Source organism: Molothrus ater, chromosome 4, assembly GCF_012460135.2.
Source record: "Molothrus ater isolate BHLD 08-10-18 breed brown headed cowbird chromosome 4, BPBGC_Mater_1.1, whole genome shotgun sequence".
NCBI classification, from domain to species: Eukaryota; Metazoa; Chordata; class Aves; order Passeriformes; family Icteridae; genus Molothrus; species Molothrus ater.
The window spans coordinates 12,133,586-12,205,204 of record NC_050481.2 but is presented as its reverse complement, the minus strand read 5'-3'; the positions used below and the strand labels follow the sequence as shown (position 1 = coordinate 12,205,204).

The 71,619-nt window shown below is 45.5% G+C and overlaps 2 protein-coding genes across 7 annotated transcripts; one reads left to right on the top strand and one right to left on the bottom strand.

Moving 5' to 3' along the window:
- The first annotated feature begins 13,704 nt into the window (after nucleotides 1-13,704).
- On the top strand, nucleotides 13,705-20,323 carry PAQR3 (progestin and adipoQ receptor family member 3). Its single transcript, XM_036382228.2, has 7 exons — nucleotides 13,705-13,978; nucleotides 14,061-14,223; nucleotides 15,101-15,256; nucleotides 15,957-16,154; nucleotides 17,553-17,643; nucleotides 17,961-18,109; nucleotides 18,532-20,323. The coding sequence occupies exons 1-6, from the start codon at nucleotides 13,794-13,796 to the stop codon at nucleotides 18,101-18,103; spliced, it is 936 nt and encodes a 311-aa protein (XP_036238121.1). The 5' UTR covers nucleotides 13,705-13,793; the 3' UTR covers nucleotides 18,104-18,109; nucleotides 18,532-20,323.
- A 593-nt stretch (nucleotides 20,324-20,916) lies between these two features.
- Nucleotides 20,917-70,207, bottom strand: BMP2K (BMP2 inducible kinase). 6 transcript variants are annotated; one of them, XR_004980122.2, is made up of 17 exons: nucleotides 69,819-70,207; nucleotides 51,503-51,621; nucleotides 51,056-51,161; nucleotides 49,245-49,387; nucleotides 48,836-48,957; nucleotides 47,758-47,839; nucleotides 47,001-47,133; nucleotides 44,762-44,865; nucleotides 43,243-43,322; nucleotides 42,279-42,439; nucleotides 40,852-41,012; nucleotides 40,164-40,259; nucleotides 39,308-39,489; nucleotides 38,365-38,522; nucleotides 35,252-35,365; nucleotides 23,123-26,015; nucleotides 20,917-22,603 (listed from the first exon to the last, which is right to left on the bottom strand). XR_004980122.2 is itself a non-coding variant. In XM_036382224.2 (16 exons), exons 1-16 carry the CDS (start codon nucleotides 69,964-69,966, stop codon nucleotides 24,589-24,591), a joined length of 3,336 nt encoding a protein of 1,111 aa, XP_036238117.1. In that variant the 5' UTR covers nucleotides 69,967-70,207; the 3' UTR covers nucleotides 20,917-24,588. The 6 variants fall into 6 exon arrangements, 4 of the variants coding, with proteins under 4 accessions (XP_036238117.1, XP_036238118.1, XP_054370657.1 ...); XR_004980123.2 differs by having other exon boundaries at nucleotides 23,394-26,015; XM_036382224.2 differs by having other exon boundaries at nucleotides 20,917-26,015.
- Between the last annotated feature and the right edge of the window lie 1,412 nt (nucleotides 70,208-71,619).

Here is a 71,619-nt window from a genome sequence, read left to right as displayed (position 1 = left end):
ACCTCTGCACAGCATCAGTTGGAGCTGTGATTTTTAACTGCAGAAGGGAAATCCTCCTTAGGTGTAATTCCCATTGCAATCAGCCCAGGAAGACTTGGATGATCCAGCCCCCAAACCAGGCTTCTATTCTCCACTTGGGCAGCTAGGCCAGGGGGTGACTTCAGAAAGCTCTGAGCAACCAGAAGCTTTGCAAGATGCTTGAAAATTAGGCCACTTAATTAGATGTACAAATATGAGGCAATGTTCAGTACCTTGAACTGCATTCTTTGATAGCTCCTAGATGCAAACCACTCTTCCTCTGCTCCAGATGAGCAGGAATTTCATGCTAAGCAATAGCAACCAAAAGTTTCACCTGTTAAATGCGTGTTTATGTCTGATGTGTATTCATTTCTCTGTGTGTATGCTCCATCTGGGCACAGACAAAGTACACCATCATGTCATTATACCTATGAAAAAAATCCTTTTTGGTTTGCCACAGAGGGCAAGGATCACAAAGTAGTCAAGTGTACAAAGCAGCCTTGCTTCATGTGAAAACATATGGGGTTTTCATCTTGGTTAATTTTAAAATAATCCTAACAGTTGCATCTTCTTGCATAACATCTCTTTAAACAGACTAATAGGTCCATCACCCTCACTGTGCATTCCTGGTCAGTGCCATGGAGGGCCAGAGAAGAGGCAGTGCTTCCAGCAGCAATCTCAGACAAACATTTAAATGGTTAGCAGGCACAAGCCAAACATTGTGTTTGGTATGGCAATCCCAGCCATGATCTTGCCCGGCCAGGAGGTGTCATCTAGAGCTCAAGAGGAAACTTGGCAAAAAAAACCTAGGCTGTCTCTTTAATGGCAAAACTGCTTTTAAAGATGATGTTTAAAATATTAGTTTAAATGCTACATTCACAGTCCTGTTCTGCAAACTGTAAACAAAAGCTGATTACCCGAAGACATTTTCCTCTGTAATTAGGTTCACTCCTCAGTTTAAAAAAGCCCCACATAACTTGTAAGGAAAAACAGTCATGTGGTATATATCCCCTGCTCTCCTCAGAGCCTCTGAATAATGTGGCTGTGCTAATTGGTACCCATTAGGGCAGGAATCAGAATCCCACTGCCCCAAACATGCTGCCTTTTCCTGGTAATTACAGCGCTGGCAAACACCCCCCCCAACAATTTCAGGGCTAATCATGGTGAATCCTGTATACAGTGTGATGCTGCATTATTCAAAAAGGTAATGAAATTCCAGGAAACATCAGATGCAGCAGGTACACGAAGATAATTCTGTTTTTATAACCAATTTCAGTCAGATAAATACTAGAATCCTTTCCAATTTTCCCCCCATGAAACTAAAGTGTCACTGAGATTTACAGCCCCCTCAAGTTCTCTTTTCAGAGGAACATTCATTTACATAAACAGATAATCCCAGATAAAAATTTCCATTAGACAAAGGTGAAATGGATCAATTTTCTCTGCCAAGACAAATCTTAAATCTTGAACAGATAGGGTCATTATTACACCAGGCCCATTTCAGAAATAATGTGTTAAAAAAAAAAAATCAGCCGATAGCAGCCATTTCCAGCTTTCCAATTATCTTTAAGAAAAGCTTATTCTGTGGACAATAAAGCACATTACTGCACAATATGATACAGTCCATAAAGATCACAATGTTTTATGAAAGGTTAAAGAAAGCTCAGCACATTTAGGGGAATGTCATAACCCACAAAGTCTTTCAAGACTTAACCAGATCCCCGCGCAGGCCGTGCCAGCGCTGTGCTGGGCGTGCGGCACTGCCTTCCCGCTGTCGCAGCGGCGCTGCCCAGGGGCATCTGGACACTGGGGTCCGTGTGCTGTCACACGGAACGGACGGGCTGCTCTTCCCCCGGGAAGGAAGCGAATTACCGCCCCTTCTCAGCCTGCTGGGGAGGAGGAGACGGTGGTTGATGACACCACACACGCGGGGTCCCTCTGCCTCTGTCCTCAGGACCAAAGGGCTCTTCCCAGCCCGCGGGGACACCTGGCGCACAGAGAAACATGGAGTGAGGTCACTGTGCTGCCTCCTCCTGCTCCACCTCCAGCCCCGGCTGGGCACTAACGGGATAGAGGCAGAGCCCCAGCCTCTCCCTGATCCCCAGCACCTGCTGTGGCCGTCCCTGCGATGCCAGAGCAGAGCACGCAGCTCTGCAGCTCTCCCCCGGCCCCGGGTTCCAGGGGGAAGCCGGGCAGCTGGGGCTGGGGCAGGAACACTTCCCTCGGCAGGGAGGCCGTGCTGCTCTCCAGTGCCACACAACTTTGTCAGGCCCCTGGGAATGGAGTTTATGAGGGGTGACAGCAGCAAGGAGAAAGTGCCAGAAATCACTGCCTAATAGACACAGCAGTCAAAGCAAAACAAGCAGCAACTTACCTGAATCGATTTTTAATCCAAGAGGAATCAGATTTATTTGCCATTTAACTAACTGCTCCTTACAGACATCACGGGAGGAACAGGGAGAGGAGTGGTATGGGTGTGAGTGACACGTGGCTAGTGTCAGGAAACAAGATCCCCTCACAAGAGATAACCTGCAGGAAGGCTTTATCCTGCTCACTGCCAAATCCTGTCCTGCAGATCCCTAAGCCTGCTGAGAAGTGCAGGTGATAAGGCTGCACAAATCCCTGGGAGAGCCATAAGCACCATAGGAACTTCAGAGCTGGGGATGTGCTGCCACTTGCTCTGAAGAATGAGAAACAGGAATTACCTGCAAGAGAAATGGACACCAAAAGGTGCATCTGGATGTGCCTTTCCAAAGCCTTATCCTATACCAGAGCATCAGGCAAATTTATTTTCATTCCTTTGCTAAGAGCACCACAAGACCACCAGGTGAACCCAATAGCCTCCTGAGTGAGGACCTGGTTCAGTGACTTTGTCTGAGGTATTTTAATTCCTTTGTGGTGACGGATCTTCTGAACCAAAAAGCCCAGGGGGACAGAGGCTGCTTGGTGTCAGTTACCCTTACAGCAGCCAGCACCCAGGACCTCTGGGTTCTCTTCTCCATGGCCATCACCAATAGACAGTGACAAAGCTGTGGGGTAACAGCAACTCATTCCTGTGTGCAAGGAAGGCCACCATCTACCTAAATGCAAAAAAACATGTCAAACTGCACAGACACTTTTTAAACTTCTCTTAAAAGGTCTTCTGGTTCAGCCACCAAAACCAGAGGCATACCAAATCTGAAAAGTCTAATGATATAGAATCCCTATTTGCAGATGAAACAAATCTCTGCATGAGCAGCAATGAAAAGTTCCTTCCTACATTGCTAGAAATGTGAGTACCTTTTAGTGACACCAGAAGAAAAAAACCAGACAGGACACAGCTGAGCCACTGGACTGTTTGCTACAGCTCTATCAGCTCACCAGAGAGCTGGCAGCACCAATGCTGGATGGAGCTGTACAGGCTGCAAAGGATTAACACCACCCTGCTATCAGTTCTCATCAGATTTTTCAAGCCATGTTTGTGCTTCTATTTCTGTCCTACAGGAGCATGACAGAAAGCCTGCTGTCACCTTCTACAGCTTGCAACTAATTCTAAACTACTAAAATAATGACTTTGTGCAGAATTTCTGAATGACTACTGGAATTTTAACCAATACCTCTGGTTTGAAAGAAAGGGGATTTTCTGCAAAGTAAATAAATGTCCCGGTGCCAAACTTAAATTAAAATTAATCACAAAAACCATGTCTGCTTTATCCTACCCCAGACAACAAAGAGCCCATAAATGACAACACTTGTTTTCAACTTTATAAACTCTTCTATCCTGTGTGTAAGTAAAGGATCACTACAGCTCACACAAGAGGCAAGAAAGAACAACAAAGACCAGAAGATCACAACTATCATCTCTCTCTTTCAGACACACACAAACACTCAGATGTCCCTCTCTGTGGTGGATAAGAGGTGAGACATGTTCAAGAGGGACAGTGTTTGACTTGCTGGAAGGTTTAGGTTGAAGAGAAGAGATCTCCAACAGGCTGTATGATTCAATGATCTCTGCACAAAAGTCACTGTACAGGAGGGACTTGGGTTACCCAAAGAGGGATCACTGGATCACCTTTCAACCTGAGACGTGGTCTCAAACACTTCTAAATAAAGCAAGGTAACTGCTGCAACCCAGAAAAAAACCCAAACAACCCAAGCAGGATTTCCTACGAACCAAGACAGCTGTGGTAGATCATGGTGGGGTCTCATCTGCCCCATTGTGCAGCCTTGCAGCGGAATTTTGAGTAGCTAAGGCTGTAGAAATCACACAGAAAGAAAATAATGTTGATGTTCAAAAGTGTCAGGTGATGTGATTAGAGCTGTCAGGCGCAGCAATCAGCATGGCTTCAATACACAAAACTTGCAGCTCACTAGAAGACAGTACATGGCTGACTTTATAATTTTATTAAATTGCTTTAATTTTGAGCCGAGAAGATCTTCCAAGCAGAGCCATACTTCCTTTAACTGCTACTGGAAACTTTTTTAATGTGTTAAAATACTTGCTATTGCCGTCACTGGCATATCAGTCATAACATCTAATGGTGTGGAGATTGTTGCCTTATAAAATTCACAGCTGGGTAGCTACATGGCTCAAGGCTAAAAGCTATTTTAAAATCCAGTATTTTAGGAGGGAGAATGTTTATTAAAACATTTTGCCCATTAAAAATATATGACATATCATCGGTCATTCCATGTGATGCAGTGCCAGCCCTTTTTTAGGCAGTCCACTTGGGATGACTGCTGAAAACCTGGCAAGCCTGTGTGACAAGACCACATCCTAATAACTAACTAGTCCATCAAAAAAACCCCAAAGAAACAAATAAACAAAAAAACCCCTGCAAACAGAAACCCCTAAAAAAAGTATTCCAGCAGCCTGAAAGAAACTCACCACTGCCCCTGAAGTAGCATGCCCAGAACTTGCTCACATACAGAGCCACAGTTGGTCTCTTCACGCTGACAGTCACACACTGACATGCTTGCTTGATCTCCTCATGGCACAAGTTACACTGAAATAATAATGAGGCTGCAGGTTTTAGTTGGTTTTGTTGCAGTTTTTTGGTTTGGGTTTGTTTTTTTTTTTAATGAAATGTGGTGAAGAGAGAAATGTTGATATTCTTTCAGCAACTCCAGGGGCATTTGGCATCCAGTTCCATGAGCTGATGCATGTCTTAACCTGGAGAACACAAGGATGAATACTTGGAGGCTAAACAAAACTCCAGATTACTGTCTCTTTGAGCATTTCCCCACCTGTACTCTGTCTGCAAGGAGAGCTGCTGGCACTGCACAGCAAGGATCCCCTTGCCCAGGGTGAATCTCCCTCCCCAGTGAGTACTCCCAATGGAGTCAGTGGGATCACCCACGGAGGGACCAATCCCCAACATGAGTGACTGAGTTCCCCACCTGATCCCACCTCTGAAACGGCTGGCATTTCAATCGTTAATTGGGAAAATTATCTGAAAAGCTCTGAAAAAGCAGAAAGGACTCAGATATGGAGAGATGGATGTGCAGTCAAGGTTATCTGTTCTCCTGGCTTGTTGCTGCCCATCCTGCAGCTCCCTCTCACTCTGGCTGGCAGCAGCAGGGCTCACCATGACCCGAGGAACCACAGCCCTTCCCAGCTGCCTGCAAGACATGCTTTCTTTGGGATTTTGCTTCCTGCAGCAGCAGGACCAACAAGGCCAGGCAGGAACTATGAGGTCTCTCTTCCCAAACCACTGACAAAGCTTCTGGATAGCCAAGGAGGCGAGGATGAGGGCAGACCAGGCTGCCTCAGCACAAGAAAGATAACACCTTGGATGTGAGGTGTCAGTCATGTTCAGTGTGGTCTTTGTCCCGTCAGGCCCAGCCAGACTCCTCACAGGTGCCAGAGTTACCTGCTCTTCCTACTCGATGTGCAGAAGAGAGGGCCAAGCTGTTAAAGTCACTTTCCTACTGCAGGAGAGATTCTTCTGGGAAGTTAACCCAATCATGTCCTGTGGTCCCAAGGAAGCACAGCCTGTCCAGTATGTCCTGGTTCTAGTCCCAGCTGAGTCTTTGCTTTGGACTAACTCTCCAGCAAAAAGAACACCATGTTTTTATACTTGCAAGTATGCCACCACTGCTAACAATCAGGAAAATAACCCTGACTGCATTGAACATCCCCTTGCAGGAAAAAGCATGGATACTGTTATTCATACTTGTACTGTACAAATATTCCCAAAATGTCAGTCTTCTCTAATGACCCTGAAGAGACTGAAAATTAAAGTGCGGTTCTGGGCAGGGAAGCGACTCTATTAAAAAGAGACAGACAGAGAGAGCCCATAGCTGTTCTGAGCAGCCTTCCAAGTTCTATATATTAACTAAGCCTATGCACCAAAGCCATGTTTTTAACTACTGTCAGCACTGCGGAGTCACTCCAGCAGCAATCGAGCAAGCTGTTCTGCCTCATGCCTCATCACCATTTCTCACACTCTGCATCAAAGCACCAACATTAGCAAATTCAGCTGCCCTTCAAACTCCCAGCTCCAGTCAGGAGGAAGCATCTGCGGCCATTCAGCTCCTTGCGAGGCTGCTGAACAAAGTCCCAGTTGCCAGAAATACCCGGAGCAGCCCAGCCCGATGGCTCTCCGTGACACTCGGCCTTAGCACAGGCAAGGGAGCTGCGAACAGCTCCACATCCCCACGCCGCTCTCGAATTCCCACTCCAAACCCCTCCCCGGCAGCATGGATCATCTGCAGGCTTTCAGGAGTCACTCCTGCCATTCAGCACGTCGGCGGGAATCAGATTTCAGCGGGGGAAGAGCATACTTCACATGTTGGTAAGATCAGTTCCCAGTGACACAGCACAGGCTGACACAACTGCGGCTCCGGCACCGTGTCTTCCGCGAGGCACAAAGCTCTCATTCCAACAGTCACTCCAACGGCAGAACACCGTCACAAGGCATCCATCAGCTTAGCAGACTGTAGGAAAACAGGAAACAGAGTCAAGAGGGGCTTTGGGCAAGAGTAGCAGAATTCTAACTCCTCACGGCTCAGCGTGCACAGCACAGACAGGGAGTTCAATCACTGCCTCGTTTCTCCCAGAACACGGGGTTACTGTCATTCTGAGGTCACAGAGAAAGGAGGAGCAGAGGCAGAACAGAATTCTCAAGGCTGGCCAAATCCAAGTGCTCTGCAGCCACTTGTGGGACACGCTGGTGAGTTTTGTATGACTGATGAGACACAGTACAGAGCATGATTTGTGAAAGGAAATGGCAAGAAGGGAGCAACTGGAGAACAGAGGAAAATTTCAACAAGATGCTTCTAAGACTGGGAAACAATCTTCTGTGGACCTTGCTTAGTGTTTGACAACTTAAAAAAATCAACACATTAGCTTAAATATGTGGAAATAATAGATGAAATGGTCAAATAATTTTATGACAAAAGGGAAAAAATAGGTAGGAAAGCAGGTTAGTGACTCCCTTCCCTCTCTTCTCTGCAGAAAGTTTTTAGTCCAAGTAATAGCTGAAAAGGAGCATTCCAGGTCTCCCAGGCCCACAAGTAGATGGGACTGGGGCATCTACTAGCATGAAAGGTGGACAAACACATGACCTTACAAATGAGGGATTAAAAGCAATTGCAGGGCTTGTTATACTATACTTGGCTCTTGACCAACTTCCAGCACTTCCTAATACACGGCCTCCTCTTCAGCATTTAAAAGTCTCCATTATTTAATGAAGCTATACAGAGGATGAGGATAAGAGAGGGAAAATGACCTGTGTATCTTCAGAAGATAATGGAATTCCAATTTTAGTAATCAAAACCACTGAGGAAAACCTATCCAAAGACAAACTAAGTAGCAAGGGCAAAACCCCAATCTGGCAGGCAGGTGACAATGTCCACGGTGCAGTGAGCCAAACAAAACAATCATTTCGTCCACATTTCCTGGATCTTTCTGGACCATTTTTGGATGCAAGGCAAATCTTCATTTTGATATCACCAGTTCTCAAACTACACCACTGCTGCTTAGCAGAGATTGTGGCATTTAGCAACACAGGAAAAAAACATGATGCGCATGTGTTCATCTTGGCAGATGACGAAAAAACAAGCCAAAAGGAAGTGCAGTGAGATCATCCCAAATGTCAATACCCAGGCCTTGTTTGGGATTAAAGCAGTGCTTCATAGATCAGATTAAAAAGCTCACTAAAAGCTTGGAAGGACTTTTGGAAAAGGCCCAATTGATTTCAGCATGGAAATCCTCATCAGAAGCAAATGAGACCGTGTGTCTGTGGTCCTACTTACAGCAACACTCAAATACCTGAAGATATCCATCAGCACCAGTGAGGCTTTACAGCAAAACTCACAGGATGACTTTACAAAAAGGCTGGTTTGATTTTTAAGTGCCTTAGAAACACAATCCCCTTTGGTAAATTTGCTGCCAAACTCCACCCAGGTGAGAGGAGCCCCAGACTTCCACAGGGAACAGTTTGGTTCTTTCTTCAGCAAAGTCCCAAACCACGTACTTCGCCAAAATTACCTTATGGAACAAAGTTGTCCACAATTCCTGGAGATTCACTCTCACTATAAATACATCAACTAAACATACTCCAGCTAGAGAAGCAAAACATCTCAGTCAAAATAATTGGTCTAGAAATGCCTTCTGTTGTGCCATGAATTCCAGCTGTGATAAAATTTTATAGGCAGACTGGAGTTAAAGAGACCTTTAAATATGAAAAACAAAAAACTCAAATCTGATGCGTCTAAAATTCAGGACTCCACAGAAGTGGAGGACTTTTTTCCTCTACCAATTTTTTTTCCTCTATCAATTTCACTGGAAGCAGACTGTTGTGCTAGGAAACACCACCCATGTGATTAAGAATCTTTCCAAAGCAGCTTCTCTCTTTCCCTGAAAATGCCTTAAGTTCTCAAAAAAATTTCTTTATTGTCCCCGTATCACTTCCACCTTCAGAATGTATCCAGAAAAAAAAGCCATTTGTCAACTACTTCCAGTTCTTTCAGTTCAGGACTCTATTATGCTGCACAATTGTTTGTGTGCATCTGCTTAACGTGAAGGGAAAAGATGTTGCTAAATTGGCAGCAGAACAGTGGGCTGGGCAGGAGAGTTGCCTTCTCCATTGTGTGCACAGGGCGGCTCTGCTGACTGCAAGGGCTCACACAGCAGGAAAAACCCCAAATGCCATCCCTGCTCTTGCTATTGGCAGCTGTTCTCTTATCACCAAAGAGAATTTATCGCACCACTGACAGATGCTGAGATTCAGAAGCTGGAGCTGAAAGCCAAAGGGATCGATTCAAAAAACAAAAACACCCCTTGAAAAAAAAAATAATAAAAATATATATAGGAAGAGCCCTCCCAAACCAAGTCACTTCAGTGCACACATCACATGGCATCTCTCCATGGGGAGAGGAAAGAGAGAGCTGAGCCCCCACGCAGATGTCTGCAGGTCTGTCTGCAGCACTCATGGAAGCTGCTCAGTGCTAAACCAAAGAGCTGCAGGAAACCATGGAGAACTTGGCCACAAAATTCCTAGCGGGGACAGTGGGAGCAGAGAAGACTTTCAGGGAAGAGGACCTTGAAATCAAGCTTTCTTGGTATTAAAGTCATTCTCAAACACAAGATACTTGCATTCCCAGTGTTGTCTCATGAAGGGAATTGGTGGAGCAGGGCTGTTTGGGATTTCTATTCTTGCACACACACACACACACACACTTTCTCTGTGAAAGCCTCTTTGACTCCTATGAGGCTACAAGTCTTAGTTCCTTATATGTGACTCCACAGTCAGGAATCCCCTGCACAGCTGCTGTGGCTGCTCCCAAGAACTGGAGACAGGATTCCTGTGCTGTACATGACAAGGGGCTCTAATACCTCCCCTCCCAATGTCACACATGGCCCAGTGCACATGGACACTCCGTGTACATGAACAGCTACATGGTCTCTGTGGCCCTAGAGCAGAGCCTGTACTTCATCCACAAGTTTTGCCAAATTGCTGCACACAGCATGCCAGTATATCCCTCCTGCTTCCTGTCCCCAGGGAAAACACAACTGTGTTTATCACAGGCAAAGAAACCCTGAGCTATCCACCAACACTGCTGTAGGCACAATGCAAAGGAAGACATGCAGTGCCTTCTGTCAACACTCCCAGGTGCGTTTTCCTAACTAAGGCAGCCTGATATAAGGTTTAATTCCTGGGCACTAATCTGTCTTTTCTGGAAAACTCAGAGTAAGATGAATTCTCCCAGAGCAGTGGTTTCCAGCAGTGGGGAAAGGAGTCCCAGAGCACTTCCCATTTCCTTACTTGTGACGTGGAAAGTCCCCGAACAAAACTCGGGAGGAGGCATTTTGCCGGGCACTTCAGAAGAGGGCCAAACTGGGAGGCGCGGCAACTTTAGGAACATTAGCACCACCCCGATGGGGAGAGGCCCGGCCCCGCCGGGGAGAGCCCCGAACTCTATGGAATGAGGGTGAGGATGTCGAGCAGCCGGCGGGAGGCAGGCCCAGGTGCAGCGGCAGGACGGGCGGTACGTGGAGCAAGGCTGACACCTGCAGGGAGAACTGGGCCGGGAGCGGGGCGGAAAAAACAGTTTCAATGCTTCAAAAATCAGCATCGAAAATATTTCCACTCTTTCAGTTTTAAAATTGAAACACTTAGGGATTTGCTCACATTCTGTCATCAACATTTGAGATATTTGGTTGGGATCATTGTTCTTCCCCCGGTTGCTCCCTGGAAAACCAGAGCATAAGTGGAGCAGGGCACAAACAGATCCTGGGATCCCACACAGTCTGACCAGGTTTCCTTACCGGCTCTGCTCTAGGTTTCCAGCAGCAGAGCCCCACACCGCTTGTTCCCTAAATAATTTAAATGTGGTCAGGCACACAGTACCAGCTTGGGCTGGTGCCTCGGGAAGCTCCGGGGACAAAGGATTCCCTGGCATTTGTCAGCTCCCCGGCTGAGCGCCCCGAGTCTGGGAGCTCCCTGCTGAGCCATCGGCTCTTGCTCCCTGGGAGTGCCTGGTCACCCGTGCGGAGCCCCGAGCCCTTGGCCAGGCCCGGGGCCAGGTCACGGCTCCTTGCTGGGGGCGCTGTCCGTTCCTCCGCCCTGGGCACAACCTGCAGCTGCCCCCTGAGCTCCCTGCTCTCAATGTGCTCCTCAGTTCGGCTCCTGGGTGATCTCCTCAGCCACCTCTCTGGAAGCCTTCCCTACCTCTGTCTACACAGTTGACTCCAGTCCCAACAAAAAAGTATGGAGACTCTTAAGCGCTTTCATCTTTCCTCCCAATTAATCTTACCTGCCAGTAAAATTCGAGATCCAGTGTAGGAATTAGGGCAAGCTACTTACTTACCCGGGAAGGTCAATTTAGGTCAAAGCTACCGCACACAGATGGCTAATTTCAATCCCTTACATATACCACACAATTGTTCAATAAACTCGAAATAAATAGTGTAAGTAATTAATTTGAAGCTGCCCTAATTGTTTCTCAATTTCCCCTATTAGTTTAACCTATAACACTCCTCCTATCAAAGCTTCAAAGCTCTAACTTAACAGCCAATTAAAGCTTCTTTAGAAAAAAAAAAAAAAAGTGCTGCCAGCGCCGATTTCTTCTGTCTGAGCCCCTTAAAGCACTTGGGAATTCATTTAAATTGCACTGGGCTTAGAACCAAAGTGCTTTTTGCAGGTATACTGTTCCCAGTAAGCTAATGAGACAATGGACAATTAAGATTAATTAAGGTTTTTAACTCGGTATCAACTTCTGACCGCCCTTTGGCTCGGTGAAAGTGGTCTGGCGCTGGAGCAAACAAGAAGTCCCTGTGTGTGTCAGCGGGAGCTGGCAGGAGCACACGCAGTTTTCCCCAGCTCACTGAGATCCGGGGCTCAGCTACGGCTGAGGGTCCCCCCAGAGAACGCCTTCTCTCTGTGCTTCTCTCCTGAATTAGCCTTACTTACCTCATTATAGAAAGCTTGGGTGAATGGGAAATCCTGAACCAGAGCAGGAGTACGGAACAGGAAACAGAAACTAAGTAAAACAGGAATGAACCATTCCGAGTCAGACTCCAAATACATCCCGGGAAATTGAAACGCAAGCAAGTATCTTAAAGCTAAGCCTGCTCAATTATTATTGTGGACAGGATTCCTCTGAGAAACTCTTGGGGTTACATGAGGGGAAAAGGTACCTAGCACACAGAGCAGCTGAGCAGGAGGGAGGAGGAAGGTCTGCAGGGGCAGGAGCAACAGCACTCCAAGGACACTAACAGGGAGAAATCTGAGTGATTGGTCGGTACAAATATTCAAAAGCTGCTGCCGACCAAATCCAACTTAATTTGGGGAACCAAATGGCGTAACATAAATCTGGGAGTGACACAGCATAGCTGGTTCTGCTGAACACCTGGCCCTGACTGTCAGGGTGGATTTTAACCTCCCTTCATCCCCATCTTTTACTTCACGAGACACATCTCTGCCATGGGACAGCCCCGCACACTCTTCACACCATTTGGTTTAATGAGACCAAGGACCTTTGCCGGAGTCTTCCCAGCAGAGGACTGGCTGGGAGGGCCAAGTGAACCAGCATTCCCCTGTGGCACACTTGCCTGCACCTTTGAAACCAAAACTCTTACTGTTATACCTGGGGAATCAGTGCTTTACCCCCACTACTTTTTTTTCTTTCTTTTTTTTTTCTGTCTTTTTTCTTTTCTCTCCCCCCCCCTTTTTTTTTTTTTTAATTAGCAAAAAAAAAAAAGCCATTAAAAGCAACTGGTAAACACCATACAACTTTTCTTACTGAGGCCATGCAAACTTTTGGAAGTCTTTCTTACCACTTTTTTGTTACTTCCCAGAGTACACAGGGAAGCCCCCAAAATGCTAGTAACCATGATCTCAATTAACCAGGTGTTGCTCTTCCACAGTGCAATTGCAATTCCCACGGAGAATGACAGCCCTCAGGGTTGTTTGACCTGACAGGTGTGTTCTTGGCCTCCTTCACTAAGATTTGCAGCCTCAGGAATGCCTGACTGGCCCAAAGGCACATCTCTATTGTTTCAGACGGCTGAAATGTCCAGGGGCGCCACAGGGAGTCTCTGTGTGTTCAGAGGTTCTGAGGAGTCCTGGAGGGTTCCGGAAGGGTCTGAGGCACCTCAGGGCTTTGAGGAGTCCAAGGTACCTCAAGGGATCCTGGAAGTCTGAGAGGTCCCAGAGAGACTGAGGCAACCCAGTGTGTCTCAGAGGGTTGTGAGGGTCTGAGAGCTCAGAGGGGCCCCAGGAGTCTGAGATGCCCTGGGGGCTCCTGGCAGTTCTGAGGGGTCTGAGGCACCCCAGGGCTCTGAGGCGTCCAAGGCACCTCAGGGGGCCTCTGAGGTCTGAGGGCTCTGAGGGGCCCTGGGGGGGTGGGGGGGGGGAAGGTTCTGAAGGTCTGAGAGACTCTGAGGACACCAGGAAGTCTGAGGAGTCTGAGGCAGCTCAGGGTCTAAGGGGTTTGAGGGGCCCTGGGAGGTTCCAGCAGGTCTGAGGGCTCTGAGGGGTCGCGGGAGTCGGACGGCTCGGAGGGGTGCTGTGAGGTGCCCCGGGGCGCTCCGGCGGTCCGAGGACGCTGAGGTGTCCCGGAGATCGGAGGAGTCCGGGGCGCCCTGAAGGACTCTGAGGCAGCTCTCGGGCGCCCCCTAGCGGTCATTGCAGGAGCAGGACGGGGCGCAGCCGCGTCGTGACGCCATCGGCGCGCGCCGCGCGGTGACGTCATCACGGTCGTTCCCGGCGCCGCTCCCGATCCCGATCCCGATCCCGGCCTCGGCCCGTGAGGGCGGCTTGGGGCGGTCAGATGCGGCGGCGGGCAGGATGCACCAGAAGCTGCTGCGCAGCGCGCACTACATCGAGCTGGGCAGCTACCAGTACTGGCCGGTGCTGGTGCCCCGCGGCATCCGGCTCTACACGTACGAGCAGATCCCGGTGTTCCTGAAGGACAACCCCTACATCACCGATGGATACCGTGCATACCTGCCCTCCCGCCTGTGCATCAAGAGGTGAGCGCGCCCCGCGGCCCCGGGCGCCCCCCGGCCCCGCCGCCGCTCATCCCCGCCCCGCCTTGTGCCTCCTCTCACTCAGCCTCTTCATCCTCTCCAACGAGACCGTCAACATCTGGAGCCACCTGCTCGGCTTCCTTCTCTTCTTCACGCTCGGCATCTACGACCTGACCGCCGTGCTGCCGGCCGCCGGCGCCTCCCGCGAGGACTTCGTCATCTGCTCCGTCTGCCTCTTCTGCTTCCAGGTGGGCGCCGGCTGCCGGCGGCGCTGAGCCCTCCCGCGGTGCGGGCACAGCGCGGGCCCGGCGGCATCGCTCCGCGGGGCAAAAACCGAACGCAGCTGGCACAGGAGAGAGTCTGTGATAAACGAGTGCGTTTGTCCAGGCCGTGTGTCAGAGCTGCTGCAGCTTGAGGGGGCCTGACGCGGCTCCAGGTGCTGCTGGACACGGCCGAGCACCCTGGGATTCCAGGGATCAGCCGCGGCCCGATGGTCGGGAAGGGCAGGAGGGCTGGTGGCCTCACTTTCTCCTTGTCAGAGGAATGTGTTTGCACAGCAGACTTGAGTCCTGTCTCTGGTGGGCCCCTGCACCTTGTGAGAGCACAGAGAACTAAGGGCACCACTGGTGTTCTCTGCAGGGTACAGGATGCCTTTGTACAGCCACAACGGGCTCTAGTGCTCCTCCCTGCCCCTAGAGAAGGCCACAGAGAACCAAACACTTCTCAAGGAAAAGATTTTAAGGCAGCCTAGGAGCAGACATGCAGCCTGTGCCTAAGAGTTAAATTTCTATGTGTTCCCTCAGTCAAGGCACACAGTGAGTGCTGGGCAGTCAGGGCAGATCTGGGTTTTGGGCTCTCCCCTGTACTGGTGCGGATGTGTCTCTCTGGAGCACTGCCAGCTCTCTGGCCTCAGGAGCCCACTTTTGCTACTTGTACAACTGGTTATCATGGTTTGCAGTGTCCTGCTCCTCCTTCCCCGTGCCAGAGAAGCTTTATGGTTGGCTGGCAGGGATCACAAGTGCCTGCACTGGGGTGCACTGCACAGCACAGCTGCAGGGCTGGGGCTGGCTGTGCTCCCTGCTCCTTTGTAAGGAACTAACCCTCCTCCTCTGGCATTCTGCGTAGGTGTGTATGCTTTGCTCAGTAGGATACCACCTGTTCTGCTGCCACCGCTCCGAGAAGACCAGCCGGCGCTGGATGGCGCTGGATTACGCGGGCATTTCCATCGGGATCCTGGGCTGCTACGTGTCAGGCGTGTTCTACGCCTTCTACTGCAGTAACGTGAGTGGGGAGCAATGTCCTTGCAGGGCTTGGTTCCTGTGCTCTCACTGCAGTTTCTGTGCTGCAGGAAGGGGGTTCTGTGCAGGTGTCCAAGGAGAACAGGAGCAGGGAGGCAGGAATGGGAACTGGAACATGTCCCTCTGACCTGAGCTGAACTGTGCTGGCTGAAGAGACAGGCAAATGCAGGTTTTCCTTTCCAGCTGTTAATTGCACAAGCCTCAGGAAAATATTTAAATTTCTCTCAAGGCAGGGAAACTTTACAGGTCCTACCTGTATCCAGTGACTGAGGCTGGTCATGGGATGTGTCCCATCACAGGTACTTTATTCAAACAGTATTGCCCACGAGGTAGAAACAACCTTGTTTTCCCTCCTTTTAAGAGAGGATGAGTAAATGAGTTCCCTCTCAAGGCCTGCCCTGGACATGGCTGTCCAGGAGCTGAGCTGGACAGGTGAGGCACAGGTGTATTGAAACATTTGGTGCAGGAAGTGCTTGGAATGAAGGATGTGGTGCCAGGTGCCCCCCAGGAGCAGTCCCCTCCCCTCAGTGCCAGCTGACAAGCAGAGGGCCTGCACTCAGACCCACAGCTGGTGCCCACAGCAGGGACAGGGTGAAGCACTGCTGTGCTCAGTCACTGAAACCTCCTGCCCAGAGCTGACTTCTGCACGCCACAAACTTGCCTTTGTTTCTTTGTGCCCTCAGTACTGGCGCCAGGTGTATTTGATCACTGTGCTGGCCATGATCCTGGCAGTGTTTTTTGCTCAGATCCACCCCAGTTACCTCACACAGCAGTGGCACAGGCTGCGCTCCATCATCTTCTGCTCCGTGTCTGGCTATGGAATCATTCCCACCATCCACTGGGTTTGGCTCAATGGAGGCATTGGGGCATCCATTGTACAGGTAAACAAAAACAAAAAAAAAAAAAGGAAATAAGATTCCCTTTTGCTTTTCATTTTCCATCTTCCTTGAGTTCTCTTACACTTGGGAAACAGTGGGGAAGCAGGAGGAGTTACAATTCCTCTAAGGACAGAATTCTTTTGGTCAATACAAAACAAATGGGAACACTGAGAACTGTGTTGAGACGGGACAGACGGCTTGGGAAGTTTTATTGTGCTGTGCTGCCCTAAAGCTGCAGGGTGGGAAGGAGAGCAGGATCCAGCTGTGTCTGTGCCTGGGCAGGGAGCAGCCTGTGTGGGCAGACCACACCCTCGCCAGGGCCGGGGGCAGCAGCTGAGGTGCCTGTGGAGCAGGAAGGAGCCTGTCAGGCTGCAGGAATGCTCAGGGCTGGCCGCCTCCACAGCTCCAGAGGGCAACCAGGAGACACTGGGATGATTACTTGTCTCCTCCTCTGTTCCCTACGATGGCAGCAGAAATCAGCATTTACCTGCTCAGCCCTCTGTCTCCTACACAATCCTCCTCTAACAGCTCTTTCATGTTACTATTTTCCTGTTTGTTTCACTCCTTGGAATTACATTGTGACAGCAGCAGCCCAGCACAGCCAAAGGCAGTCTGGTGTGCCCCAGTGTGAACCAACCTGAAATCAGTGCAGTTAGCCAGTAACACCTGATGGTGCTGAAAGAAACATTTCCTTTTCATAGTGAGCACAAACTGCACACACCTGGGCTGGCCTGGATGGATGGCTGTCCATGGGGTGAGGGTTCAGCCAGGTCCAGAGCTGCTGTGGAATGTGGCAGAGCACCACTTGGAAATAGATGTGGCCTTTATACATGACACTTCACACTGGCCCTCTAAAAATCATCAGTAGCAGTTGTGCCCCCACACTTCCCCATCTGGCTTCCCCTGGGATAGCAGGATGGAGTCTAGGGTACACATTTTGTTTCCATACTTCAGGAAAAGGGCCCACTTTTGGTAACAAAACATTCTGCTAACAAGATGCACCTGGTGGCTGAGTTGCTGGTTGTTGACCCCCCACTGTGAGCAGTCCTGTGTGCAGCTGCTGTGGTCCCAGCCTAAGTGGGATGTGCAGTGCAGGGTCCCTCACCCTAGCTGCTCTGTGCAGGCTCAGGGGAGTGGCAGGTGACCTTGCACAGACACATGCTGTGCCTGCTGAACAGAGAATCTTGCATGTAGAAGCAAGAAGCTGGAATAAAAGAGGTTTCTTTCCACTCAGGCTTTCCCAGAGTTTGGCATGTGTGTCCCCATTGGATCTATGCATAGCTAACACAGGCAGGGAAGGAAGATTCAGCGCTGTCATGCCTTTTCCTTTTTTATCTTTAGAGACATTTTTTTCTGTTTTTGCCTTCTAACAGAATAGGAGAGCTTGCTTTTCTTTTGCAGGAGTTTGCTCCGCGGGTATTTGTCATGTACTTCATCGCTGCTGTCGCTTTTCTCTTCTATATTTCCAAAGTTCCAGAAAGATACTTCCCAGGTAGGAAATTCTTTTCTGGCTGTTTTCTTTTCTTCAGTTAAGCTTCCTACGGTGTCCTAGTCCTTGCTGTGGGTCCTGAACTTCCTGTGAGAGAACAGGCTGACCATGTTCCCTATGCCGTATTCCCATACAGAGTAAAAGAGTGGGAGGAGGCAGACAACTTCCCTCAAGTTCGTTAAAGAACTTTCCCTGTCACCCCTCAAGGGTAGGGTGTGGCAGAGCTCTGCAAGAGACTGAGTGCCGATTGCACTGCACAATGTGGAATTGTGGTGGAACTTAACAGCTGAACTCCTGAATGTCTCTGTTCTCCCCCACAGGCCAGCTGAACTACCTCGGCTCGAGCCACCAAGTGTGGCACATCCTGGCAGTGGTGATGCTGTACTGGTGGCACCAGTCCACAGTATACATCATGCAGTACCGACACAGCAAGCCCTGCCCCGAGTACAGCACGGACCTGTGAGCCAAGGTACGGCTGCTGCCATCGTCGGAGGAACAGGATACCCCCAACCACAGGCTTTGGGAATGCTGGCCTGAACCTCAGGTCACTGTCCCAGAGTGGGTCCTGACTGGTGCCAATAAAAAGCAGGGATGTGATGCCAGGCACTCTGCTCACCTGTGCTGCTGCATTGGATGAGGCTCTGGGGAGCTGCTGGGCCCTTGAGCAGTTTTAGAGCAGGCTGGACTTAGTCCTGCCAGATCCCTTCCAGCTCTGTGTCACAATCTGAGTAGTCTCAAACCATCATCAGTATTTGTCCTTAAGTAGCATTTTCCTCAGGCTTTTGTCAGGTTTTCAGTCTGCTTAGCATTGATCTGGATGTTGTGGAAATCAGATGAGTTACCAATTACATGTGCACAGTGATTTACCTCGTTTCCCTGCTCTATTTTCAGAGGCAGCACGAGAGGATTGGTGACTCTGGGGGCCTCACGTGAAGAGCTGTGCTGTCAAGGACTGAGGCAGTTCCTTTGCTGACTCCTGGGCTGTTAGCCCCTTGCCGGGACAGAGTGTTACTGCAAGCTTTGATAAACACAGCAGCACTGCCTGGGTTGGAGGGGCATTTCCTTCTCAGCCAGTTCCTGCCCTGCAGTCAAGCACCAAATAGCTCCTCCTGGAGCAGGACAGCAGGAGGCTGAGCTCACTCGGCACGCAGATCCCAGCAGGATGTTTTGTTGCTTGGCAGACGTGAATGGCTCAGCCAAGGGTACTCAGGCCTGGACACCAGGTTTTCAGCTGGTGTGCACAGTTAGGAGAACACTCCTGGCAGCGTGCCTGTAAAATTGTTGGAACTGTGGGAGCTGGTCCTGGATCCAAACCACAGGCCTGTGGGTGGTGCATCCTTCAGCCTTTACAGGGACGATGTGTTATGCTTCAGCATTGGCACAGGAACGCATGAACTGGAATTCAGTGGATTTCTGTCCTGCTCTGGATGACCTCTTTCCCATTCCCTGGGAGATAACATGATATCCTGCACACCTAGATCTTCATTGCAGATCTTAAAAATAGCCTGCCCCAAGGAGGGGCAGAGTTGTGCCATTGCTTGAAGAAATTTCTCTAGATCCCTTCAGTAATCTGGAATCAGTATTCCAGGAGTAGCACTAAGGCTGCGTGTCCATGTTTGTTGTTGTTTTGCAATCAGGGAACCTGCTGGGGCTGCAGATTCCTGACTTTTGGCCTTTCCCTATGTGCAGGATGATACTGCACTCACACACACTGCTGTCCAAAATGACTTGCTTTCACAATCCTGCCACCGTGCCAAGGCTGCTTGGAGTTTCAGGATGTGTTGTAGAACCTTCCCTTATGAAATGAACACCAGGGAGCCACAGAATACACTGGTTATCGCACAGCTGCTGCCCAGCACCATTAAGCTCCAGGGGTGCCAGTCTTCCAAACAGCATTAAAATCCTTTGGACTTCTGGGTTAGAGGCAAGGATGCTGTTGGGACGAATCCTAAGTGGCTATGTCCTTGTGGAGAGGGCTTCCCCCAATGCACGAGGAGACGCTGGCTCTGTGCAGTGACTACCCCAGGGCAGGCACGTTCTGTTGGTTGCCCAAAGCTGCCTCCCTCTGGGCTAAGGCAGATGAGAAGGACTTGGTTTCTGGTCAGGGCGTGTCAAGGAGACATGGAGTGGAGGTGGAAACTTACAGACAGGCGCCCTGCACTCCTCGGGCACAGAGAAGGCAGGATGGGAACTCCTCCTGATGTGCTGGACAGGGATGCTGTCTGTTTAGGGCAGAGGGTGGTTTTGGTGCTTTTCTGTTGGTCCTTTTTAACTCCAGAAACAAGTATTGGCAAAACTGACTCTGCATTAATGATTCAGCTCCCAGAGCTTTCAGCCTTTCAATGTAAACACTGATTTTTTAATGATTTTTTAACTTGACAGCCAAGCAAGTTTCAAGTGCACTAATTACTACTACTGAAGCCTGACAAGGAACTTGCAAGTGTAAAAGTCTGTTTCCAGTGTTATGTGTACAGTAATATCCCAATAATGTGTCTGTAATATTACTGACTTGAGCATTTGCTAATGTATTTTTATAATGGAAACTCTTAACTTCTCCATCAGTTTTCACCAGATAAGGAAACTGATTGCCAAGCTGTGCATTTTTACCTGACACAATTTATCAAGCTGCATGATGATCTTTGATGTACATACTGAACTTATAAATAAATTCCAGTTCATTGGCTTTTTCTTTGGACTAACATCATTCCTGCACCTTATGCAGCAAAACAACCGATGTCAATGGCTCAGCCATGGAACTTGTGCCAAAGACAGGGATTTTTGGGGGAGACTCTCTAGCTGAATTTGCTGATGAACTTAGCTTTTCAGCCTACTACCAAGTACTCTTTATTAACGGAGGCCTGCTGCTGCTGTATCTGTTCTTGACCATTTCCATTCTTACTTCATCTCACCCAAGAGTAAAATCAATACAGGGAGCATCCAAACACCCTGCTCCAGTAAACAACTGCAGGAAGGGGCTCACACCACATTATAGTTCTGTCCACAAGTACAGATCTCAGTCCAGTGCCATTGGGACCCACATGACCTTTCTGCAGGAAGACTTTAAGGAGTAACACTGAAGTAAAGGATTTTCAACCAATTGGACACAGCAGGATGATTGGGCAGCAAATACAACTACTTAAAACAGTTTTATGAGAGTCACAGGTACTGACATGACAGCTAAAAAATCATTCAGCAGCAGCAACAGTGCTTATAATGAGCAAATGAAAGCCTACACACAAATACTTCACCATGCAGTGTTGAAGAGACCTGAAAAGGCACTGTTACCAGGTTCCTTTATTTAACATCTCCAAGGGTTTTATGATATACATCAGCTTCACAAAAAAAGTTAAAAGTTCTGGCTTTAGTAGTACACAAAAAAGCTTTAGAAACTCCAAGTCTAACAAGAAATGGAAGTGTAGTTCAGGCAAGTGCACTTAAAAGCTGAATGCCAGCAATTTTAAAATCGTTTTTATGCTCTTTAATAGTAGGTGATGCCTCAGTCACAACTTTACCATACACACCATCTCCTTGATTTCCTTTCAAAATAAGCTCTATGGAACAGTAGCACAGCAGCCACCCTTGGTGCTTAACTCATATTCACTCAAGTCACAAACATGATTGTGGCTGCTGGGTTACCAACACCACAGCAACTCCAAGGGGTACATGATGTGTGCGAGCATGTGTATATTTTATATATACTCCTTGGATATATAAAAATACACCATATAGTATAAAAAACTCCAGATAAACTCTTTTTCTCACAGTAGCAAATATATCAACTTATTTTCACAGTACTTGGTTTTACTAATTGGGACACCCAGAATGATTATAAGCTTTTTCCTCCAACACTGGTGCTCACAGAGCCCCCCACCACAGCATTAATTACACACCTAAAGGCCATTTGAGTCCACAGGCAAACACAACTACCTGGTTTTTCCTTCCATCACCACAACCACTTAAAAGAGGTTGTGCTTCTTAGCACTTTGGGGCAGACGCTCTCTCCAGCAGCTGATCCTACAAGGCCTGTGCTTCAGTCCCTCAGCATGCAGAGGGAGAAGCTGTAAAAACCCATTGGGATTTCTGTCTGGGAAGGGAAGTGTCAACCCCTTACACCTTGCCCTCCTGCTACCAAAGGCAGCATGTACATGACTACCACAAAAAGGCCTTTCCTGATTTCTACTAAGGTCATAAGGTCACGTTGCACTCCATATATCCTGAAAAAAGGCAAAGGATACCCCATTCCCTGACAGTCACATATCTCACCTCCTTTAAATAGTGGACAGTGGCTGAATACAACCCCAAGCTTGGGTTCAGTTGTGTATAAACTACATACACCAGGAAAAGTCAGCTTAGCAGGGTGCAGCAATCTCACATCAACCATGAGAAAGAATAAAATAACTAACTCTAAAGAAAAAAAAAAGTGAAATTTAATCAAAAACCTGATTGGTGTCTCAAGTGTGAAGAACCAGGTTTGTTAAGGCCATTAGGAGGCAAATATCATGGGCCATAACTCGTGCCAGCTCTAGTGTCAGTGGGGTCTGCAGCTTGCCTGTGCCTTGTCTCTCCCTCCAGCTTGGCTGTGCTGCAGTGTAAATGCATAGAGACCCTCTACCCTGCAGCCCTCCTCAGCCTGGAGCCCCGAGGTAAACCAACAGTACTGAACGTATTTCCTATCTGTAATTTACCTGATGGCTTCTGCCCACACTGGGTCTGCTGGTGCCCGGTCTCCTCCCTGCATGTACAACAGCCCCCACCTCTCCTCCTGGGCCCTGGAGCCAAGCCCCAGGGCCGTGTGCATTGTTAACCCTTCCCACTGCTTTCCCACTGGGAAGACAGCAACAGCCTGGCTTTGGTGAGGACCAGCCACACTTAGGACCACAGTTTTCATCTCACTTTGTGTCCACTTCACTGCCACATTTGTCATCTTGCTGTATTCCAAGGGCTCTTCAGGCAGGTAACAGCTCTGAAAGACATTGAGAAGGGCAGCTCATAAGCATGCACAGAGATTTGAAAAAAGGGAAAAAGACTGTTAACCTGAGTGTCAGAAATGCTACAAAAATTGGCATGTGCTTCTTGCAGCCTTTGGCACCAAACAGGTGAGAAGAGCAGTAATAAAGCTTGGAAAGTCCTGTGTTGACACATTTCTACTCAATCTCCTAAGGGCTTAACTTCTAAGCCTGGAAAAGGCACACTGAAGCAGGCACAGCTGGAATATCCCACTTAGACCCTGTGAGAAGTGAAACTGAGGAAGGTGAAGGTAGCTATCTGTACACCATCACTATGAGCTACGTTCAGATTCCAGAGCTAAGGGAAGCAATCACACATACATCCCAGGGGCCACTTTATCCAACTGATCCCAAAGGAGTCTTGTGATTTGTTTTCAGTGAATATTGAAAGGGACCAAATGCCCCCATCACCTCCTGAATATCCATCAGGAGACACGAGGGGAAAAAAGCTCACAACCCTGAATATTTCACTTCACCTGTGACAGGGGGGCACGTGAGGACACCTGGCCACAAACAGGGATGTCCCCCATGTGCAAACACCCAGCTAACCACTCCTCAGCCTCCAGTGGAGCAGGATAGAGAGGTGGGACAAGCCGAGGAGCCCCTCCTCCTTCCGTGTCCCCATGAGGATGGCCATGGAACCCAGGCTGGGCTGTCCCAAGGGGCACCGTCTCTGCATACACCAGCACCTCCTGCACCACAGGAAGTACACACTGTGCTCGGCAGTGGTCACACCTCCCGCCTCACCCGAGGCGCCCCTGGGCAGCAGGACAGGGCTCCTTCCCGAAAGGCTCCGAGGGGTGAAACGCAGCTCAGTGGTCCAGCAGCCGACAGCTCCTGCTAGAACACAGCTGGGGCAGGAAGTGTCTCCAAAGCTCAGTGCATTTAGCGACCCTTAAAAGAGCATCAGGTTACAGTCATTTCATAAAACTATTGTGGTAAAAAAACCAACAGAGAGGACACATTTTCTTTCCAATCAAAATCCAAGAGGAAAACAGACACAAATCCCAAGGTGTAATCAAATCAATCCAACGGTTGTACCTCACAGTCAACTCCATAAGTCATCTGAAGCACTCCACGTGCCCAAGGACAGCCCCTCTTCCAGTGTGCTGAGGAGTCTCCCAAAGTGCTGTAATCCCAGCCATGTCCCTGCTGGCTCACTCCCCCACACATTCTCACACATCAGTCAATCACCTGCTTCTTTAGTTTTGACTCTACAATTCCAGTTTGCTACTTTACATTAATGGCACTTACTATTAAAAAAATAATTCAAAATTGACCATTTAGGCACATAAAAAAAAAAAATCTGCCTTTCATCTCTGCAGCTGCATAGATGTCTGCAAGGTCCCAAGCCATAGCTGTGCTCTGGAATTCTGGGCCACAGCCCATTGAGGATGTGGCTGCTTTATTTTTATGATTAATAAAGGTAGTTTTCACCTAGGAAGCAAAGACTTGGCTATTTCCAGCACATAATCTGGATATCAGTATGTCTTGGTTCTTAGGTCTGCAGAGACATGAAGAAGCACCGCAGTTCATCAGCCTCCTGTACATGTGGAAAGCATTTTCCATGTGCTCCCTGCCTCTTCCACTCCAACGGGGCACATGGCACAGGGATAGAAAGGCAAGACCAAAGTGCACAAACAACAGTATGTCCCAGGGTCCCAAGTCAGTGACAGGGATTCATATCCAATTCCTCATGACATTCTGGGAGCCATCTGCCATAAGGAAACAACACTTCTGATTTTTTTTCTCTTTTCCTCAAAAAGATCCAAATCAGAATTAGCCATTATTTGCAATTCCACCACACATGCAGGCCACTGCCTCCTCACCCTGAACAAGCTGTACAACCCAGGCCCCTGGCATTTCAACCATGTAAATGACTCCACTAAACCTTTACTAAGGGACTTGGAGAGGTATAGTGGGGGGAACCCATTGGAAGCCTCTACTGTTTAGAAGGGAACGGAGCTGCTCCAAAGGGATCTAACTCCAGTGCCTGCTGTGGTTGGCTCTGAGTGCTCTGCACCACCAGCTCTGTGAAGGGCACAGCACCAAAGTCATCTGTTTTCAGCCCATCCCCGCCATGAACAGCCCCGTGCAAGGAGCTCTGCCTGGGCCTGCCAGCCACCACGACCGTGCCGTGGTCCCCACAGCTGTCCCCAAAGCCCTGGTGCTGGGCATGGCGCATCAGCTCCGGCGGGTGGAAGGGTTTGGCCCCGAAGGGATCCAGCAGCGCCTCGTCGGGCTGCAGCGGGTTGGCTCGATCCTTGCTGTCGGTCAGGGTCACGCTGATGTTCTCCTTGGAGTCCGAGATGGTCAGGAACTCGTTGCTGCTCTGTGAGTCCCTGCGGCCAGCCTTCCTGTGCCGGCGGGCGCGCTCTGGGGTGCGGTAGCTGGGTTTCAGCCCCTTCTTGGTGCTGGTGGGGGTGCTGTGGTGGCGTTTCCCGTTGTTCTTGGGCACCTCCTGCTTCATGCGCCTCTGCCGGGAAGACAGCTTCTGCAGGTTGCGCTGCTGCTTCACCTTCTGCTGCTGCTGGCTGCCTGTGATCTCCTCAAACGGAACCAGCCCAAACAGGTCCTGTCCACTCCCAGCAGACTTGGGGACGAGGGATGGCTGAAATGGGACGCAACCAAAGATATCCACACTCTGCGGAGAGCTGGGGGAGAGCAGAGGCTCCATCCCTGACCCCTGCCCATCTCGCTGCAGCACCTTTTTGCTGAAAGGAGCTTTGATGAAAACATCAAAGTCATCCTGCTCTTGGCTTAGGCTGGGAAAAGCCACCTGAGAAGAAACATCTTCGTCCACTTTCTCTCTTGCCTGAGGCTGCAGTGTGAAAAAGGGCACAGCTCCAAACACATCAAATTCTTGGCCAGAGTTGATCAGAGTGCTCGGTACCTCAGGCGGGGACATAGGCACCAAACTGGGCTCTGTGATTTCACTGCTGCCCACCCCATCTCTGAACCGAGTGCCCAGGAGCCCTTCCACACATTTTTGCTTGGTTCGGTCACAATCAGAATCAGAGCTCTGCTTTTCTTCCTCCTCTTCCACCTCTTCCTCAGAATCCATGAGCAGAGGTCGGTGGCCTAAATTCTCTGGTTCTGTATCATTGTCGTCATTGAAGTCCCCATTCTCTCCATGCAAGACTTCTTCATCCTCTTGTTCTTCTTCTTCCTCACTGCTCTTGGGAGAAGGAGGATCCGATTCAAAATCACTCTCTGATTCCTCACCACCTTTTGTCACGTGTCCCTCTGCACTTTTCCTCCCTGCCCGGGGATCTCTAAATGAATGGCTCAGTTTTCCAGCCTTTGTTGGGATCCCTAAGTTATTTCCTTGATTGCTGGCTGAGTTATCCACTTGTTTTCCAGGGGAACCTGCGGGTCCAAAGAAAAAAGCAAATGAAAACTTAAAACATAGAAACGCAAAACTTTCTCCACACACTCCACAGCCACACACTCCAGGAGCTGATGCAAACATATATCCTGTACTTACGGAGCGAAACAAGCTAAAAATCACATCTGACATTTCAAACAACACACATAAAATCAACAGACAGAGCTGCCAGCTTTACTTCTAAAGCACAAGGTGCCTGGACATACAGTACCAGTATTTGGGGGGCACACAGAAGGGGCCAGTGAACACAGCTGATCTCTAGAGACAGCTTTTCAAACCCAGTCATTACATAGCCTCTCTCCTCTGGGGAAATGGGAGGCAGCAGGATTTCCACACTAATTTTCTGTATTTTTTTTTTTAAGCAGACAAGCTATTTTTTGATGTGCTTCTGCTTTGATAGTCTGCTCTGACACACAATGCTCTAGTCATGACAGCAGCCCCTTCTAACTTCTGCAGAAACTGAGGCACAAAAGCTCTTGCTTTTCCTCAAGTTTGAGACCAATGCTTTCAGCTTCTCTATGGCAAGGAAATTTATCTACTTGTTTCCCTCTGTCATCTTCCCCCCTACTATTCACTGACAACTAAAACTGAAGGAACAATTCACTGATGAGTCTTTTGTGGAGTGGTTGCCTTGGGAACACTGGAAGCAGTAAAAATTTTGCAGTGGTACAAAAAAAGAGATGGCAAGAGCAGGAAGAGCAGGGGAGGCTGCACAGTGGCAGTGGCACTGCTCTCATCACTAGGCACACCCAGTTTCTCCCTGTGTAAGAGCCCCATTATGTGGGGAGATGATTTCAGGAGTGTAACTGACTGTGATTTCTAGTGGAAATGGAAGGTAAAGAGCAGAAGGAAAATCAAACCACTCAAGTCTCTTCTAGGTGAAGCACACTTGCCCTTGGAATATCCTCTTGGCCACAGACAGGGTGCATAATGTCAGATGTAATGCCAGCTACAGCAGTGAGAATTTACCTCCCGGCAGGCCCAGAGGCACTGCCCACAGCCTGTGTGCCACTGCCCAGAGAGGCTGCCAGGCACCCTGGCACTGGGGACAAGCCTCTCATGTCTCCAGCACCTGACAGCAGCTGGGGACAGGGCTGCTCCTGTGGAAGCAGCTATTAGAGAGCTCTACCCACAGCATTGCACTGCACCCCTGACCTCACCCAAGCAAAACTGATGTCTTCCACTTAGGGCTTTGTAACACAAACACTGACATTTAACCCACACCATGTGTTCAAAGGATGGAAAAAGCCAGAGATGGGTACAGGCATCCGCTACTTCTCCAAAAACCGTCTTCTGCCAGAATCCATCTCACAACTCTTGTTCTTGCAATATACCAAATATTTTCTCAGCTAATTCCTTCTTTCACAGGGAAACCAGTGTGCAACTTCTAGGTCAAGTCAGAATCTTTACTTTCTATGCTCCAGTTTTACAAGAAGCACTTCTTCCATTTTTAAAGGGAATTAACAGCAATTCCCTCATCCATCAGCTTCCTCACTCCTTTGCAGCTACACATAAAATAATCAAAACTCAGCAGCAATACAATTTATGTAAGGATTTAAAAACAAGATGATCAGAATGACTAAAACCAGGTGATTAGGGCTTTGAGCTGTTTCTTCTTGCCTTCTAGTGTCAGATTGCTTCTTATCTACTGTAATTTTAAATGCTACATATTTGCTTTACCCACTAAATTAGAATCTGGATTATTCTGCTGCTTACTTTAGATTTCCCAAAGGTACAGCCTTCACATTGCACTAAATAACTCCCCTAGCCTCCAAATCTTGCTGTTTTCAATATTTACTGGAACACTAATGTTAGCATAAATGCAAATAGATTTAAAAGAAAAAGGGACTACTTCTAGGTTAGATGTTAATACCACTTCCACAACAAAAAGCCCAGACCTTTTCTCTGTGTCCATATCCACAAGAGTTTACAGTCCTACAGAATGGTTAGATCTTAGCATTTCATCTCAATATGCAGTAAACAACTAATACAGCATTTTTTTTTCAAAGAAGAACTGAATCACAGTGTTGCCTAATACACCAGACTTCCCAGCAGGTTTAAGTGTTATTGGTGTGCCACAGTCAGAGTCCCTAGAAAACACACTGAAACAGGCACTGACGAGACAGACCACAACTCTCCCCCGAGCAGCTAAGCTGCATGAGGCACACAGGGTGCAGCTCCCAGCCCCAGAGCTCTCCTGACAGACAGCACAGCAAAGAGGACATTTCCCACAGCACACTCCATGCACAAGCACCCCAGCTGCTCCAGCATCCCAACACACCCACCTGCTACTCACAACTGCGATTCTTGCTGGCAACGCACAGCAGATCATCTTGGGAATTGGGCATCAAGAAAACCCAGCCTTTCACCCTAAGGTTTCCTCTCTTCAGTCTAACAAGCACAACCTCCAGAGGAACTCGCATGAAGCCAGGAACCACTGACCAAACCATCCCTCTTGCTGGAGACATGCATCCACAGCAACACAGAGGCCAGGTGCTTTGCCCCTGTACTTGGAGCTCTGAACCTCTCTTCAAGGAAATGCTGAGCACCTTCCTGGCTGACAGAAGCAGACACAGGGGAAGTGCTTGAATAGCAATAAGAAGTTTGATGTACATGTTGATTTTTACTTTGCCCACAGCAGTGTGTCCTGGCCTGGTCAGCACTGTGGGCTCTTGCTCCACTGAGGGCAATGCCATGGCACACTGGACATAGCACACACCAGACTTGGTGCTGGCAGGAATGAGGCAGTCTGCAGGAAAGGGAAACCTTAGGTGCACGTTTGTAAACATCTGTCCCTGCGCATGAGAAAACATGCTCCAAAATATATTAATTTTGAGGCCACTCAAAGACACAGCAAGAAGAACTTTTTCCTGTTCTAACAGCACCACAGCACAGTCAATAATTGCATCTCAGCACAGTGGTTTCTGAAGAAGGCTTCCAAATTTCTATCTCTTCAACTGAGATTGCTCCTTGTCCAGTCTCCTTGCAGGAGTTAACAATGTAACTTGGTTATTGCAGCACAAATCCAGTGTCCAGGTACTAGGTACAGACTGGGAATTATCCAACAGTGAGTACAAACTCAGAGCCCCCACTAGGGAGCTCACTATTATCAGAGCTGCAGAGTCAGCAGGTATGACCCCACATGGACCATGTCACCTGGAAAGCAGGTGGCACACAGACGACGCTGTGAACAGCAACTGGTCCTGATATGTGGGTTTGAAGAGAACTCCTGTACTCCAAGGAGGATTTCCAGAACAGTGGTATCACTGCTCCCACACTGGAGTGTGTCAGGAGAGAACAAGTATCTTCCTTTATCCTTCTGTGTGTGTTGGGGATAGAAACAACCAGAGCCACTTGCTCCAAGCAGAAACTACTCTAAGATGCTCATCTTGCACACTTTTAGCCCTACCTGGCCAACTCTGAGGGAACAAACCATCTCCGCACCCACCTTTGCAGCTGCAGTGGCTTCATATTAGTCCCAGGAACAGGGATCAAACTGCATCAGACAAGAACCAAAACCAATCCAAACAAACAAAAATACCCTCACTAGAACTACCATATTTTAAACTAAGATAGGAATAGTTTGGTTTTCTACACTACAGTTGCCCCTCTTTCACTGCTAACAAAATCAGCAAATGAAAGAGTACTACACACAAGCAATCCCCCAAAAGGGAAAAGCCCCAGCTTAATGACAATTGGATGCTCTGGCCAAACAGATTTCCAGCCTCAAGTGTTGTGTCACGTTGATTTCATGCAATCTTGTCAGGCAACATCACTGCAGAGACATTCAGATACATATTTATACAGCACTGCTGCACACTGGGGGCAACATCTGTTTGCAATGTGCTGCTCAGATTACCATACTTCTAATCAGGTTTGCAGCTTGTAGGGAACAATTGTTCTTGCCTCAAATGCGAGCCAGGTGGAACATCTTTAATCATATAAGAAGATCCCAATCTTCAAGGAAATTTTCTGTTCCGATGTTCTTTTTTGAGACACAGGATTTTAAGAGGATGAATTCCCTCTAACAACTGCAGTAATTACATGCCTTCTGCTGGTTCTTCTTTTTAGGGTATTGTGGGGGTAGCCCAGGAGTGGGGCATAAGAGCTTTAAGCTCCCTTGGAATTGGGAACATACTGCCACCATCATTTCATAACAATTTGCCACATGTCAGCCCAAGGATTAGTGGCAGGCTGCAACTAAATCTGCACCAGTTCTCTGACAACAGCCAGGGCAGCAGCTGCTCAACACTGTAATGGATTTAACACATCTCACCACCTCTATTTTCAAGAGCAACAAAAATGGAAGAACACCACACATGTGCCTGGCACTATTGCTGACATTCTTTTAAATAATTACTCCAGAGATTAAAGAGCAATATAAAAAAATAGTGCAACGTGCCCATGACTGCTGCAAGATTAGAAAAAAACTTGAAAAAAACCCCAGTAAATAATTTTGGAGAGAAAAGGCAGACCCTTGGCAGAACTCAGACATACCATTTATACTTTTGATGAGTGAACAATTTCAGGTTACTTTGGAAGGAGTATCTAGAATAGCTGAAGTTTTAGATGACCTTGATACAGGGAAATATCTTGAACCTGCAATCAGCAAGCACTATGAATAACTGAAACCACAGCCAAGAAGGTACAGAATAACATCAGTGAAGCTTTCAATGAATACAGATATTGCCAAGAACTTACTCTGCCAAGTTACCGAAACACTTTACAACACCCAGATCACTGCACACAGGGCTGGGCACCTTTAGACCATCAACATCAGTTGCCAAAGAAACACGAACTATTGCCAGGAGAGTTTTTCAAGTTCTAAAAGCAGTTCAAGTCTTTTTTGTTTCTTCTGGTTTGGTATTATTAATTTCTTCTTAAGTTCTGTGTCTCACTGAAAGGCCCAGACTGCACAGTGGTCCCAGGGCTCCACAGCCGTGGTACAGAACTCGCAGAGGTTTGAAACCCTGTTGGAAGCAGTACACAAAAAAACCACTAAATGAATCATCATCCCCCATGTCTGCTTCTGCCAGGACATCACACATGCTGCTGTGATGCCGTGCACATCCAGCAGCACCTACTGCAGCAGGGCATTCCCAGGGATTATCCAAGGCACCAGATGACTCCCATGGCACTGCATCTGGCACACAGCCAGCTGGTTTGCTGCAAGATCCACAGAGCTGGGACAACACAGGCCACACCACACAGCCCCTCTTATCCCAAGGCAAACCTGCAGCCACCACTGGAAGACACCACCAGGTTTCCAAGTGCGGGAAGTCTGGAAGTCAGAAGGAAGCTGCTTCAGAACTGCACTCACTTTTATTCAGTCCCTGCACAGAGAACAGGTCTGCAGTGGCTCAGAAGGAGTTACCACGGAGACACAAAAACCAAGTGACTTGATCACATCTACAGCACACATGAGCTGTACAACATTCAGCACAACTGTTAACGAGATGACCTGAACCAGAGCTCCATCCTGAGATCCCAGGCGACAGCTCACGGAGATTCTTCCACAGGAGCCAAATGCCTGAAACAGCTTCAGGCAACACTGCCCAACATCTCCACTTATCACACAGCCCATCCATGAAACCTGGAGTGTTACTTCAATTCTTGTATTCCTTCTGGGAATTGCAGTATTAAGCTGAGGGAAGCAAAAGGCCATCCTAGCCCAGCTTCATCCCGCAAATCATTAGTGTGAATAAATGCAAGATGGCCAAAGGCACCAAGTACAGCTCACCAGCCAGCTGTACTATATTCATGACATTTCCTTCTTACATTTGAGAGTACCACAAAGCATCTTTCTCCCAAGCTTCTGAAACACTTGATAATAACAAAGGGGATGACAACACAAGCTGGTTAACACACTTGAATTAAACACTTGCATTCCAAAATGCTGTCCACGGGAGATGTTTTTTCCACCATCACCATACAGTTCAGACATTCCAGAACCAGGACCTGTTTTCCACAGGTGAAGTGCTTAAATGCCCCAGTACTGGCTACTTAATTCTCTCTTTCATTAAGAAGTTAGCAATGGAGGGTTTGTTTCTATCAGATCAAAAACTGGAATTCTTTCCCAGGCCAGGTTTCTTTTCCAGTCATCTCTGGTCTTAAGGCACTACTATTGTCCACAATAACTCAGGCATAACGTAGTGTGTGTAGCAAGTTTACTTGTGAGAACGCTTTGAGTAGGATACACACCAAGGGCGAGAGACACCAAGAGCTTCCACAATGGTTCCCTATTCCCCAAACGAAGAGGAACTCAACACCTGTTAGCTCATCTCAAACCCCTTCCCTCTGTGCACGCCAAGGTACAGAAGTGTTGCTGCTGGCTCTCCATTCCCACTGGACAAAAATAAGCCCAGACAAGCGGCTACAGTCCATCCAGTTGCAGGTTTCTTCTCCTGGTGACCCTTGCATCAGTGCCAACCTGAAATGCACTCTCAGCTCCACAGGAAATATCCCAAGTCACAGCAGCCCACAGATGATCAAAGGCTTCCAACTCCAGCCTCTGCTGCTCCCTTGCCTCACCTTCCCAGACAGAGGTGAACATACCTGGTGACACCTGCTTAGCCAGATTAACAGCAGTTGATGTTGGTGGGTCCAAAGATGAAACATGACATTGACCATCTTGCTGCTCTCTCCCAGAAGGTGACCCAAGTCAGTTAATTACTGAGTGAAGACCTGCTTTCAGCAGAGAACCCTTAGGCCTCCAAAACAGGAGTGATCCTCTGAGTAACTCTACTCAGCCACAGGCCACACACGATTTATACATCAGACCTATGCCAGAGCAAGGAAAACCAAGCAGAAAAAACCCAACCTTTGAAATGGAACTGTGGCCACTACAGTAGAACACAACTTCAGTAAGAACTGTCACTCTTCAAGCAAGTCAGTTTTATTTACTTTAAAGATCCCATGTTTATAAGGTCACCATTTCATGCCATTGTAATTCAACAAGTCAGAACTCAGTGGCCAGAGCCCTGGGCAAACATTGTTTCACAATTCCCATTTGGCCCGAGACACATTACAATAAGGAAACAAAACTTGTGCTTGAACAAGATCCCAGAGTCTCTCTTGCAAACATGGGAATTGCACTCAAGGTATTAATCCTCTGTTCCACTTGCCAAGCAATCACCTAGCCTTGGATGCCCTGAGAAAGGGACACAGGTGGTTTACTGCTCAGTTACATGTTTCAAAATCACAAGGAACAAACCAGAAGAACGTGTCACACAACAGTGTTAAGTACAAGCAGAAATCAAAATATCAGGGAGGGACATTTGTCAAGTTGGCCCCAGAAAGCCCTCAGCTAGAAATTAAATATACCCAAGTGAACAGCTTTCTTCATTTCTTATCTGTCTTGCAACTCCTCTTTTCAAGACATTACCAAGAATAGTTCAGTGGAAAACATAAACAAGCTTTTAGAAGATCAATATTAACATTTAAATATTTTTTCTACCTGATTTGTTTACTAAGTGCAACTCACAGTTAACACATAATTAACAGTACCTTTCTTGAAACCAAGCCAATATTCAGTCTTGTTTAAATGCCAGTTAAAAGTCCACAGGAGAAAAGGCTATAGAAAAGTGCACAATTTTTTTCCAGTGCCACGGCTAATATTATACAACCAGCTCAACATGTCTCAAACAGCCTGATTTTTCAGACATGACTGAATTTCAGGGGATTTTTCCTCCCCTTAATAGAAGCAACTCCTTTTTTTTTTTTAGTGTGTCAAGAATTAGAGCTTGGATTCCAAGCAACAAAAATAAAGCACATGAAAAAACACAGTGAAGACATTTGTTACAATCTAAAGCTATATTATAACCGTCTAAAAAAGGCAGCAAACAATCAAATGCACTTCCAGGATGGCAGGTGAGGAAGGCAAAACAATAACCGCTGGACACAAGGGTATGAATACAAAATACCTGATGGCCCCCATCTTAAATGGAGTGTAAGCTATTTTCTGTTTGTTTTGCATGTGAATTCAGGCTTACCTCTAAGTCAAAGCAAACTCTGGAATGAAGATGCTAGAGAAACCTTTCCCAATAGGGCCTGCAGAGCAAACCCTTCTTCATTAAATGGCTTTCACATGGCACTGAACCACTGACCAAGAACAAGGTGACAGAAAGCAAACGACCTGAGAGAGCAAAACACCAGCACAAGCTAAGAACACAGTCCTACAGCAAGGAGAATGAATGCAGGTCCAGGGACAGGAGCAGCCACAGGCACAGGGATTTTCACCGAAGGCTCTGCAGAAGACAAGAGCCACCCTGCCCACCCCTTCACCACGTGGAGCATCAGAGCCCTTGTGAGCACTTGCAGCCCTACCAGAGCATCTCCAAGAATGCAGGACCGAATGAAAGAAAACACAGATACTACCTCAGGTTGACCCCAGATGATTTATTTTAAGGCATGTTACCTGAGCTTTTGAAGTTCCATATGAACAGTCTGTACATGTCATACTAAGGCACCTTTATCACATAAGAACTCGCAACAAAACCCAAGTGGCTCCAGAAGTGACTGATCCTCCTTTTACCATTCAACCACCACACAGGCTTTACTTTGTCAAAGGTACCAAAATAAATACTAAAGTGCTGATCAACCAAATGTTAAAACTGTTGCTTAAGTTGTGGGGTGATGCAGTTTCCCACTCACAATGCCCACATAACACATTATTTTTACTTCCATTCAAGGTAAACATAGTCAAAGCTGAACTGAAAAGCAACAATGAATGCCCACCCTCCCCCACGTATAGACAATGTAAAATGTTTGCATTTGACTCAACTTGTACCAAAACTGTGCATTAAATGCATAGAAGCTCACTGCCTTCACTTGGCTGGACAACTGAACTAGAGAAACAGTGTGAGTCAGAAGCAGACTACAGGGAAGTAGCAAAATTGGGCCTTAGCAAGCAATTTCTCTTCAGCAAAAGCCCTTGTGGTTCTGCCCAGGTGATGCCCATTGCTCTGGCTCAACAGAACCACACCCTACGCAGTTGGTCCCAAGGCTCCACGGGCACCAGGAGCTGGACGCATAGGTGATTTTATTTGGAGGTAAAGAACGCACCAACACATCCCTTCACCCAAGTGCTGTTAGGAGGCAGCAGAGCCCTTGGCCATTCTTTGGTCACTGAACTGCTGTGCATACTTCAGCAGATACATACACCTACAGGTATGTATGCATACAGCTACGAGGTAATCATGTCACAGATGGAACTTGCCTTGCTGAGAAATGAAAGGAACAGAACCAAAGGGATCTTCAGCAGGACTTGTCTGTGGAGCAGCATGTGGCTCCACACTCTTATCTGAAGATGCTCTCCTGTCCACCAGCCTGTCTGTAAAAAACAAAATGGAACAGAACAAAAAATAAAGTAAAATAAAATAAAAACAGAAGGACTTACACCTATGCAAAGCTATGCACTGTACGGGGTGAGGGAGAAGTATCCTGTATGCTTGTAAGAAGCACAGCTCTTGCCTGTACAGCTGGTCTGGGCAGCTCCTTCCTACTGCAAGGAGACAGGCAGAGTGCCTGAGAGGCTCTGCACCCACACCTGTCCCTGCAGGAGGCACCAGGGTGATCCCAAGCCTTTGTGCAATGCTATGGAAGTTGGGCTGGGAGTTCTTTCTCAGCAAGGAAGCAGACTCACTTTCTTGGCTCCCAATTCTGCACAGATGATTAAGTGGTTACAGGAGCTGTTTAAGAAATCTACTTCTTCACAGTGCTGTCAGAAAGGCAGCATCAGATGTCGCTTCTGGCCCATCGCTAACCCAGGATCACAGCAACACTAACAACAGAGAAACAACAAGAGCCAGGAGCTCCAAGCTGTCACTCTGTGTCACAGCTTTCCACAAAGGTGCTCAGTTCACAAATCCATCCAATTGCACATTACCTCTTACTGCAACCAGCACCATTCTACTAGGAAAACCCTCACCAAGTATAAGCAATGTGTTCTGTCCTGGGAACTGGATCCCTTTTTATGAGAGAAGCGATTAATCACCCCAGCAGTACCCATCACTTCACACACTGACATTAAGCCCCTCAACACATGAAATCTGATGGTAATGCCAGCCTGACAAATTGTGGCAACATCTTCATCCTCTAACAAAGGCTTTGCATATTTACTTAGGTGTTACTGTCATAAACATGCAAGCTTTAAAAATATTTGTCAGATTTAGAAAGACCTTTAGTAAAAAGCATCAGCTCAACAATACAAACTAGGCTTCTGAGAAGAGAAAGAAAGGATTTGCGTTTCGAACACTAGTGAGCACCACCAACTTGCACACCACTGTATGTGAGTTATAAAGTACAGGACAGCAGCTGGCTTTAGTAAAGGAAAAACAGAACCACTCATCAAATCTGCATCTGCAATTCTCTTTTCTCTGGGTGGCAAAGAAGTTACTTAGTACTCAACAGCCTTTTCCCACATATGAGATAACCTACACCTAAAAAGAACTCAGCCTTCAGCCTTAATGCATATCTAAGGAACTTCCACGAAGTCTCACACAGTTAGAAACAATTTTATAGGTACAAAACTTAATTTTACAATAAATCTCCTGATATCCCATTATTCCAGCCAAGTCTGAGAAAGCACCAGTAGACAACATGGAGCATAATTATTCCTGCTTTGACTGTAGCAAAGGCATTAACACTGCCAAGTATGCTCACACGATCTTTGGCACAACACCCCCGCTAACAAAAAGCCAGGTTAAAAGGTCTCTGAAGGCTGTGACATGTGTACCTGCATGCACAGCCAGACACAAACCAGCAGTGCTCCCCCTCCCGAGGGACACCAAGCCCCAGGAGCTCAGAGCAGCTGTAAGGCAGCCCATCCCTGCAGACAAGGCTGCCATCTAGTGTGCTGCTGTCAAGGGAGTGACTCGGGGTTATTTCTGCATTTTCTCTAGGTTGAGTAACTAAAATCCCTAGTGCTGGTCACTACTGAGCAGAGCTGTGCTGTTGGGTTTGGTTTGCTTTTCAGATACAGCATATCAGGCAAGTTATCACACCCAGCTCTCTTTTGCACTGAATTAACTTGAAGAATTGAGCCCAAAATGTACCTTCGTTATCATCTCCTTTGGTCCTTCCATTTGTTCAAAACTTGTGGCTTAACCAAATCAATCTCATCCAACTTGCATAAGCAGTGCCAGCAGTCCTGAATTCAGAACACAGATTCTAAAAGTGGGTGGCCTTGTGCTGACCTTCAGTACAAACTGACCTGCTCCAGATTCACAAGTGCAAAAAACTAAGGGCCACATTTGGAAGGAGCTTGCTTACAGATATTCTATTCTACTACTGAATCCAAACCTTAACTTGGACTTGGAAGGAATGCTAAGTTTCAGCTAGTACATAAGCTATTTTTCCCAGCTACCAGAGAGACATTTGACTGTAAAATGTGCGCAGCCTACATTCCCAACTCAAAAACAGGAATCTGATTCAATCCACACAGGATACAAGGGAAAACTAACAACCAGAGTCTCACAAACAAACCCACCCAGTCACTTTCCTAAAGGATTAACAGGTAAAGTGCACATCCAATAGGAAAAACACTCAACTGAAGGCAAAGGTATTATTTCCAGTTACTCAAAAATCAACTTTACTATACTTTTAATTGCAAGAAACTTGCTGATAGACAGCCAAGCATATACAATCTGTTTCTTAACATTGTCACATCTTCCAAGTCCCACTAATAAATCTGATCTCAACAAAGCCAGTTATAGGAAGAGCAACTAACAAACATGTGTCCAGCAATTAAGAACAGAAGGTAATTCCAAGTAAAAACCATGGAGATAACTGACTTCACGAGGAAAAAGTTTATTCAGCTATTGCCATATCAGTACAATAAACCAGCCCTTACATGTAGCCACTCAAAAAGGACAGTACAAAACATTAACATAATGTAATAGATCAATTTTCTTTCAGGCATTTTCAAAGGACATATCAGACCCACACCATCTTCTGCTCTGGTGTGCAAGAAAAAAGCTGGAAAGGAATAAAGCAAGCAGCCAAAATTCTCTTCCCATGTGACAACATACCTCTGCTGTTGAGAGCCTCTTGGCAACGCAGGTGACACAAGCAGTGTAGAAGAGCTAAGATACTACCATTTTTGCAGTAATTGAGCCAGTAACTACCAGTTTCAGACGGTGAGTTCCTATTGCACGTGTTTTCAAAAAGGAAAAGGAGAGGAAGACAGGCCCAACTGTGCCCTCAAATGCTCAGAAAGAATGTTCTGTACACAGCCTGCATGGTCCTCAGACAGGCAGGTGCTGGAACTGCTGAGCAACCACAGAGCCCTCATTTACTGGGAAGCAAAGTAAGCCTTCAAGCGTCCCTTACTTGATCTTAGCAGGTCAAACTCTCTGTCCAGCAGCTCCTCCTCTGTCAACTTGGAAAAATTGTCCTCTCCAAATGGGTTCCACCCTGACATATCAGGTGGGTTACTGATGTTCTGCTTGGGGTAACTGGCAATTGCTTCAGCATCAGGAATGCCTGACCTGTAGAGTCAGTTCAAGGAAGCAAATAGAGAGAAACATGATAGGATTGGTTATCAGGGTCAAAATCTGAGACATGCTTCACAATGCCAAGTCCTACACACAAGCAATTAAGAGCTCATCCCAAAAAAGCTGAAGGCTGATTTAAAAGAAGCCTAATAGGAACCTAGACATATATATAACCTGGTTTCTAACATCAGTGAAACTGGACAGATCTCTAGGTTCTTTTAAGTCAGAAAGGAAGGGGATTTTTTATTACATACACTGCTTTTCAAAAGAATTAATGCCAAAGTCATCATTTATTATGCAAAGGCAGGTCTGAGGGCCACTCCTCAGGGACTGTATACCTTCTGATGTATACTTGGTGTTACATATTCAGGTCACACCTCTGAGCACAGGAGTTGGCAGCCCTAGCACATCAAGGCCAACTACAAAGCTGCTCTCAACCGGGTGTTTGGAACTCCTTTCAGATGCACATAACCTCATTCAACAGGGACCACTGACCACCCCAAGCAAAGTGGTTAGCAGTCAGTTCCTGGATTAAATCTGTGAACAAGAAATACTGGAAGAAATAGTTTTACAAATTATACCAGGCTCATCTGTTAACAAACTGTCTCCTTTTGCTCCCAAAATATCCTTTACCACTGAACACCCACTGTCCAACTGCTCTAAGTAATCTCTTAATACCAAAGCAAGTAACTTCTAAGAAAAGGATTTGGCAGTGCTCACCACAACTAGCAATGTAAGCCAGGAGTAACCCCCAGGCTCAGCTAAGCCACAATTCTTACCTGTTTGTAGGGTAGGGAGGATCTGCCACTGTTCCACCATGCACTGGGAGTGACCTGGGGTAGGAGATTAAGGCTGGTGCAAAATCTTGTGGAGAAGTGATATACTCAGGGGACTGCACCTGCTGTGCCCGCTGCTGAGCCAGCATCTGCTGCTGCAGGAGAGCTTGCTGGTACTGCTGCACCTGAGGAGATGAGGGCTGTGTTACCACAACATGCACAGGCTGGCTGAAACTCTTCTGCCAACTATCAGCGCTGGTCTTGCAGCCACACACAGCCACCACTACCCTTCCGGAACACACAGGTGCAGAGAAACCACTCCAACAGCTCAGGGAGACTGCTTCTCTTTTCCAGCCTATTACCACTTACATTTCTGTCATTAGTGCAACCCAAATATATGCCACTGCAGCACTACTAACTGCATGCTCATCATACTCCATTCTTAAATCTTAATACAAGATTTCCGGACAATTTCTCCTGATCTTTACAAAACAGGCTATGGCAGTTAGCTCTTTTGCTTTTCAAGTAAGAATTGGATGTCACCATCTTCACTCTGTTGTGTAACATGTATTTGCTGCTGTGGCTAGTACTGGAGACATCAAACAAGTACATTTCAAATGAGCACAGACAGACCTTATGAAACTTGGGATAGATCCCATCCTATTATTAATATACAAGTGCAACTCCAGACAAGCTAGTTCAGATTAACTTCCCACCAACTAATTATTATTTTAGATGCCAAACCGCATGCTATTTTACCATGTCCACAGCTCAGTGTAACTTCTCTTACTGCATCTACACAAGAGTAGATTTACAAGCACAGGCCATATTTTAAGACTGTACTATCTCTGTGACTTACCATGGCAGGATACTGTGACTGGGCAGGCTGCTGCTGGTACACAGATTGCAGCAACAGCTGCTGCTGGACCATCTGCTGGTGCACTGCTTGGTGATACTGGAAAGACAAAAAATAGCTTTAGAAAGTAATGATGCTGCCTCAGAAATAAGCAGGTATTTTAATTAATGCTTCTTCTGACTATCACATCTATGACTGCACAGCATTTTTTTAATTAAGAAATCATATAATCAAGAACCAGCTTGCAATTCAGTCACTGCACTTGAATCACTCTGTTAGGAAGCTTTTTCCTTCCTCCACTCTCCAGCCAATTCTTAACAAAAAAATCAGACAACATATTCTGCACTGGTGCATGTACAGCCATCTACTGCAAGCACAACATCATCACCTATAATCACTCCTAACATGTATCCAGAGCTCCTTTACACATGGGTAAAGCCTTAAATCACACAGTGGTAAAATGCCAAGCAAGATGGAATTCAGGGTCAAACTGCAAGAACACAGCACAAGGCAAGCAACTTTTTAGACAAACATTACAGGGCCAATGAAGGAACAAAGCAAAAGCAAGAAGGAACAGGAGCTGTTTTAGCTGGAAAAGTACAGGCAGCAACAGCAGAACTGTTGGATGATCTCAAGGGTTATGAACACACACAATGAGTCTCCAACACTTGTCTAACAGCTCTGACTGTACCTGCTGGATATAAGCATCCTGCATGGCGGGCTGGTGCTGCAAGTGGTGCAGCTGCTGCAGTCTCCAGTCTCCCTGCTGCAGCTGCTGGAGGACCCTGTGCTGCTGGGGAGTGGTCCCTTGGGACTGTGAGATATCTTGTCCATTCCCTGGTCGAGTGGTTCCTGTGACAGACAACACTAATGACATCCAGAACTTCCAGCTTCAGCCAGAACTCTCCCTGGCTGTTTTTCACCTCAAGCTGACACTGTCTGTCAACATCTCTTCCCAGTCTGACAACCAGGACACCTGGTTCTTTGCAAGTAATTCCAGGCCTGCAAATGAAACATTTCTACATGCAAGATGCTGGAAGCTTCCACCGATCTCATGACAGCAAGCTGGGTTCCAGACTTCTGCTTTACCAGCATTTAAGTTACACACTGCAGGATCTCAAACCCTTACCTCAAAGCATATGTTCAACACAGAGGGTTGGGTTTTTTCCCCCCTAAGGAAACTATTAGCTCATCCATCAAACTCCCTTAAACAGAACACCTGATGAATTTTGCCACTCAACTGGTTTTGCACCTTTTAAGAGACAGGTACTACCACAAATTTCTCTGCCACAATGTGTTTTACATTCTGAAGTGCCTGTGAATGATCTATTCCTTGTTATAAGAGATAAAGCTTTTCAAGCTGGATGTTACATGGATCCCACCTAGTAAAAAGCACTTATATGTGGGACACAAACATTCTCAGAGGCCTTCTGAGACTTTTCCAATACCATTGCTGAAACTACTCTTTCTTTTTCTGCAGCAGGCACATAACAGCATAAAATGCAATTACAAAGTGCTCTAGGTATAAATGTCAACTATTTCAGTGAATATTTATCACAGCCATAACTCTTTCTAAATGAGAAAAAGAACAAGGATTCTTCAAAAACCCATTTCACTTGCATGAGTCTTCCCTAATTCCTACTGCACCCACAGTGCCATGTAGAATGAATCTGTCAGTCATGAAAGAAGTGACCTGTTTCCAGCCTACAAATACCATCAACCTATTGGTGCTATCTCATGACTTCTTGAGGCACAGGAGAATATGCTTCCTGCTATAAAAAACCCAGTTTGATACAGAAGGGCCATGTACTTTTTGTGAATTATTCACAAGTCAAAACAAGCGTGAACCTTTGTCTACAGTGGGTGAGTTCAATGAAAAACCAGTGTAAAGCACAAGGGAAAAACACTTGCACTTCTCAGTCTGAATTTAGTTTTTGCGGCACCTCAAATTTACAACTCACACAGTCAGAATCTTTCAGAAATGAAAATTTGGTTTTTGGTATGTAAAAAAATATGACCAATAAAACTGAGTTGTAAATGTTATCTCTAGTAGAGCAAGCAGAAGAAGAGAGGCAGAGTTGCTTCCTTATTTTGGTCCATCCTCAGACTTGAAGTTACCTTTTTGCCCACGATTAGCAAATTCCCCAGGAACTTGTACTTTGACAGGAGTTGCTGAGCTCTGGATCGCCAGCACACTGGAAGGGGCAGTGCTCGAGTTGGCCTTTGGTCTTTGTCGTGGTGCAATTGAGGTTTCTGTTGGTCCAACAGCATCTGTTATTCTGAAGGGACAATTTTCCCATGTAAGATACTTGATGAAAAGACAAATATTTTACTTCAAATTTGACACAGTACATCTCTTAACAGCTGAGTTATGTCTCAATAATGTGCTACTCTACTTCAGCACTGCATGTAAGTACCTTAAAATTCATTCCCTAAAACTCCAGTCCTGTGCTTGAGTCCACAACACTACAATTAGAAACAGGACTACTGTTCATATGTACAAGAAATAAGAGAAAGGAAAGCATTATGTGTTGGATCCAATTATTTCTACTGCTACGAATTTCTTAGGTTTTTGTTCCTCTTTTTTTGCAAATGAAGCTGATAATTATAACTGAATGTAGAAATATCTGAGTCACACATGCTGGCAGATTCAAATCTAAATACCTTCCATTAACAAGGAAAGAAAGGGTAAAGGATTTACCCAGCATCAGCCTTATGTGCATACACACTAGATCATAGCAGAAATCAGAAGCATGCAGAGGAATTCCAATGGGCTTGGGTTTGTTTTTATTAACAAGGACAAAAAAAGTGAACCTTTTTCCATAAAAATTTCAATTTCTCAAAAACAATTAACAAAACCTATTTACTTTCCAAATATCAATCCCCCTCCATGGATTCTCAATATAATGAATAAAGCAAAGGAGTGGAATCCAAACAGACTTGAAGCTCTTAGAAACACAGTTTATCTAATGACTTCTACTGAGAAAACACCTCATTTCTTCACAAGCATATGAAAAAAGATTTTAAACAAACACATAGCTTAACAACATTAGGAGAAAGAAAAGTCACATCCCCTGCTCACCTTGCTTTTATTTGGCTTTTTCTAGCAGCTGCCTCACTAGCTGTCATGGGTTCAGGAAGACTTGAGGGGACAGGAGAATTCTTGGGAAAAACAAATTTGAATAAATTAAAAAACCAAAATCCTGAAAGAAAAAAATTGGTTACATATTGAAGAGGAATACTTGGATTAGAGACCTCCACATGCCAAGGCCTCATGCAGAACTCAGAGTTGTACCTGAAAAGGGTTTACCTTATCAGTATCTCTACATCCTCTCAGTGTGTGGCAGGAGTAAAGCAGCACCTGACTGGTCTGACTTTTGTCAGCTGCTTCACTTCAGGTACACTGCCAGCTATCAACCATAAGGTACAACACGGTCTCCAAACACTTTGTGTGACTGCACAGACACTCACTTCAGCGTCAAGCTCTAAAGCAAAGACCAATCTTTGGAGGAAACTGTTTTTAGCACACTCTGCTCTTCCACCACAACACAAATTCCAGAAAACCATGCAGCACCAAAGCTTTGATGGGCTTTTACCTTACCCCCAGATGAAACACATTCCTCAATTAATCCTGCATCACCTAGACTGTTTTGTGAGAAATATAACAGTTTGGGGCAAAGGAGGCCACCAATCCTCTCTCATGACAAGTGCACATAACAAATGCAAATCTAAATCTGGTCACAAACAGAGACAGTTAATTATCAAGTATTTCAAGACTTCCTGGTTTATTTTAATCTGTGTGGCCAAAAGGCAATGCTTGAATTTACTGAGGACATCCTTCTACAACAATAAAGGAAAAAAAGAAATTCAAAGGGATCTCAGAAAATTCATTGGTCTGCTTCTGAAGACAGAAATTGCTACAACCAGTATTTGTTGCAAACTCAATTCTGAGATGGATTTTTCCTGATGCTTGCCTTGAGAGACACTTTATAATATTCAACATTAGCTAAAGTCCCCAAATTCCATTGTAGTACAGACATAATTATATCTGTGAACAAGTGATATTGGAAACCAAGCTCAGACCCCCACAGAAAGCAAGGCTAAGAAGGCAGGCTGACTCAAGTACTGCTCTGTTTGCTTTCCAGCTCCCTGGAGTCCTTCCAATGGACTACCACAATTGCTAAGGATGCCTAAGCAAAGGGTTTATCCAAGAGCAAACTACATGGCTCTTGACACTCCACTTACAGCATTCAGCCTTCTACTGTCAACAAGGTTAATATCTGTCTATTTCATATTGATTGTGTTAAGAGATTACTAATGGCTAAAATCCTAGGCCAGGTATTGGAATGGTATCAATATAGCCCACAGAGCTATGCCCTCACAATTAAGAACATATTTTATTTACAGAGATGTTTTAATTTATATTTTATTTACTCATACTGTGTGTACACAACATGAGCTTGACATGTTCTCTGCTCTGTGTTACATTCAGGAACCAGGCATATGACAAGAACTGATGTGATCTTTCAGCTCGTCTCACTGACTTCTCAATATTACCTACATAAAGCACTGAAAATACAAGGAAAGTCAAGAGTACTTACATTTATATTAGACACTGGACACTCCTTTTTGGCAATTTTAAAGGCAAAGTAAGATACTTGAAAGATATCAGGTCTCTTCTCTTGATCTGGTTCAAGCATATATCCTGCAAAAATTGATAAGACTTATCGCTGCTAGATCACAAAAAGTTGTTGAGACAGCTACCAGCAAGGAAAAAATTCAGCAGTTGCACCAAATCAGCTTACCACCAAGAGTCATTTGCACTGTTATCTTGGGTGTGGGAGACTTGTTTTAATATTTTTTGTCAAGTCAAATAGTTTATAGGGTCAAAAAACAATTGCAGAACATGCATGCTGCTCGATAAGCTGACACAGCTGTGCAAAAGGGAATTTAAGTGAAGTAGGAATTAGTAACTGCAGAGAGAAACAGCACAACACCAACTCACTGCACTAACATTTTCCAGGATTAACACAAAATTCAATGTAGCTAAAACAAGACTGACACATCTTACTACATCAGTCTTTTCTCTGTAGGTTTCATTGACTATGAACAACTCTGCATATAAAAAAATACAGTTTCATGAATAAAAGGACCTTTCCCTGACAAAATTCCTTATGTTCCCTGTTAAACACTTGCTTCCCAAATCAAAAGGTCTGTTGTTTTTCCAAGAAATCAAATATAACACAGTATATATAATCCAGCAATCTTGCTTAGATAACCAGAGAACATAAATAAACAGTCAAATACACTTTCTAAAAAACTTAGGCCTCTAAAAATATATTCTGCTATGAAGTAAATGAACAGTATGAAAATTAAACTGCTGACTTTTGATGAGCAAAGAGAAGTACACTTGCACAAATGCTCAGTAGAACAGCCAACCTACCATGTCATTTTACAAAAATCCTCCATAGGTTGAAAAACAGTATCAGACAGATCCTAGAATTTTACACAAAGTTATTATTTCATGTCCTGTATAGTTCAGTGCAAGTTTAATTTTTAAGAGATTTTACAAAATAAGAGATTCCAGCACTCAGCTGCAGCACCATGACATGGAATCAGAACACTCACTGAAGTGACTCCTGCCACTTGATCGTGAAATGTTAAACTCATAGGGTGGGGCATCTTCAGCTTCTTCCTCCCCCGTCACTGCCTTGTTAAAGAGCTCAGATGAAGCCACAGTCCCTGAAATACCTTTTATGACCAAGTGCAGCTTTTTATGACTTCCTCTCCAAATGGAAAGAAGGGAAGTTTACATAAGGATATTCTGCCTCACCCAGATATATTCCATGTCAGTACTGCTCATCTTGGCACAGCCATTCATTGAACTAAAAAAATCTGCATTCATACCTAGGAGAAAGGATTAAAACCCATACTTTTCTTCAAAAAAAAGTAACACAGTGACAGAGAAAACTACTTAAGTCCTTTGAAAACTCATCTCATTTTGTCAGTACTGGCAGAAGGCAAGTGCTTACTATCATTACTGCTGTTTCTCAATTATGAATGTGCACTCAAAAAAAGTAGTTGGGATTTGGTATTGCTTATTACATAAAAGCATAAGCTATGTGGTCAACAACACATCCATAGCTTAGAGTTATAAGAGCTCCTATTCAAACCTTGTGAATTTTTCATACGCTGTCCATCTCACTCTTTCAAGGGAGCCCACTCTAAGCTGAAAACAAGGACAATACTGATGATTACTCTAAATATTAGTTCCCACATCTGTGTCTGGGTAACGGATAAATCACAAACCTCAGAACTGCTTCATGTCCAAAATTTTCCTTAACACACTTAGTGCTTCCAAACTGTTGCCAGAGCTCAAGTCTGACACTTGGGGTTGCACAAAACATCACAGATTTTTGTTCCAGTATAAACCATGCAACTACTATTAAAATTGTCCCCAGTGCAATTAATCTCAGCACACTGATGTTGCTATGCTAAAGCAGCACTTCAAACTTATCTAAGCACAACTGCACAACTTGGACAGAAAACACACACTTAAGGGTAAAAAATATTAATCAACAGAGCTAAACAATAAAGAGAAGCAGTCTTGTCATTCCCCCTATTCCTCTGGGATTTATCAACACCTAAAGAAAAAAAAAACATCATCCCTGAGTCCCAGAGAAACCAAAGCGTTCCCTTGAGCTTCAAGGGCTCTTGGGGAGTTGAGAGGCACAGCTGGAGGTGGCAGGGTTTGACAGCAGAGCTGCTGAGCAGCAGCTCAGAGCTGTGCTTTGCTGGCTTGGTGAGCTGGAGGGGCTGCTGCAGTGCCTGTGTACTTACTGATCAAGCAGTGCATGTTGTGCGAGTACCGCGAGCTGTCTGGGATGGTGAAGCTCCCATCGCAAATGGCCACCTGACTTTCTCCAAAGGGAAGGGAAAAGAAGCACAGCTTATACAGCAAGCAGCCCAGTGCCTGTAAAAGAAACACAGACCCTGTCAGGGGATGAGAAAAGCCCTTGCTACCACAGGGCAGCACTAACAATGCTGCCCCCTGGCCACAGAGATGTTCACATGCTGTGTGGGAGCTGCACTTTGGAAGACAGCTGATGTGATGAGCTGATGGGTCAAAGCTGCTCTAACACTTGCTCTTGCTCTGATTCCTGTAGCACACCCAGTACAAACCAGAGTACACCAAGCGCTGCATTCTCAGCGTCTTATCATGACTCTTTGCACTAAATTTCCTGTCTTAGTCCTTGTCTGTTCATCAACTACTAAAAATACCTTTCTTGATCATGCTGGCAACAGGTTTCCATAAGAAATCACTGGGGGCTATCAAGGAGAAACCAGAGCCAGCATAAGAAGAGATGCTCTAAATCACATCCCCCTTCCTTTAAATAAAAAAAAAAAAACCAAAACACATGGGATTTATTTTATTTACAAAAATCTAACTACCCAAGACACTTCTACTGTTCTGTGTTCTATAGCTGCCCAACATGTTTAATTTTCCAATAATTAGTTTTTCAGTCAGTCAATGCTGGTTTTAATTCCCCCTTCCTTTACCAGTCCCATAGATCATACTATCCAATTTTTTGCTTACCCAGATATCTGCCTTGGTAGTAATGGGTTTTCCTCCATATAGATTGATCATCTCAGGAGCTCTGTATGATAGTGTAGTGTACCTAGAAACATAAAATAGAGAGGACATAGCTAAAAATCTAGCATCACAAGTGAGAGGGTGTTTTCCTGATCCACCATGCACACACCAACCACACAAGTTTCAGACATGTGCTTGGAATTGCCTTGCATGATGCACATCATTAGTGCATTGCAGCATCACAAATATCTGGAGCAGCAGTATGAACTATCATACACAAAAATAAGCATTAAGTCAGGTTAAGTTGGCTTTTAGTGTTATTGCCCCAAAGCAGACTTTTGCCAGAGTAACTGTGAATACACAGCCTGAGGGGAACGACTGCTGAGTCCTACAAGGGCTCTCCCTATCCCACACTGATGGGATATGCAGAATGCAGACTTCAGAACACTTTAAAAAACACCCCAAAACAACCCAGCTGGTAGTTCAAATACTTCAGAGATGGAAAAAGCCTCTATCACTTCATGACTTGAAAACAAGCAGCCTGTATTTACCCCTCTGCAGCAGTTAGGCCAGAAGAGCAAAATCAAAACAATACATGTTTTCAACGAGTGTGTCTAAGAAAAGTTGAAATATTTTTATGATCAGTCTCAGGAGACTGGACATGGACCATACTCTGCAAATGAGACTCAGCATAAATGCATTGCAGTACTTCTTTACATCAGTTCTTGGTATCTTAGCAAGTATTTGCTTAGCAGTATTAAAAAAGCACAAATGAAAAATATCCAACTCCTAAAATGGCCAGGAGCCAGACCTATATTTTTGAACAATTTACTTTCACAATAGCATGCTTTTTGCCAACAGCTTTATTCTTAAGAATCACAGTTTTGAAAAACAACCTGTGAATAAATGGAGGAAATCTTATCAAATACTTGCAGTCCTTTACTGTATTTATGCCAAAATTAATTCCAGATCAGCTATTAATTTCAATTCATTAGTCATACATGCACACCACACTATAATACATGGAGTTTCCTGGCAGCACAGTCATTGCTTATGACAGATCACCTAAAAGTGAACTTACTTTTTAATTTCTTCTTCAACCATATTAACACCATCTTTTTGAGGGTTCAGGTATTTGTTAGTGGCACTGCCAAAGTCACAGAGAACATAGTTCCCATTATCATTTAACAACAGATTCTCCACCTTCAAAGAAAACCAACACACAACAGGTAGGTTAACATAAAAGCATGAACTTCCAGGTTAAGCATTACTCCATGTTCTCACACACAAACAGGAAGTTTTGCCAAAAATCAACTGCTAAACTTTGTTTTAGCAATAGATGATGTCCTATAGTTAATGTCTGTTTATAGCTTCAGCAACAACAAGCTCCCAACTAGAAACCTGTCTTACAGAAATCTCTCCCATATCCTCAACCCTCTTCAAGCAGATCCCTGATTTTAGCCTAGATTTTCTTACAGTGAAGGTCATACCTTGAGATCCCGGTGAACTACAGGTGTTTTGCACTGATGCAACCGGGCAACAGCTTCACAGGTGTCACAAAATATCCTCATTACTTCTGGCTCCGTGAAGCCTGTCTGCAGACGCTGGTTCATCTGGTTCACAACTTGCCCAGCTAAAGAAACAGGAGAAATCTCTTTCAAGTAATTCCTATCAGGTACAGAAGTAAAGAGTTATATGCATTAAGTCCACAAATATGATGCAAGAAAGTTTTCCTCAGTTACTGTATTTGAACAAAATAAACCTTGTTTCCCAACGCACACTCCTGTATTACCCTAAAGAGAAAAATTATTGGCTCAAATGAAAACAATCCAGTTCCTGAGGCTGAAATGTGTTTGAAACCAACTGCTGCAAACCCAAAAAAAGAGCCCATCACAACAATATGTCACCTCAAAACTTTCTCTTGCATTAGGATCCACAACCCAAACGCTGTTAAGTGAATTCATGAATTCATTCTCTGAACACCCTCTCTGTCTTTCTGGGAGACAAAGGAGGAAGAAAGGGGAAGCAGGGAAGGAGGGAAACAAAGTCCTGAACTCATCCTCCAAGGACGACCACCTCCTTTTCCCTTTCCATAGGGTTTCTTTTAAGACTGGCAATCAATACTTCCCTGCTCCTTGCAGTCATTGTACCAGACATCACTAAGCTCTTCCTACCACAATGCTCACTGCACACAGAGATGAAGAAGGATTCTTGCAGAGACACAGCAGGCCCTTGGTGGGCATTCTGTCAAACAAGGATGCATACAACACAGGAAGCCTACCATTGTCAAGTTGTATCACAGCTGACATCCACAGGGTTATTTACCAGGGCCATTTAGGGAAACAGTACTACCAATAATGAGTCAGAACTGAGCTCCCAGAATGGTACAGAAGTTCATCCATACAAGCAGGGTAAAGGGCCAAAAATGTGGCCATTAGTTTTCAAGTTCTCCTTAACCCATTCCCCAAAATCTACATTAATCTACATGGTCTTTGGCTCCTTATGGTACAGATTGCACAAACTGTAAGGCTCACTACTTATACTGCAAATATAACCCACATACACCTCAGCTCAAAGTATTGGTGAAGCAGTACAGACCATGGGAGGCTTCTTTCCAGGAGTATTTACTTTGTGCTGCAGCACTTGTTGCAGAGTATCACCAATTACTTGGGTTAACCACCATCTCGTACTAGGAGGCCAGCACCCAGTCTCCTTAGATTTTAGACAAACTTCACAAGTTAAACTCATTGGCAAGTTTATACCCTACATATGTGAACTGAGGGGAACAAAACCACAAAACAGACAGTCCCTGACTTAGGTTTGTTTCAAACAAAGTTACATTGTCAAGCAGGAACACGTGGCTAACATCTTTTTGGACAGCACTATCAACCTGAACTTCACTACGTCTATTTGTAGGAAATCACCTGTCAGGTGAAGCTTCTTCAATGTTGTCATCTAGAACAAAAATAGCAGAGGGAGCAAAGTAGTGAAAATTTGCTAATCCTTCCTGTTGAGTTACATTCCAGACACCCGTTGCTTAGCACCACCAGCAGAACAGCCCAACTGCACTTCATACATAGAGAATTAATTTCCCTGTTTGTAACCATATCTAATTACAAAGCTTTGCAAAGATTTAATTTAGACAGTGCCTAGGTAGCAATGCCAGCAGAAGAGTGAAACTACCTGGATTCCAGCTGAGAAACATACGTGTTAACCTCCTATATCAAGGGAATAGTTTTAATCAAAATCACAGGTGATAGTACAAACTTTATCCTCTGTATACCTAGGCGAGGACTCTTACCTCGACAGTACTCCATGAGGATGAGCACCTCCCACACATTATCACTTAGTGAGTTTACAGCACAATCCAAATAACTCACTATGTTCTTGTGCCCAGATAACTCTTTCTGAAAAAGAAAATGGATATTACACTTCAGTACTGAGAAAACAAAGAGCAATTTTCAGTTGCCACTACAGCACTGGAAGAAAGTCCTTTTGCTTGGGAACCAGACATACTGACCAAACAGTCAGTATACACATTTCATGTGAGGAATCAAATACATACTCAATCCCTTGAGAAATAAATCATGCACCAACCCTAAAGCCAGCATTAGTTTCTGTAAGTACTGGTGGAAAATCAGGAGCACAGCATCAAAAGCAAAAGGTGCCTAGTAACACCGGAGAGGCATTTGCTGGGTGTACACTACAAACTGACACTTTCTCCAGTTCCAAACAATGGCCTTCTTACCATGATGGTGATTTCCCTCTTGCAGATGTTGAGGTCTGGCACATTATTCACACACATCCTCTTCAGTGCGCAGCGCGTCCCGCTGGGCGTGCGCACCAGGAACACTGTGGAGAAGCCACCTGGAGAACATAAGTGAAAAAAGCAGCTGCTTGAGCTTCTTGTACACCTCTACTCAACATCACTACATCCTAAGAATGAGCAACAAAGACTATATCGGTCATTGAATGACTAGTAACAAACACTTCAGAAGTTAAATATTTGTTACCTCAACCCATTTCTTTTAAATCAAATAGTCATGACAAAACCAAAACCATTCAAGTCTTACTACTGTCTTACAACATTACATGAAAGCATTAGAAAAGCACTTTCACATTCAAATGAATTCATAAAGCACAGAACAACTATGTATTGAGACATCAACCCTGCAGTACTTAGAGTCATTCAAAAACCTGAATCAAGTCAAGGTACATTAATTCCCTAAACCCACATTCTAATATATAAAAATATATAGCAAAAGTCTTGAGGGGCACTGAAGAAGTGATGTGACTTTTCAGGCTAGCCTCAACAGCCTCCCTGGAGCCCCAGACAGCACAAGCAGCCAGCCCTAGAGAAGTGCTTTTATTTAAACCACACTCAATGTGCACACTGAAATTAAGCATTTTCTTAAAACCACTCCCACTGGAAACATTCTTATGCAACAGTGGCATGAACTAGGACTCACACAGTCAAGTCCATTCCCCAGAAGGGTTTTTTCTCTCTTCACTGGTAGAGAAGAATCTGGTAGAGGCAGGAAATACACAAGTGAAACAACCTACACAGGAAGTACTTCCCAATGCTCAGGACACCAAAGTGAAACCCAGCAGGCTGTTCTAGCTGCCTCCTGTTAGTCCTGCCTGCTGCTCAAGAAGGCACACTGGCATCACCTCAAGGCTCACATGCACAGCTTTCCCACACTTAGAGGAAATCCACCTCGCAGCAGAGCCCACGTCAAGCCCTGCTTTCCTGAAGTGCTGTCTGATCCAAAGCCAACCAGCACCACAGGAACTCTGTAGTAGGGCAGGAGCTTGGGTACCCCACCAGGACACAAGTAAGTAAATTAAAACAAGTAACTCCTCCAATAATCAGGCAGCCACTTGAAATGCACACATTTCATAGTACTCAGTAGCATCTGCAAGTCATGTTGCTTTAAGTATAGTGCACCTCATTTGATGCAAGTCTCATGTGCTTGAGCAAACAAGCACATAATCACTGCCACTCAAGAAGCTTAAGTTATATTAAACAATTCCTCTTGAAGATTAAGTATTTATTTTTTAACTTAATTCTCATTTAGCTAAATGAGATGGTAGGCTTTCAAAGCAGAATTACCACAAGTTTAATTCAACAGCCTCATCCTAGTTCACACAGGGCCATCCTAAAAAATTCACAAGGACAGCCACCCTTAACAGTTCAAGTTCTTAACACTCAATTCCAGCTGGCACTGAAACGATCCTAGAGGGCTCCAGCCTGGAGCTCTGCCAGAGCGATGTGCAAGATCTTCATTAGCAGAAGAGTTTTTGTACTATCCTCACAATAAAACTACCTGGTTTTTAAGCACCAATATCTGACCAAAAAGATAAAGCAGTAGTCAGGTAAAGCAAAAGACTCATGATTAGAAGGTAATAATCACTTCTTGACTTTTTAAGCCAGTTTTACAGCCTTGAAATTCTCTCTGCCTAGCAGGAGGACAAAAGAGAGCTCTGTATTTCAAGTCTCCCTGACAACTGTTCCGACGTAGCCGGAGCAGACAGGCCTAGGTAGAAACCATCAGTGGAAAGCAGCAAAACCCTAAACGCCGAGCCTAGGGCTGCTCTTGCCATCAGGTGGCGATATCAACCAGCAGTTGAACCCGAGGGACTGAAAAAGCAGACCTGGTCCTGGTTTGGCAAGAAGCAGATTCCTGACCTTGAATGGTCTACCATCAGTAAATAGCACCGCTATAAAAACCCTTTCCTGCAAGAGTCAAGGGGCACAACCCTGAGCAAGGCTAGGTGACCTGTCCTGCCCCCAGCTCACAGGTTTCCTCACTGCTCTTCTTCCTGTTCTCTCTCCCCTCCCACCGGGGCAGTGTGGGGCTCAGCTGCTCTCTGGTGTTGAACACAACAAGGAGCTTAATCTCTTTCAGTCTGATTTCCTCCAAAGTCACTCGAAGTTCAAATCCTCCCAAGGACAGCCACATTGCACTTCTCCCTGGAATGCTTCGTAAAAAGCCTTTCTAAAGAATCTATAGTTACATAAGCCAATAGATCCTTAGCACAACTAAACTCTTTAAAAAGCTCACACATCTTTCTTACCTTTCTTTACTTGAACTATCTTTGTGTGACCTTAACTACGCACTTTTGGGATCATCTTAGCAGCTAGCCAGCAATGACTGGAGCTTTTTTCTGGGTTATTTTGTTTGTTTGTTTTTAATGAAATTCTACATCAGCCACATGTGTTTGGTTTCTTCCTATGTATATTTAAGGTCAACCTTGAGTAATTTCACAGGCCTCAACATGCCATTTACACTTTATCATGTTACATTCCTGAAACTTGAACCAGGAAACAGTGGAGCTGTCAGAATTCTAAGCACCCTATTTGCTTACTCAGGTAGAACAAAATAAGGCTGAAAAAAAATCTTCCAGCAACTTTACCATCTTTCAGACTGTTACACATATTATGTGTATATATATATAGACAACATCTTTTTTACATCATAGATTTTTTTGAAACATACAAAAGCACCAAATGTTGTTTCTCCAAGTAGTGAAACCCTCGACTATGTATTCAAATCTCAGACAAACAGTAGAGAACTTCTGGCACAGAAGGATTTTACCTCTAGAGTAACAAACAGCAATCACTAATCACATCTGTAAAAGCTGAAGCAGGAATGGCAGCTACTACACTGTAAATGGTTCCTTACAAGTCCATTAAAACTTGGATGTTTTGGAGAGGTGACTGAGTTTTTAGCATCCATTTCTATTCAGACAAGTAAATCCTCAAAAATAAGTTTTGATAAAGCTAATGAGTATACAAAAGTGTATTTTCAGTTACAGTATTTACACGTTTTTTCTGTACATTTCAAAACCTGAAATTAAAGAAGAAATAGATGTGTACACCAACACATCTTAGTTGTTCTCATGTGCCTATGCAATGCAGACAGTTAGGTATTTAGGAACTTCCTTAACAACTCAGTATGATCCTGGGTTCAGGAGGACAGTTTTTGGAGGCACGAAGCCTTGGAGCTGTGAGCCCTAAGAGGGGTTCCAAGGCCAACCTGACTGCCTCCATCACAGCACAGTTCCACACTGGTTTTACAGTCTCTGTGGAAAGCTGTTCTTAATAAAGTTGAGTGTAAAGCTGTTGTTAACAAAGCCCAACAACAACCAAAAGGATAGGTTATTTCTAATTTGAAATCCACTGCCAAGACAGGCCCTCAGCCTCACATGACCTTGGTCAAGGAGATAGCCTTGTGTCCCTCTCCACAAAGCCAGAGAAACAGGTTCAAGTGCCATTATCTCCCTGTGACCCATCTACCCACACATACCCTCTTCTTCCCCAATTTTGCAAGAAGAGGCTACCCATCCATATGCTAATTTCCTTTAAAATACCAGGTCTGCCTCTTTGGCATTCCAGATACTCCCCCCTCCAATGATTATTTCAGTGCATTTATCTGTCTCCTGAATAAATTTCTTCACTCAACAACACTTTCACTGCTAACTTACTGGGATAATCACTTGATGCCTGGGCCACTTGTGCATGTTTGCTCCCTGTTAGTTCCAGAGACACATCTTCAAGATCCGGCGGACCTGCAGCCAGAGCCAACTCACTCCAGAAGGGACACACCCCCCAGGACTGCACAGCCTTCCAAGCACTGGAGCTGCAAGCCCAACACACTGGAAAGAACCATTTTAAGGACTAGGAATCCACTCAAAATACAGAATAAGACCAGTTCAAGCACAAATGCTTGAAACAGGCTCCCAGCAATACAAATAAATAAAACCTTACTGCAAGTCTGCAATGACGGAGAACAGCATGACCTTATTAAATGTTTTAAGCATCTTTCTTCCACAAGAGAAAAATATCCCACAAAACCAAAACAAAAAAACCCACAAAAACTCCCACCAAAAATAAAACAAAAACCCACCAAATGTAAAAAAAACCCACCAAACCACACAAAAAATAACCCCAAACATCCTTCCTTCCCCCCCAACTCTAACCTCTATAGCTTCTGTGGTACTCCAACACAAAAGAAACCAGCATCCAAAAATCAAAGGACATTAGGAAGAAAGTCTAAAAAGAACTAGTCCTTCTCCACACAGAAAAAGGACAACCTCAAGAAAAACAGCTCTTCATATCTCCCATTTGTATGGAAGACTGAAAAAGGCCCTTTTTCAACCTGCATCAAACAATATAACCATGTGCTATTTTACCAGGAATTTGGAGTCCGCTTCTTTCTGCCAGAGTTGCAGGCAAACCCATGCCAAGAGCTGTTTCCTGCAGCTCAGTTTTGATTCCCACCTTTATGGTGTGTAAAACACATAACAGCACTCAGGGTCTCAAGAGTCCTTCCACAACTGCTCTGGCATCACAGAGCCCCCTCTTCCGTGCTGCTGCTCCATTTCCCTGGTGGTGTCCTGCCACAACATCCATAACTCTGTATGTATGCCACTGGCATCCCACTGGGGTAGGTTCACTTGTACCAATTCCCAGAACCTCTCTCCTCCCCACAAGGATGGCAAGTCCTTCCCTCCAGAGGCACTGCCTTCTGTCAGTCAGCACAGATGGTGCATTGCGGGCACTTGCAGGAGTGGCAGACTAAAAGCATACACAAAACACACCCGAGTTCTGCATAGAAAATATTAATTTAATTCTTAAAGCTGTGCAGCTTCCCATCTGTTTTTGACAGCAAAACCTTTAAAAACGCACAGAACTCCAACATCCAAATTTGTCATCAGATTCCAAACACCATGTGAGTGTTGAGGGAGTAACCTTTAACAGAAACTTAAAATGCCTTTTTCAAGCCTTATGAGAAATTTCTGATGAAATGTTCAGGTTTTGTCACAAGTTCCACCAGAGAAGGAGGCAACAGTTCTGTCTGCCCTTTCCTGAAGCACCTCTGCATGAGAAGATGAGACTGAAAGCAGCTCAATAAAGGCAGTGTTAACAAACACCAATCATAGACACACATCCACCTTTCCCTACATGTACATCTGTAAATTTTGTGAGCATGCACATGGGCATGGATATTCTCAGTGAAGCTTACCCCACGAGCCTCAGTCATGAACACAAGGCTCTGAGACACAGCTCCACCCTGAAGATGATTTGACAGATACTGCTCCCAAGCTCAAGAGCTCCGCATTTGCCAAACCAAGAACAGAAATAGCTCCCTACTTCTAAAATACTCCATTTCTCCACTTTATTTTAAGCATGCAGACAATGCATTCCAAGGGCCATACCACTGCTCCCTTTCCCACTGCCCACACAAATTCCCACCATGTAACAAGCTGACTATCAGGGCTAGTTTAGACAAGTAGCACTGTTTTTCTCAAATCTGCATCCGCTCCTCCAGCAGCACTGGGAAAACAGCAGCTGTGAATCACATCCCAGCAGGACAACACCGTGCAGCCACAGCAGGCAGGTCTGCCACGCACACCTCTGCTAATGGCACTGCTACCCTGCCACACGCTTGCATGTCTGGATAACACTTCTCCCAGCATCAGCTGTAGGCCAACCTCACAGAAAAGCTCTGACAGAAGCACCAGCAACTGCCTGGGGGATCCAAGACACTTAAGTGACTGAGCGAGATGGGAAAGCTGAATTAAGGTCTGCTACAGACTTTTGTGAAAAGTTTCTGTATTTATTAGCACCCATGCACCAGACATGCCCAAGGGCCGACCCTGAGATGCTTAAGATTCAGCACAGCAAACAGCAAAAGGAACAGAGCTCTGTGTCCTGCAGTACAGCCCATCATCACCCCACCTACTTCTCCACATCCAGGTGACTTGCCAGCATGTCTGACTACTGCTTCCATGGCATCCTCTGCTTGACAGCCTCGGCTACTTGGCTCTAGAGAAACAAAAACCAGCCATTTCCTAAAGCAGATAAATTCCCTAACACACTTGCAATTCCTGCAGTAACCTAAGTTTAAGGAAGATGAAAGCAGATGGACTGCCAAGCTCACTTAATGCATGCTTTTAAAAAATAGACAAAACCAAAAAACCCAAGCATTTGCTACACCCTGCAAGGAATGCATCTTATGCACTCAAGACAAAATATTTTATTTCTTAGGGTAAAGCTGATGCCTTCTCATACCTGGATGGAAAAAGACCAAAAACCTCCCCATATTTCCATCTTCAGTCAAGCTGCTTAAGAGTTAGCCACAACCACTGCACTACTTTCATGTATTACACCATCACCACCTCCTTCTGCTCACTGGAAAAAAAAAAATCAACTAATGCATTTAACTCTGCAACTATGTTTAATAGAAGCCTGTATTTAAGTCAAGTAATACTTCCTTCCTGTCTATAAGGAAAGGACCACAGAAGGCTGCCAGCAGATCACCAACAGTTCAATTTATTTACTATGAAAATTACTGTTAGCATCTACTTACTCACCTGTGCTTTTCATGAGAAAGTTTTTCAACTTGCCCAAGACATTCATAAGACACATACAATGAGCATCCACTAGCACAGTTTACAAAAAAAAACCCAACACAAAACCTGAAAAATTTGAACAGCAGTTCTATCTTTTGCATGTCTTCCCCATCTCCTATCTTTGTTCACTGAACTCGGCTCCAGCTGTAGTTTAGTCTGACCTGAAAACAGAGTGAGCTGAAAAACCACAACAAGGACATGATCTGTGCATACAGGCTTGACAGAACTCACGATTCTACAATGGTGAGGTTAAGAGCATGAGCTCATTTTGTATCCTAGATGAATTTCAAATGTCATTTGCTAATTTTTTTTTTATAAAGCTTGGTTTTAGGTCCAGTAAAACAAAAAACTCAAATATAGTTACAAATTAATTAAATCAGCAGGTAGATAATCCATAGCCAATATGCAAATACAATATGCATGACTTTTTTGGAACTGAACTTAATTGCCATACTATATAGTTAGCAACCAGCAACTTAAAGTTTGTTAAGAAAACAAACACCTTATCTCTACCAACCACTAAGTTGCTCTCTAGCTGGCCTTTCATTTTCCTTGCAATCACTGCTGGGATTGTGATTTCCATGTGCAGGGCCAGGAATGCCCAGCCAAGCAGGGCTCTCCAACCTCCCCCACGCCTAAGAGCGCACTGAATGCCCCCGAGCCGCCGCGGCACGGGAACAAAGCCCGGCACACAGAGCCCGGCTCCGGCCCAGCGCCTGGTTCGCGGCGCTCTGGAGCGGTGCCACCTCTGGCTGCCACACAAAGACAAGAGCCACCAGGCCACGCAGACACAAACCAAGCCGTTTGTAACGCCTGCGGCACTTCAGACTGAGGCAGATGTCACTGCAAGAGTCTCTGCTTTCCTCCTTTTCCAAGGCATCTTACACATACAAATGAGCAAGATGAAGCCCATCTCTTGCCTGCTAGCAAGAGCCTACAGTCTCACTCACCCTCACATCAGAGCATAATTCACTGACCATTTCTTCCAGAAGCATGATTAGAATTAGAGCTAAAACACTTAATATGAATAATTAAGAAGGATTTTCATTATCTTACTTCACTGTCTTTAGCTGTTTGCAAATACTGGCACATGTTTAAACTCCATACCAAAGGTGCATGCTGAGATACAGACTTAGCCAGTCTAAGAACAACAGGGGACCAGTAACCTGTAACAGCACAATATCTGAGATCCGACCTGCTTACACCAATGAACAGAATTATAAGCCATTTTAGGCAATAATACTTGCTTGGCACCTGCATGGGGACAGGCAGTTCTTGAATGTCTACCTGGTACATGCTGAATATATTTGAACACTCCAAATTGCTTATAAAGCATCTCTCAAGACCTTGCAGCACTTCTGTGCTTGGGATTTCAAACTTCACACTGTAATATTTGACAGTTTAAAAAAAAATACACTTAAATTTCATAAGTCTAAGCAGCTTGATAATTTTAAATAAACAAGCTAGGCTGCAATGGCAACAGATAGCAAAATCAAGATGATCAAAATCATTTAGTATCTCTCATACAACTCCCATGTTTCAAGAAGCCAGTCAACAGTGGTAACTCAGAACAACACAGATATTTATTAAACGGACTGATCTGGAAACTCAGGGGTCTGGGGAAATCTCAGAAAATGCAAGTGTTAGGACTCAACTACCACCTAAACGCAAAGATGTCCTTGAGCAAAAGCCTCCTCTTAAAAACACAGCCATACAATTTGATGTCAGTTTAACAAAAGAGCAAATCATGAGAAAAGCATAAAATGTTTAATGAAGAAATCAAATATTTGAAGAAAAGCACAAAGCTGGGAGGATAATACTGTAAAGTCACACCAAGATGGATGGAACTCAAAGACTACAAGACTAGGCCAAATAAAATGCAGCAAACTACTTCTTTTGAGTTGCCAAAACAACATAAATTTGCTTTTCTATCTTCAGATTGCCTAAGACAACTCTGGATAGCTCTTTCTGGGATCAAATACTCCTCCTGTTGCCTATACAAGTTCTCAGAATGTAAAAGCCAAGTGACAATTCACCTAAACTCAAGTTAAAGGTCTCAATTCTATAGATGCAGACTGTGCTACTGAGCTCTACCGAGACACAACAGCAAGGCCCAAAGAAAACCATTATTTCATTTGCTTTTCTCCAAACAATTAATTTTCCTGCACATCACACAAACCAGACCCGACCCCCATGTCTAATGCTGACACACGAAATTTCATTCACTCTTCCTATTCTAGTCTCATTAACTCACATTCAGGTCAGGTTCTTATACAGACACGTCAGCAGAGTAGAATATAGTGCCTTACATTCTTTAATGATCTATTTGCTCTGCACCACTCTCATAGTTATATGCAAGTTAATCATCCAGAACAAGAAAAAACTTGTTCAGCAAGAATTTCTCTAAATAAAAGCACATTCAGTTTTTCAACCAGCAAGAATTGCAAAAGAACATAAGAAAATGTCATATTAATCACTCACTTCCAAAGCTATTTTTTGTTTCATAAGAAGCAAAACGCTGCAACAATTACTCATTACAACTGCTACTGAAAGACAAGATGCACAGATAAAAATCACAGCCAGAGTAACAAATTTTTAAAAATTAGTCAGTTGAACAGAACTGGAACCAACCAGGAACTGGACCATCCCTATGTTTTGGCACATGACTGGTAGAGACTTGCCTATTGAAATTTCTAGGCACCACAGGAACAAATCCACCCATTTAAATAACATGCAAGTTTGGAAGGAAGCCAAACATACCCATGACTCTGAATAAAATCTCCTCAAGCCTGTAACATCAGAATTCCTACTTAGTTTTGCATGTGGCAATTAAGGCACAGCATGTTACAGAAGGGATGAGGAAGAAGCCATCACAGAGCCAGGACGTTCCAAACTCTACCTGTATCTCTTGTACAGACTCATATGACTCGGGGCAAATCCCTTCATCTTTGTTTCTCCATCTCTGGAGTAATGGCTCTCCAAGAGCCATGCCACGCTCTTTGCAGCAAAACCAGCTTTGATACCTCTTGAAGAGTAAGATAAAGACTGCTCAAAGATGTTCACCCTCACCTGAGTCTCTATAAATCAGTTCAGCACTTTCACCACTAGCCTCAGAAGCAGACCTAATGATCAGCAAGACTAAGGGAAGACTCTTCTACCTTTACAGGGAGAACACTCCCAAGTGTGCCAATTTTCAGTTCCACTAGACAAGAGTGCTTTAACACGTGATGCTCAAGGACAAAGCAGCATGTTTCCTGCTATCAAACCAAAATAAGCATTCCTTATTTCATTTTGACAGTCACCTAGGATCAAAGCTGGGGTTTTTTTATTGCCAGTTGGCAACCTTCATCTGTCTACTTTCCTCAACCCCTGCCTCTGTTCAGAGACCCAGTTTCACAGATGAACCCACCCATACCCAAGACATCCCACTGGAACCAGAAAAAAGTAACCAACCCAGACAAGCGTGAGCAAGGAACATGCAGATGTGGAGAGGAAGGGAAAGGTTCTTACCGCCTTAACCAGGAGACAAACACTGAAGGAGACTGAAATCCATTCCCAAGACAACCAGGGAAGCAGGAGCAGGGCAATTCATGCTCTTTTCTCGTCAGCAGCTAGACAGTGATGCAGAGAAACAGAGACTCCCCTTGGCGGAGAGCAGGGGTTTCAGGATCGCCACACATCTCCATCCACTGGAGGAGAACACTCAGGACAAGTCATCTCTGCCTCAGCACGACAACCGAGCAGCAATGACGTGACCTGCACCAGGGCACTGCTGCTTGGCACCACTGGGACCTGCCACCACCCTCAGACTGCCAGCTTCAGGCATCACTAACAGGCAAATATCCCAAACACATCAGGAAGCAGCTGTTCATCCAGCACATGAACAGTTTTTAAACTAAGCCCATGAACACAAATGAAGAAAAGCTTGCATTCCCTAACAGATGCTTGCAATTCTAAGGGTTTCTTAGGAAAAGGACGGCATCTGACGCAATCAAGTTACAATCAGGCCAGTGACTGACCCTGCCTGTGCTCTGGGTTAGTCCCCAAGGCACCACCCAACTCTCACACTGCCTTTGGCAGGCACAGAGCATTCATAGTGTCAGTTAACACAGCTCAGCTTACAAACACCAATTCCTTCAACTGCGGCAGCCTGCTTAGCTAGAACATTACAGAGGCAAAAAATAGCTACAGCAAGCAAAATATAGCACAAGGTTAAGGTATTCAGAGAATGAAGACAAAACACTGTAAACCAAAGCAATGCCAGAGACAAGCAGCACAACCCAGCTGAGCATCTCCAACACCTCCCCTCTGAACCAGAGGTGACATCCAAAGAGCATATGTGCACACTTACAGAGCCAACCAACTTCCACAGCTGGAAGGGCAGCTGAGCTCACTCAGTTAACATGCTTATGCAATACAACACGCTCATTCTTTTTTCCCTGCTGCCAAAGCCAAGTGTGCCAGTGACTGTGCTGCTCCCTGGACACTGAGCCCATCCCTGGTATTAACTTCTGTTCTCCATGCACAGAACCACTTCAGGAACCATTCCCCGTGGGTAACATAAGGGTTACTGACTGACAGCTCTGCTACCACACTGACAACAGCCCAGAGAAACACATACTCTCTTCCAACAATTACTGGCTCCTAGTTAACCTAGGTCTGAAAAGGAGTTCTACTGTTTTTATCCAACCATTTTTCTTTTCCATGCTGACATGCCAGACACTGAGATTTAATTTAAAAAAAAAGTCCGTTAAACCAGTAAAACACACAAAAAAAAAATTAAGATCCTGCATAGCCTTTTTAAAAGCTATGCCATGTCCTTCTCAGACACAGCTAACACAGCCTCCATTCTCCCATGCTGCCTTATCCTGTGAGGGTGTCCAAGAGCTTTCTCCAGCAGCACATCTGCACACATACCCTCCCCTTAGGAATACTGCAACATTAACATTCTTTATCAAAATGCATCTGCAAGGAAGAAGGCAAGTAGATGGTACACGCATTGGCACATCTGTTTTTCCTCAAAATTTGGCAAAGGAAAAATGGCTTGAGTATTTGTGTGATATTAATATGACACTGCTAAAAACAAAGTTCCTTCTCCTGTAACCATCTGACTCTCAGCCACTAGCCTGAAAACTTAGCTTGGAATTACTAGATTCCCAAGTACTTCCTCTTCACTTAACTACTGCAGGCCACACAAAAATTAAAGGGACAACATCCTCAAGAAAGACCATAACTGTGTGCCGTTAACAAAGGTGTAACACCACCCATCCATATACACACGATGCAGGAAGGAGTGTCCACAGGGCATGCAAGGACTAATAACTGGATAATCAAAGAGCATTAGACCACGTGCCCTAAGAGCTAAACTTGGCCCTGGCTGTACAATAGATGCCTTTATCGGCCTACAGATGTTTCCCAACCTGTCCCTTTCTCCACCTGTGTCCCAGAGGCACACAGCAGCTCTGAAGAGCACAGCAAGACGAACTGCTCTGCCCAAGTGCCACCGCAGTGCTCAGCACACCAGATGTGTGACAGATGTGGAGCTTCATTCTGTGTGCCACATTATATGAAAACAGACATTTACCTGCATGACAAGGGAATGTGTAACACAAGGATCACATACAAATCCCCAAACTGCTTTTGGTTTGCCTGCTCATTACACTGAGCACAGCTCCATGCTGTGCTAGCCAAACAACGCTCTTTTTTTTCCATGTGAGCTCAGGAGGTCCCAAGAAAATCCCCACACAGACAACACAGGCTCCCCATCTTTCACCACGCAGAAATCAAAAGCTGGTCTAGGATCTCAGCACCTGCCAGTCTGCGGATACACTTGATGTAAGGCAGCTGTGACTATTTTGGGGAGTGTAGAAGAGCTTCACGTGTATTGTACTATGCTTTCAGCCAAAACAAAAGTCAGTTTCAAGTACTCACTCTGCTTTTTCTCCCTTCTATCTTGAACTGGAACAAACCATATCTGCTACTCCATTATTAGCAAAGCAAAACTGTTTGAGACAGAATAACAGGCTTGACCTTTACAGTCATGTGCAAACAGATTCAAAAATGTTTCACTCTGAAAAAAAAAAATCGACATGACCAAACCAACTCAAATCCCACAAGTTAGCTTTCCAGACAGCCTTCCAGCTCATAATCCACCTAAACAACTGAACTAGATTACAACTGAAAATAAAACAGCAGCTTCCACAGAGCAGCAAGTCACATGCAATAACCAAACTAGCCAAGACCAGTACTGTACATGTCACCTTGTCCCATAGGAGAACACCAGCACACCCCAGCAGAAGTAACCCTGCACTAGGTATAGTATATTCGTAACACCTGCCAAAGAAATAAGCTCTCCCAGAGTTAAAAACTGGGGCCAAACCTCGTGGAAACACTTGGAAGTACTAGAGTCCACAGATCCATTACAATGGCATCTCTCTCTATTTATCTCTCCAGAAAAAAAGAACAACAAACAAGCCCCACCTTGAGAGGAGATGAAGCAGTATCAGCTGTACAGCAGCCTGCTTCCAAATTTACAGAAGCTGCTGGAGCTGCAAATCCTCACAATGCCTTGCTCTGGGGACCAAAAATGATGGTATAGGAAGTTAATTGAGGTGGGGATAAACAAAGGCCAATAGAAACTTATGCACAACACAAAATTTGTTTATTTGGATTACCAACTGAACTGCTATTGCTGAGACATAAGGTCGAAAAAATAACAACCACAACAGAATATTCAAGACTACCCCAATTTCAAAAATGGTTTGGAAGAACTTAAACAGCATGACTTATACAAATGCACAGCACAAGAGCTCACAAAACAGGACCTGGATTCCTCTCAATTAAGGCTACATTTTTCTTAGGCCTCAACTAGAACAGCATGAATGTAAGAGGCAAACCAAATCATAAGAGTTATCAAGTACTTACAAAGACTACACACCAAGTAGGACAGTAGAACTCACAAGCAGCTCATTCCTTCACTGGTGTAAGACACTGGAGGAACAGTTGACTGGCTCAAAATAACCAGGTGGGAACTGTGTGGGCTAACAGGGTGAGCTCTGCAGGGTGAGACAGCCACTGCTCCTCCCCTGCCCCACACTATAATGGTCTGACTGACTCCCTCCCTGCCCCAAAATGGCATCGACTGACCCATGGACACACCCAAAATGGCAGCAACTGACCCACGGCCTGCTGAGAGCCCCAAAATGGCACTGACTGACCCACGGCCTGCAGCAACCCAGACCTGTTGAAAGGTTTGGTCTGGGAGAAAGGCAAGCTGACCCCCAGAGCAGGTAGATGGGGAGAGAGCTGCTGACCCTCTGTGGGTTGATGAGCAGTTTGTTACTGAACCTCCTGGGAATTTGGTTGTTTCTCTGCATACCACCTAGAAGGAATCAAGCTACCTTCCCTATTGAGAGGCCCCTTTTCACAGAAAACTGTGCTTTAACCACCATATTTACTAAAAAAAGCAAACATTCTATTACACAAACATGAACTAATCAACTTGTAAGTACTTAATGAAGTACCTAACAGATGAACTTCACACCACTTGAGTGGCCTTTCCCCTGCCTCTCTAGCCTTAGACACAAGGTCACTTGGAAAAGCAATGCTCTCCCACGTCACAGCAGCAGAGGCTTAGCACCACACAGACCCGGACTCACCGCTTTATCAGCCTGGACAACAAAAATAAACCACTGTACCCACTAGCACACCACTTCTTTCCACACACCCCAGGGCAAAGCAAAGTCAGAGCACAAGACCAGCCAAGTGTCGTGTTCACTCTTTGCTGTCCAGAGCAGAAGAGCTGCTTTGCATCCCCTCTAGGTACCTCTGAGGGCTGGGGCACAAAACTACCCAGGTCTCCTTCAAGGAGCCTGGCATCTCACCTCCACACTCCTCAACAATCCACTGGCTGGACAGAGTGTGAACCGCTGGGGGGAACACTACACAGCACTGCTTCATTTTGGTAAGATGCAACAGCATATGCCCCACAACTCCATTAACCAATTCTGAATGAAAACAAAAAGCAGATGATGACCATCTTTCCCCATCCACAAATCAGCTTGCAAACCTATCTAGTCAATTTTGAGAAGGAAGCTGGAGAATCCTCTGGCCTTTTCTTTAACAGCTGTAACTGCCTCTTTTTTGCTTCAGCTGCACTTGTTAAAACATACCCATATAGTCAATTACAACACTTCCCATAATCTCTTTGGTCTGCTCCTGGTACAAAGACAACTTAGAGCCTTGCAAAGCCTATATTTATTCAGTTTCACCATCTCAAGCCCTGCCAAGCAATAAAGACAGTAAGACAAATGAGCATCTTGCAATGCCTACCTTTATAGCAGGCAGAAAAATCACTTTTACTGCAGCTATTAAGCAAAAAGGACTTAGTGAAGTCCAAGTCAAGACAAACAACTAAGCAAGTAGTATCACTATATCAAGCCACAACTTTCCATCTCCTCCCCATGTAAGACAATATTTTGACAACTTGCTAATTTTAAGTTTCATTTTCACTCTTCACAACATAAGCTGTTCTGCATTGACATTTGAGATAAATTTTTAAGCATGTTTCATACTTCACCACTTCCAGTTTGCATCAATTTCTGAGGTATAAAGTCTTTTTCAATACTGGAGTTCCCATAACTGCAGTTCCCCAAACACCACCTCAAACTTTCAACAGATAACTCCCCGTATTTTTATTAGATTTCACTTTCCCAACTTGAGCTGCATTGCAAATACTCTGCTTCAACAAAAAGACAGACAAGGCCTTCACTCTGTCTCAGGCATTTATTCCACATATTTCTACCTTACTCTCAAAATGGACAGGAATTAATTTTCTACATCAAACCTTCAGCCAAATTAACTGCTTTTCCCCCCATCTCTGAGAAATAAAAAGTAAAAATACATACGCCCATCAAACAGCATACTGACCACTAGGTTATGGAGGCCAAGAAGTCATCACAGAACAGGTGTGTTTAGAACAAAACAAACCATCTAACAGCCTAACGACTACAGCTCTTCAACTTCACACCCTCTTTAGTCAAAAAGATGCATTTCCTTTAGATAGCATTATACTTGATTCAGAACAACTGGATAATAATGTGCCACACTTCTGCCTTTAGAACACTGCAATAAAACCATTTTGTCAAAGACTACAGAAAAGCATCTGGAGGGCAATACCTGCATCAACATGGGAAATCTACGCCAAGATCCAGCCCTGCAACCCAGGAAGGTCATTACAACCCCAGCTTTTCAGTATCACTACTGCCAAGTCCTCCAGTTCCCAGGAACCCCAATCCTCCACAATGCCAGGAGCTGCCTTCCTAAGATTACTCAGAGCAAAAGCTGGAAAGAGGGTGGGGCTTAAACAGCTTGCATAAAACAGACATATCATGCTATTAATTCTAATAGCTAATAAAAACACAATATACCACACCTCTCCTAACAGAACACTGTATCTCCTCTTAAACAGATTTGTTAAGATCTTTAGATTCGTTAACTGGATCTATCATTAATGCCTCATAACACAAGCTCTAACTTGGATGGATATTAGCATCTTAAATGCTATTTCATCAGCATGAGTAATAGGAACTACCTGACAAGTTTACAAGCTTCAGTTAAACTCAGTTTACAAGCTTCAGTTAAACTTTCAGAAACTGAAAGAAAAAATTGCCTTGTGCAAAGAGGACAGGAAAAAAAGTTTTCTCCTCTGCCCTCCCACGAGAAAGAATATTAACCAGGGGATTTGTAAAGTGTTCAGCATTAGTTACAGGTAGCAGTATGACTAATGTAACAGCACTAATACACAATTCTTACTATTAATTGCTACTGAGGCAAGGGATTGATTGTCAACGAGTTATTCCCGGATAAAATGCTATCTCCTGAGCCATAAAGCCTGGTGTCAGTTAGGTGCACGCGAGTGCCACCCGGACACTCAATCAGAGAGCCCTTCCCCCGGCACATACCTGCGGCACACACACACACCCTGTCACACACAGCCCAGCTGCTCCCGGCAGGCAGAGGAGCTGGGAGAGCCCGGCCCCTCCTATTTTCCCAACCCTGCACTTGTGCCACCTGTTCCTTTCTTATCCTCCAGGCCTCTCCCTACTGACCCGCTCCAGGCACAGCTTAAAGACTTTTCTCAGGATGCAGCAAAGTTGCACTGCCCCAACCCTTATCAATTCTCGTCCTAAGCATCTATACTCAAAATACCACATAAAACCTGAAGAATAAAAAAAGCAGTAGAAAACATCTTTCTGACTCAAAAGTAGGAAGTTAATTCACACAAGAGTCACGTGTTAAAACTTGGACTTCCCCTGGCCCCCAAGGGCTGTCAATTTGTTTCTGCCAGCTACAGAAAGGAAAAAAAAAAAACCATAATCTGTAGTGATTCTAAACACAGAACATTATGAGAAAACTTTTAATTATGTGCTACACTAAACAAAGCACTATAAAATTTCTCTCCTCTCCACTACGTACGTTTTCTGTGACACCACCTCAATTTGTTCAAGAGCCTATTGTCTTTTTTTTTAAAGTCTCTATCTTGCTAGCCGCACAGCCAAGACATGACCTGCTGTCAGACCTTCTTCCAGTGACTTGGAAGTAGCTCCCAGCAAGGCCAACCGGGTATGCAGGTGGCTAATTCCTGACACCATCTTCACACCCAAATACAAAACACTGCATTCCAAATATTGCATACCAAATCCACTTTTCTATGAAAATCATTCCTAGACAGCAATGAAAAGCTAAGTGCCACTTTTGTGTTCCCAATTAGCGATATTATCTGCATGCACTTGCTAAAACCACATCTTAAATCGCCACCAAGAAATGCATAAAATCAGTGAAAGTTAACTAGTATACTTACACATAAATACACTTACATACTCTAAGCAACACACCGATGAAATCGACAGAGATATATCATTTCACCCACAACATCCCAAACAGTGCATAGTAAACATTCAGTAACTATGAAAAATACAGAACTAGCCCTAAACTCAGTGACCTGGGAAGCAAATTACCCTTTACACATCACATCAATTACCAGCTCTGGAAGACGAACACCGCACTGTTTCCCACATACAGAGCAAAACTCAAAAACGGCTCTTCTGATAGTGTCCCATGCCAGCACCTAGTGAAGCAGCACAGCTGAGAAAGTCCAGCCAAACCCATGGTTATAAAAACGCACACAACTCTTCCTTCGGTCCCAGTGGAAGTCCGACGACACCAAGTGCAAGTTCACCACAAGAAGCACAAGCCGAGCACCCTGCAGCGAGGGGAGAGGCTCCACAGCACAATCTGCCAGCACTGCACTTCCACCCGTGACCGTGACACCAATCTGCTGCCTTACACCAAGAAAGACCAAGAATTTTATTTTGTCGGGTTTGTTTGTGGTTTTTTTCCCCTCACCGTAGGGGGCAAAAGCAAAACACGCAGCTGACAGAGGCGCCGCTGACACCTCACCGCGCCTCACTCACCCAAGGCACCGAGCCGGGGAACTCCGAGCGCCCCGACGAGCCCCTGGCCCAGGGAGCGGCCGAAGCAGCTCAGCCCAAAGCCCCACAAGCCGCTCCCCGCGGGCGAGCGACTCCTCGGGGCCGGGAGGGCCCGGCTCCGGCCCGTACGCGCCTCCCCCGGCCCGCTCTTACCTTCGGCAAGCGGCTCCTCTGGGGTCACCTGGTACCGCCCCACCGCCAGCGCCCTGCCCAGGGCCACGCCGCTCCCGGAGCCACTGCACGCCGTCCCGCCGCCGCCGCCGCTCCCCTCGGACTTGGGCATGCGAGAAAACTTCTTCATGGCGAGCGGAGCCCCAGGAAGAACCGGGCAGGAACCGGAGGCAAGCGGCGGCCAGGGGGTGCCCCGCTTCACATGCCGGCCGCGGCACTCGCTTCTCCTCGCCCGCCGCCGGCTCCCGAAAGGGAGGAGGAGGAAGAGGAAGAAGGAGGAGGAGAGGGGGAAGGAGGAAGGAGCAGCCACAGCTCCGGGCGGCCGGGGCGGCTGAGGGGACGCCGCGCGCTGTGCCGGGAGCGGCCGCCCCGCCGGCGCGCGGCCTGACGGCGCAGGCGCAGCCCTGCCCCTCACGAAAGTACCCGCCCGGCCGGAAGTGCGGCCGGCGCTGCACGTGCTGCGGGAGCGAGGCGCGAGCCCCCCGCCCTCCCCCCCCCCCCCCCAGTTTCCCGCTCGCGGGGCGCCGCGCGCTCCCTCAGGGGAAATGGCGGGAGGCGCTGAGGGGGACGTGCCCCGGGGGGACACGCACAGCGCAAAATCCACCCTCAGGCTGGTCCCTCGCCACCCTCACGGCGTCCGTCGTGCTCCGCCAATCCAGTCCGGACCGGGACGTGCCCTCGGGAAGGAGTGTGTGGGAAGCAAAGCGGTGTGGAGATGGTGTGGTAATGATCGCAGTGGTAAAAATGGCTCCCCACTCCCGGACCTGTGGAGCCTCTTGGGTCTGTGGAGTGCTTCGAAAGAAAACCTCAGGGGGGTGGTGGAGTCCCCTTTTCTCCTCACCTGGCTGCTTCCTGTATCACCTGCTCGAGGTGACCCAGCCCTGGCAGGGGAGCTTGACTGGATGATCTCCAGAGGTCACTCACAAACCTAACCTAAAAATCTCTTTATCTGGGAAACGTGTGAAAAGTGTTGATGACGGGTACAAATGCCAGTGGTGTGTCTCCACCTATGCTCTGTGCAGAGGTGTGAGGGTGACTGAAAAGAAGGGGTGGGACAGGGCTGAAATGATGGGTCTAAACAGGTAGCCATCAGCAAGGAAATTTAATACGTACATTTCCCCTCTGTTGAAGTATACTGACACTGACAAAACAAACCAGGGAATTTACCACCACTGATTCAGAGGCTGATTTCACATGGGAGTCCCTCTCCTGCCCTGTACAAATAAAAATGTGGTACTTGTGTGGTTGTTTTTTTTTCCTAACCAAATGAAAACATATACAGTAAGACCAAAACTGGTAAAGAACACTCTATCAGTTGTTGTTGTCTTATTTCAAATCTCTCATACCTTCTTGGTGATTTCTCATGGGCAGCTCCTTGCAGCACTGACTCCTTCACAGCACAGCCAACAAACACCAACTCTCTCCTAACCCACCCTTTTGTAGCACTTGGCTTCTTATTGGACACAGCTGTGGCCTGTTAAGGGCAGGCCTGTTCCTAATCTTTGGTGATTAGTACAGTTGCAACTCATCAGGTGTGAGACTGCCTTCTGCATTTTTTTCTTACATTCTATCCCTCCACAGTCACTCTCTCATAGGAATGAATGAAGCTAGATTTTTGGTGTTAGCAGTGGTAATTTAACAAAACAACCTTTCCCACTGAACAGGTAAGTTTTGGATGGATATCACTTACAGCTACTGGTTCAGTAAAAATGGAGAGGTCTGAAGTACAAATCTTTGGGATGATGTTTTGGTAACCAAATTAGTTTCAACTTAACTGTGTTAC

Excerpts from the sequence above, each read along its gene's own strand:
- BMP2K (XM_036382224.2), bottom strand. The coding sequence starts at position 69,966 with ATGAAGAAGTTTTCTCGCATGCCCAAGTCCGAGGGGAGCGGCGGCGGC. Across the intron at positions 49,388-51,055 it reads CCTCATGGAGTACTGTCGAG|CTGGGCAAGTTGTGAACCAG; the intron begins GTAAGAGTCCTC and ends CTGTTTCTTTAG. Across the intron at positions 39,490-40,163 it reads AGTCACAGTATCCTGCCATG|GTGCAGCAGTACCAGCAAGC; the intron begins GTAAGTCACAGA and ends TCATCTCCTCAG.
- PAQR3 (XM_036382228.2), top strand. The coding sequence starts at position 13,794 with ATGCACCAGAAGCTGCTGCGCAGCGCGCACTACATCGAGCTGGGCAGC. Across the intron at positions 15,257-15,956 it reads ACGCCTTCTACTGCAGTAAC|TACTGGCGCCAGGTGTATTT; the intron begins GTGAGTGGGGAG and ends TTGTGCCCTCAG. Across the intron at positions 17,644-17,960 it reads TCCAGAAAGATACTTCCCAG|GCCAGCTGAACTACCTCGGC; the intron begins GTAGGAAATTCT and ends TCTCCCCCACAG.